Source organism: Pseudoliparis swirei, chromosome 7 (genome assembly GCF_029220125.1).
Source record: "Pseudoliparis swirei isolate HS2019 ecotype Mariana Trench chromosome 7, NWPU_hadal_v1, whole genome shotgun sequence".
In the NCBI taxonomy this organism is placed as follows: Eukaryota; Metazoa; Chordata; class Actinopteri; order Perciformes; family Liparidae; genus Pseudoliparis; species Pseudoliparis swirei.
The window spans coordinates 19403962-19475246 of NC_079394.1; the positions used below are offsets into that span (position 1 = coordinate 19403962).

General features: G+C 43.5%; 4 protein-coding genes and 1 pseudogene across 4 annotated transcripts; 3 read left to right on the forward strand and 2 right to left on the reverse strand.

The window, feature by feature from the left end:
- The first annotated feature begins 3385 nt into the window (after positions 1 to 3385).
- LOC130197069 (uncharacterized) lies at positions 3386 to 8091 on the forward strand. The gene is made up of 21 exons (XM_056419560.1): positions 3386 to 3405; positions 3484 to 3560; positions 3639 to 3734; positions 3813 to 3937; positions 4216 to 4359; positions 4431 to 4505; positions 4602 to 4766; positions 4841 to 4935; positions 5004 to 5223; positions 5301 to 5457; positions 5533 to 5741; positions 5830 to 5947; positions 6227 to 6423; positions 6491 to 6605; positions 6686 to 6855; positions 6928 to 7010; positions 7089 to 7219; positions 7308 to 7497; positions 7591 to 7729; positions 7803 to 7920; positions 7994 to 8091. The coding sequence occupies exons 1-21, from the start codon at positions 3386 to 3388 to the stop codon at positions 8062 to 8064; spliced, it is 2715 nt and encodes a 904-aa protein (XP_056275535.1). The 3' UTR covers positions 8065 to 8091.
- Positions 8092 to 11223: 3132 nt separating this feature from the next.
- On the forward strand, positions 11224 to 15521 carry LOC130196884 (macrophage-expressed gene 1 protein-like). Its single transcript, XM_056419282.1, has 2 exons — positions 11224 to 11673; positions 13025 to 15521. Exons 1-2 carry the CDS (start codon positions 11224 to 11226, stop codon positions 14681 to 14683), a joined length of 2109 nt encoding a protein of 702 aa, XP_056275257.1. The 3' UTR covers positions 14684 to 15521.
- A 4227-nt stretch (positions 15522 to 19748) lies between these two features.
- Positions 19749 to 24516, forward strand: LOC130196946 (uncharacterized). The gene is made up of 21 exons (XM_056419389.1): positions 19749 to 19768; positions 19847 to 19923; positions 20002 to 20097; positions 20185 to 20309; positions 20635 to 20778; positions 20847 to 20921; positions 21020 to 21184; positions 21260 to 21356; positions 21441 to 21658; positions 21735 to 21891; positions 21967 to 22175; positions 22264 to 22381; positions 22664 to 22860; positions 22928 to 23042; positions 23123 to 23292; positions 23365 to 23447; positions 23526 to 23656; positions 23743 to 23932; positions 24027 to 24168; positions 24243 to 24360; positions 24434 to 24516. The coding sequence occupies exons 1-21, from the start codon at positions 19749 to 19751 to the stop codon at positions 24514 to 24516; spliced, it is 2730 nt and encodes a 909-aa protein (XP_056275364.1).
- A 343-nt stretch (positions 24517 to 24859) lies between these two features.
- Positions 24860 to 27934, reverse strand: LOC130196103 (perforin-1-like; annotated as a pseudogene).
- Positions 27935 to 28567: 633 nt separating this feature from the next.
- Positions 28568 to 46183, reverse strand: smarcad1a (SWI/SNF-related, matrix-associated actin-dependent regulator of chromatin, subfamily a, containing DEAD/H box 1 a). Its single transcript, XM_056419411.1, has 23 exons — positions 45740 to 46183; positions 43822 to 43960; positions 43622 to 43742; positions 43290 to 43359; positions 42871 to 42965; positions 41349 to 41444; positions 40680 to 40758; positions 39887 to 40578; positions 38232 to 38428; positions 37751 to 37841; positions 37249 to 37348; positions 34789 to 34848; positions 34324 to 34399; positions 34042 to 34177; positions 33711 to 33842; positions 33331 to 33426; positions 32806 to 32923; positions 32599 to 32714; positions 32064 to 32252; positions 31853 to 31971; positions 31031 to 31213; positions 30691 to 30797; positions 28568 to 30272 (listed from the first exon to the last, which is right to left on the reverse strand). Exons 1-23 carry the CDS (start codon positions 45846 to 45848, stop codon positions 30211 to 30213), a joined length of 3183 nt encoding a protein of 1060 aa, XP_056275386.1. The 5' UTR covers positions 45849 to 46183; the 3' UTR covers positions 28568 to 30210.
- Between the last annotated feature and the right edge of the window lie 25102 nt (positions 46184 to 71285).

The following is a 71285-nucleotide window of genomic DNA, read 5'->3' on the forward strand; positions in this document are numbered from 1 at the left end:
CTAGAATAATTAATGTCAGTAAAAATAATTAAGAATCTTAAGCACAAAGTTGATATTTAGATATTTGTATTTTAGTTTCAGTGCCAGAAATTTAAAAAAGCCTTTTTTCCCAACACTTTCACTAACTTTTATACGTTTTGCAAACGGTTGAAATGTAGGTCCAATTAACCTCCGCAGTTATACATGGTTCTATAATGTTAACAAGTTTTTCTTATTCTATGAGTATATGTAAGTTAAAATATCCTACTCGTGTTTCCACAGCAAATGCTGTTGATATGGTTGAAATTTAAGTGAAATTCATTTGTTGAAATATACATATATAAATTGAAATATATATTACAATAAATAAAAAATGTAAAGGTTTTATTCGGCGCTAATTTAGATGAATTGCAATTGATATAGTATTGCTGAATGTTATATAATGTATTTGTATGTGTTCTTATATTCCTAATTCGTATATACTTTTTATACCTAAGCTCTCATCGGCCATGTCCTGCAGGAAGCTCATGATTATAAAAAGATAAAACTGAGTTCAGTTTTCGGTCAGACAGGTGATTTTTCTCGGGTTATCTCGGGGAGGGAGAGATAACATTGTAGCAAGAGGCCCAGAATAACAACACACACACAATCACACACACAATTGTTTGAATATTGATATTATTTCTGGAGATGAGACAGAAACGTTGTATGTTTCTGTCTTGTCAAGCCCAGGGAGGAGATGCTTGTCCTCCCTCATTCCAGCCAGGTCAATTAAAAGACCATGTTCGCCAGTGAAGAGGATCCGAATGGTGAGCCGTATCACCCTCTACCCTCCATTCAGGACCTGGGTATTTCAGGCACTGCACATTTTCCCTTTTCTCATCCTACCTCAACGACCACACTTACCGTGTAACTTGGAGAGGATCTGTGTCTGAACATTGCCCTCTCACTACTGGGGTCCCGCAAGGCCCTGTCCTGGGCCCCATCCTCTTCTCTCTGTACACTAATTCTCTTGGCTCTGTCATTCGCTTGCATGGCTTTTCCTACCATAGCTCTGCTGATAACACCCAACTGATCCTCTTGTTTCCCCAATCTGAAACACAGGTAGCAGCACATATCTCTGTCTGTCTGACTGACATCTCTCAGTGGATGTCTGCACACCACCTGAAAATCAACTCTGACAAAACTGAACTACTGTTCCTTACAGGGGAAGGCTCTAACACCCACAACCTGACTACCACTTTCAACCACTCTGTGTTAGCCCCAACCCCGACTGCCAGAAACCTCGGTGAGACACTCGACAGTCAACATTAGTGCAACAACACGTTCCTGTAGGTACATGCTGCACAGCATTAGGAAAATACGGTTCTTCTTAATCAGAAGGCGGCACAGGTTCTGGTCCAGGCTCTGGTCCACACTCTTGTTTTCCGGGAAAAACTCCAACACAGCGAAGCTCAGCCAGGCGCCTCTCACCCTGGGCAACTCCAGAAAAGGACAAATGTCCAACCCTTCTTCAGGAGCTTGGTTCCAGAGCCAGTGCTGTGCGTGGATATGAGCCCAACTATAGCTGGTACCGCTCCACCTCCTGCACCCGCTCTAGCTATTTCCCTGCTTGCAAAGTGAGATTCCACGTCCCTAAAGCAAGTCTATGCTGCCGGCGATTGGCTGCCTGGGCCACCGCCCGCTCTACATAGCATCCAACCCTAATGCTTGTCCACAGGGTGGCTGCTCCATAATGTTTCTTTGGGCTGAGCCAGGCCACCACAGGCGAGCTCGCCTCATGGGTCGGGATCCGGGAGGGTGCCCCGGTTTACTTGGTCCGGCCAGGTAGCTTTATTGCGTGGACCGCTATTTATCAGTTTTTTTTTAACTGCTCTTATAGGCTGGACTCTCCCAAGAGACCTGTGTGCTTTGAGAGACCATACCAGGGGCTGATGCCCCGGACAACATCTCCCCTTCCCACGAGGCTCCCAGCAATACAGTTGCGCAATTTGCGAAGGGATCCACAATTACTGTACCCCCCTTGTTTTAAGGGGGGTACAGTAATTGTAACAACAAGAAAGTGAAACAACAAGGAAGTGGTTTTAAGTGATTCAACTTCAGTTTAATCTTGTAAATCTTGTAAGAAAATCTTGGCACGGTGCAAATGACGGTGAAAATTTAGAAATACTCACAAATGCACGTAAGTTGAAATATATTAACTTTGGCGGAAAAATCATTGTTGAGATCAGGGGTGTTTGTATTGTAGGACTCAAAGAAAGGATATCCATTGTTCCGGATATCCATTGTTTCCGACCGTTCATAGATTGGTTCAATCATAAAGTGATTTTGCTCTGTAGTTTTGTTGCATTCAGTAATATGATAACTAGGGCTGTCAGCGTTAACGCGTTAATCTTTAACGCAATTAACGCAAGGAAATCAGTTTAACTCGTGGATGAATCGACAATGAGGCTCATTTCAGAGCTGAGATTGTTCTGGAATGTTTGATTAATTTATTTTGTAAAATGTATTTACTAATCTGATGTTTCACTGAAGAAACAATTTATCATCTAATGATAACACAAGAGACAAAATGTCAGGGTTATAGTGATATGTTATGCTCATTTGGACACTATCGCTGAGATAAAGATTAACTAATTCAGTATCGAATATACCATTCAATGGAAAAAAATACAATAATAATAGATGTCCATAGTTATTATTATTATTATTATTATTTCTGAAGCCCCCATAAAATAGGCCTCAACTTCAGTTGCAAGTGCGAACGGCAAACAATTTAATCGTAATTTATTTATTTATAAGTTGGAATGTATTTGTGAATAGTTCTGTGGGCATTTGTGAGTCTAATTTATCTGTAAATTCTTCTGTGTAGATCGAATATATTTTTTTATTTTTCTGTGCGCATTTGTGAATCTATGTGTTTGCATTTGTGAGTCTCCAAACCAGTCTTTGTCTTTTGGAAAGGCAACCATTAATTGGGATGTCAAAGTGATCTAGAGAAATATAACACCACAGTGGAAAACAGTTCCAGAATTTAACTAGTGTTAATGTAATTGATGTGTTTGGCATATGTATGCATTTCTCCAAACCAGTCTTTGTCTTTTGGAAAGGCAACCATTAGTTGGGATGTCAAAGTGTTAGCAGTTAGAGAAATATAGAACTCTGGCATCAGGCAAAACCGGATGGAAGATCACCTGTTACAGGTCCTTTTTGAAACAGCTGGTGATGGTCTCAGATGTGTATTGTAATTAACTGATGTATAAAACAGCTGGCGATGGATCAGTAAGCAGTCAGTCACTTCTCTTCAGAGTTGGCCTGTTATCGGGTGCACTGGGTGTTCAGTGCCAAGCTGTGAGAGTGATTGGATTCCTGTAGTTCTGTTGTTTGGCTGCCCTCAGACTGCAAGATGTGTAGGCTCGGGAACATGTAAGTTTATTTACTTTCTTTGTTCATAGACTGCAAGCTGCACACTTTATGCCTCTAAATGATGTGTTTTACTTGAAGTTTGTTCTGGAACTTGATGGCTGCAGTAATCCTCTTGGGTCAAGCAAGGCCAAATATGAAGGTCAATTCACAGTCAAGTAAGCTGGAATTCAAACAATTCCTTCACCACTGTTACAGAAAGTTTACTACTCCTCACAAGCCTTTTCTGTTAACAGGCAGTGGCTTGCATTCAGACTGCGTGGGTAATCTAATGAGGCTGTCATTGGACAAGGCCCTAGCAGTGGGGAATGGGCTTGAGGTGGAGGCCATCAGTAAGTATACAATCTGTACGGAAGCATGATTGGTTAACACTAGAAGAGTGTTGTCATGTTTCGCTTCATTTCCCCCAGATGGCACCCAGCACATTGTGTTAACACCCAACTTGGCTGCTCAGTGTGGATACAGCATGGCGTCTGACCCGTGGGGTAACACCAGAATCTACTCGTCTCTGCTGGGCTGCTACGTGGACAACCAAGTATGGTTGAGCTCTTTTTATCATTTGTTGCTTTATTTACTTGGAAAAAAATTTGAATTAATTTTAGCCTGTCGGTGTTCCTGATGACACTTTCTATCTATACAGTAGCCATCTTAAACAGACCATGTTTGACCTGTGAAGGAATTTATATATTGAAAAGTAAATAACGTGTTGCCCTGATGGCATACACAAATTGTGGAGTTATTTTAAAAATTGCTTTAGTTGATCTCTTGAGTCTCCTTTAATGCACAATTCTTGATCCTGCATGTAATTTGTAGGACGACCAGACCTTTAATGTTGGCTTAAGGCTCCGGCTGTACGGCCCCAGTGGATCAGACTTGGTTACCCATGATGTGATGCAGACTTGCAGCTACACTCGCTGGGCCTCTCGAGAGATTCTCTGCGACAGGAACTACATGGAAGTGGGTCACTTAATATCGATACTTCGACTAACTTGTCGCTAACCCTCTAAGCATTCTTTTCTTGTTTTTAGGTGTCTCACCACATTGCTACTCCTGAAGCTAAGGGACAGACTCAAGATGTTAAAGAGATCGACATCATTCCTGATGTATGTTTGAAAATTCTGGTTGTAGTGGGCTTGCTTTTCAACCTGCAGTTTGTCTCATTCAACAGAGGAAAGTAGTAATTCTCCCCTTACCTACAGGCCTCTGGGGCAGCACATGGCATCTGGAAGTTGATATTTTACACCCCAGAACCAGTGTCGATGGTGCTGAGGGAGGCTGAACAAGCCGGCTATGGTGCCATGGTGACCTCAACCCGTCTGGTTCTGCGATCCCCCTACAATACAGCAGAGACTACATCGGAAGAAGTAAGCAACGCCCATCACATAGTTTGCATTAAACATGCCTTTGGAAGTGTTTGAGTAAACCTGATGTCTTGTAGGTGGATGGAGTCTCCATGGAAGTGTTCAGGGTGAGCGCCTACTACAAGGCACCACATGGTCTGGCTGTGGTGGACTTGGCAGCCAGTCTCGTGCAATCTGTGTATGACCATTGTTTCCCTTAGTTTGTCACACAGATGCATCAACAGTTGAGTTATCATTAACAGGTGGAGTCCTCTTCATCAACAATATAATCTCTTGGCACGTACCTCACCGCATGACACCACTGGTAGATGGCAGCTTTAAAATCCGAGAAATGCACATGGGCATCAACGGAAAGAGGCTTGATAGATCTCAGATGGCTGCACGAGGGTACACGCTGTCCGCCACAGATTTCCACATCGTCATTGAGATCCCAGTCGGCTCGCCTGACGGTCACTACAAGGTTGGCAAGTTCTCTAGCTTAGAAATGCAAGGGTCATGTTTTTGGATGTTTTATTAAAATGTCATGACTGATTGCAGAGCCATGCCCCAGATTACCAGTACCACATCACCTATCATGTGGAGCCCATGCTTGAGGTACTGTGGAGGACCACTGTCTCCCAAGATGACACCAGATACAAGGTTTTGTTTCCCATTACCACCCCTCTTATTCTTCACGCTCTCCATGTCCAAGAAAGTAAGTCATTATCTGGTAGATGATGGAACTTCAGGCTAATGCAGAAAGGCTATTAACCTGTTTCCTATTCCTCAGATACTGTCCCAGAGGCCCGAGTGTTCAGCGTTGTCTTGGGGCCCCTTCTTCATGATGTGGTGCTGAGGAACATCACCTTCTCCACCAGTGTGCTCACTGTTGAAGAGAGCAATGCCAGAGGTTTTACCATCCAAGAGCACCGCCACTCCAATGGAAGCAAGAGCATCTCTGTTTTAGTGCCCTTTGATGCCGATATCGTCCTGAAAGATGCAAGTGAAATTACAGATGCTAAACGTCACTTGGCGCCAGCTTATTTGTTCTGTTTCAGTGACATGACTGAGATGTTTATGCCTGCAGAATCCTGAACCCTTGGTTACAACCTACTTCCTCTCTCTGATCTTTGGGTTTATCATCCTTCCTGAAGAAACTCCATTTGCCCACCCAGTCGAGTTGCAGGTGTCTCTGCAAGATGTTGGTGAGATATTGCTTTTCACGGTATCTAGCTCAATTGCTGTGACTCCAGTGGGAAGAGAAATTTAACCAACATTGCCATGACATTTCTCAGGTACTTTTAAAATGTACTCGTTTTAAATATTAATTTTTGGATGAGGAGAAAGGTAATCTTATCCGTCAGTCAACTGAAAGATGTGATATGGATGCTAACTGAAAACACCTTTGGCGTTTTTTGAATATGACAATAACACAACGTTACAAAGATGCTCAGTCCATTGGTCAACCTTGTCTCTGCTTTTAGATCTACCCGCCATCACTGGCACCTGTGACCAGAACCAGTTTCACATCAGTGTGAAATACGGCAGTCAAGGCAACAATTTCAAGGCAATGGTTGGTAATCAACAGCTGACACCTGAGATGGCTGACTACCAGTTCCAAGAAAACAGCACACACTTCAACGTCATTCTTCCATATAATGCCAAGGACACGACCTTCGAGGTAGGTTTCACTTTAACATTTCACCTTGAATCAGCTGCACCGGATAACTTTCCTCTTTGTCTTACAGCTGATAACATCAGATTCACTAAGGGCCCACGTTGACTTCTTTCTGTTGCATACCCGTTATGAGTGGGTGCTCGCTGATCTCCTCTTGTCCTGCAACTTCCCCTTAACAACAACCAGTAAGACTTAATAAATGTTTAGTGTTTGTGCTGATGGGACTGTAGGACATGTTCTTCACCCTTACTACCTCTACCCTCAGAGTGCTACCCCAATGGAACGATGGCGGCTACGGCTGTGAAGGTGGATTCTGTGACCAATATGATTCCAAGTAGGCTGACCCTAAAGGACCAGTCTTGCAAACCGGCATTCAGTGGTGATCGCTTTGCATATTTCTCATTCAATGTTGCGTCCTGTGGAACCACAAGAACGGTAATTGGTTATTCACCTTAGATCTCACCATTATTTTGTCAAATTCTCATGCCTCTGGTCTTTTGTATGAAGTTCTTTGACCACTACATGCTGTATGAAAATGAGATTGGCTTGCCTTACAACAAAGGAGCATCACCAGTTGGTCCGCAGTACAGGTAGAGAGACTCGTCCAATCTTTGATCCTAATATACTTTCTCGTGAGCTCCATCCCAGTGTATTTTCTTTTCTCCAAGACAAACTATTTCTTGCTACTATGTGGTCAATGAGACTCAGACTGTTGGCTTCAGCGCAAACCCAAGACTCTATGAACCCACCACAGAGATCGGCTCAGGACAGCTGATGGTTCAAATGAGGCTATCCCAGGGTAAAGTTGTCTTCATTAAAACCTTGTTTTTGCAAGACTGTACCCTGTCTGGGCGATGCCTCTTTCTAATGGGACTGTCCTTCTACAGATTCATCGTACACGCTCTTCTACCAAGTGGCAGATTATCCAGTTGTAAAATATCTGAGGCAGCCTTTGTATTTTGAGGTGGAGCTGATTGAGTCTACTGACCCAAATTTGGAGCTCATCTTGGAGAACTGTTGGGCTACACTTGATGAAGACCGGACATCTCTGCCTAGCTGGGATATCATTGTGGACAGGTAATGAGAAGCATACTGCCAGGTGCATTCTCAACTTTACGTCTGACTTGTTATAATTGTATGGGATTACATGTATATTTTACCCCTCCCCAGCTGTGAGAATCCTGATGACAGCTATGTGACAATTTTCCATCCTGTTGTGAGCAACGCCAGGGTTTTAGTTCCATCCCACATCAAACGCTTTTCTATGAAGATGTTCACCTTCACTAAAGATGAGGTTCTGAAGAACGAGGTAAAATAAGAGTTGTGTATATTTGTCACGTCCCATAATCCCCCTGTGTAATATGTAAAATGTCCGTCTACAGATCTTTGTCCACTGTGATGCTGAGATATGTGACTCGCACAGCCAAGCAGATGGTTCATGCAGAGGCCAGTGTGTGCAACCTGCACACCAGATGAACTACAGACGACAGGGAAAACGGGGTACGGGCCATCTGGAAAACATTTTGTCAACTAAAACTACATGCAGTTGACTGATATTGTCCTTTTCTTCTAGTGCGAAGAGAAACGGACTCCAGCAACCACAGGCAAATCTCCTCCGGGCCTATTGTTTTAACCTCTGCTTAAACTTCTGAATAAACCAATGTCTTTTAACTTTGGAAATCATCTCTTCACTTTATTTGTATGAGGCTTTTTGGTTTTAACCCTGCATTACATTTAGGTAAACAATTTTTATTTGCAGGAAATTAGACAGACATTTGATTTCCTTCAATTGGGTCAACCTTTTGGAAGAACACACTATTCAGGTCCGGATGTCATGGTTATTTTTTCTCCACTAATTTCTAACTTCCTGATAACTAGGAACTGTTACACAACCAGATCCATCTCATTAAAACCAGTTGCATGAACTATTTTCTTATGCTTTTAAATGTAGGGTGTTCAAACTGTTATATGAATTTTCTTCAAAGCAAATATTCAAGGTAATATATTTGCATAAATAAGACATCACACAGGAAAAAACAATTTTTTTTCGTCCTGTAACAAAACGAGGCCTCCTTCACACTCTGCCACCCTTGTGAAAATGGGAATGACCCCTCGCTACCTTTGAACACTTCTGCACATTTCTGACAGCAATCACTGTTTAATATCCAGTGACTTCATTAGGTTCGTTTCAAAAGTCCGTAATGTGTTTGGTCATAACGCCTGTGATTTTGCTGCTGCAGATGACTGGAACTCACTGCAAAACACGTTCAAACTAACGGCTCTCACCTCTCTCACCATGTTCAAACAAAAGCTGCAACAAGTCATAGTTGACTGCTGACAAGCCCTTACTTCTCTCATCCATTTCTACATAGAGCATCCAGTAATCTGCCTATTACTTTTGTAATTGATTTATTTTTGAAAATAGTGTATTCATTTACCCATGTTGTCTTTAGCAATTTTCTCATGTTTGTATATTGTATCTGTGCTGTTTGTGTGGACTGCCCTGCTGCCTTTTGGTCAGGTCATCATTGTAAATGAGAATTAGTTCTCAAATGATTTTACCTGGTTAAAAAAAGGTCATAGTGTAATAAAAGGTGCTACTGGAACATAATTGCAACACTGACAACAGTTAACTGTGGTAAGGGAAACACTTCAGGAAACCAATCCTGTTTTTTTTAACTTTCAGATGGGACCTTTTGGCACTGATTACAAGAGGTCATTGTTTTGTCAAGATTTTCCTGTCGAACTCGTGGAATATATTTTTGATAATACTACAAGGAAGAATACATTTGTACATGTCCACATTGCTGCACGGTGGTGTAGTGGGTAGCACTATCGCCTCACAGCAAGGGCCGTGAGTTCAATTCCCGGTCTGGGTGGCCCTTGTGGAGTTCTCTGGTTTCCTCCCACAGTCCAAAGACACGCAGCTCGGGTTAATTGATCTCTAAATTGCCCATAGGTGTGAGTGTGAATGGTGGTCTGGCTCTATATGTGCCCTGGATGGACTGGCGACCTATCCAGGTGTACCCTGCCTTCACCCAATGTCAGCTGGGATCGGCTCCAGCACCCAGTGACCTTAATGAGGATAAGTGGAATGTCCCCATTGTACGTTTTTTAACGGAGTTAATCAATAGAAATTATATTTTAGAAAAAGTATTCATTGAAGAATCATTTAAAAACGTTTTGGAACACAGAGTAAAGGTAGTGTTTACACTTTCTACCAGTTGATGGCGGGATAGGTGTATTTGTATATATGCATTTAATGCTGTTTATTTTTAGGTTTGAGCTCTGTAATGTACCAGGTACCTTTCAGCGGTTGATTGAACACATTTTGGGGGATCAGAGGTTCCAGTCGCTTCTCCTGTATCTGGATGACATTGTTGTGTTTGTTTCTCTGCATGCTTGTATGTTCTGTGCCTCTGACATGGATGTTTTTGTTTATTTTGTACCACAGGAAACACTTGTTTGCAATTACGCAAGAACATTATTAACCAATGCAACTTGCAAACTAGCACCACTGATTCAACCTGCTTGCTTGGAGTCTGTTCCACAACAGTCCCCGATGTTGGTCACATGATTCATTTTTTCTTAAAGATAGATTTGATTTAAGATCGAGTAACGAAGGTTTCAGGGGAAATGTATCGGAGTAAATATATCAGTTTTCTTTGCAAAATGTAGTGAAGTAAAAGTGAAAGTAAACAGAAATATAATTCGGAAAGTATAGTACAAATATCCAAAACTACTTAGGCTAAGTAACAAAGTAGTTATACTTCCTTACTATACACCACTGATGTCATGTTACTAACCCAAAAATAAACAATGAGGAGAATCAAATAGTTTCCCCGGTGACATACACTTATGTGACTATTCTCAAACACGTGCTAATACCACCACTTCCTTTTAAATGTATCTTGTATTCATGTCTTCTTCCAGTTCCCTTTGATAAAAGGAAATTGACGAATAATTTCACCGGGACCTTAAAAGTAGAATAACTGTGAAAGAGAGCGTTTATCAAGCGAAGCATCAACGTGAAGCTTCATTTTCACCATTTTTCCAACCACCATTAGTTGTACACTTCCACCCTCTCTATCTTTACTTTGTCACTTTAGATCCTCCTCCGTCCATCCCTAATACACCGACCCACTGAGTCATCAGGTCCAGGAGATGGTGGACGCCTGGGACACCCCCTTGACTTCTTTGGGACAGGGACCAGGCACGGTCTTTACATTCACATTGTAGCAGTTTGAGATAATTGGTTGGGGGATAATAAGAGAGAAAGTGTAAAAGTGAACGTGAACATATACACTGTAGATGACGGGCAGGTGTAGGGCTAAACTCGTCTGGTGTGTGCACTAATCCAGAGTTCCTGAGAACTCTGCACTTCAAGCGTACCTGTTTGTTTTCATGACTTCTGAAATGAATAGTTAAGGCAAATCAATGACGCCCTTCCTGGAAACTCCCATCCTTAAATAACGATTAGATAACACAGGTCACAGCATTAAACAATGTCAAAAACGGACTAATAACTTTTGTTGTATACTGTCAAGGCATATTCCTCCGATAGAACATGAGCTCAGTCAACATTTAGGACTCAGGTTCAATAACATTTTTGGCCAGCTTATTTCTATATAGTAGTCTTTGTGGAAAAAAAAAGAAGCAGACTTGCAAATGAAAGTAAAACCAATCCTCCCCCACCAGTGTCTAAACTGGATGTTCCTGTTGGTCATGTGATAAACTGAATAAGGGGAGGAGGAATAGGTTTGAACCTTTAGTCGTTCGTCTCAGCTCTCTCTGACAGTCATCATGAAGATAGCAGAGACACTCCTGGCTCTCTCCCTCCTCTATGTCTGCTCTTCGGTCCCCATCAGCCGCCCCACCAACTGGCTCAGGCAATGTCGCGCCTCCTCCAACCTCTCCATCACAGCACTGGAGGTGCTGCCGGGCGGAGGCTGGGACAACCTCCGCAACACGGACGCAGGTCGAGTCATGAACCTCAGCTACTTCCAGTGCCAGAGCACCGAGGACGGGCTTTATCTCATCCCAGATGAGGTGTTTGTCATCCCCCACAAGGAGACGGGCATTGAGGTGATCTCTGAGATAATCAGCTCCTGGCTGGAGCAGAGAAGCTTGACATCTCATTCCATAAATGCAGAGAGTTCCTTCTTCTCGGTGCTGAATGGCAAATTTTCGACAGAGAACCAGAGGATGAAAACCCATCAGGTCAAAGACTCTTCAATCACAGCCAGAGTGCAAGTAAGTTTCTATTTTCTATAGTTTGGATGAATAAAATGCACATGTGGTTCATGGCAGATGATTGTGGATCATGAGTTAAATTAATCTAATAGTTTTTTTGATATATATATATATATATTAGGGCTGTCCGCGTTAACGCGTTAAGCTATGCGATTAATTTGGCCGCGTTAACGCACTAAAATATTTTAACGGAATTAACGCAACTTGGTTTACTTCCGGTGTTCGTTGAAGTTTTTACACTCAAACCGAGTGTCAAACCGCGGTAGTACGGTTTAACACTGTTTTCGTTTTTAAAACAATTATTTCTCCGCGAAAATAAGGATCAGAAATCAGTTTAAACTCGTGGATTAATCAGTCGGGTTTCCTCCTGCTCCTCCTTCCTCCCGTCTCCCCCTCTGAGACACAGAGGAACGGAGGGGCGACGTGTCGGGTGACGCGGCGTGGAAATAACTCGTCACACGAAACCTTCACCGTGATTGGTCAATCCGTTTGTCTGTCAACATTTTGGGGAAAAAACAACCAATGAACACTCAGTAAATCACAAAGGACCTCCCACCTATAGCAGCCTGTCAGTCAGAGAGCAGAGAACATGGCACCAGGACAGCTGAGCCTCATTGAATAGAGCTGAGATTGTTCTGGAATGTTTGATGTAGAACACGTGGGTATGTGTCATATGAAAACGCCTTTAATTAAATGGTGAATTTAATTTTTTTTGTAAAATGTATAATATGAGCCCAGCCTCCAGAGGGTTAACGTGACATATTTGAATGTCAGTCAGTTACCAAGGCCACTGGTTCTGCTGCTGTTCAGTGACAGGACCAATGGGGTCTCAATATATATATTTTTTTTACTAATCTGATGTTTCACTGAAGAAACAATTTATCATCCACGATATTAAATACCTTGCTGGCACTTTATAGGTAGGAGCCTCTTTGAAAACACAGCTCTGTGTGAAGTTTGGTCTTTAAAAAGAATGAACTTTTAACTTTTAACTTTTAATTGCGATTAATCGCGATTAATGAATTTCAAAATGTGCGATTAATTAGTTAATTTTTTTTAATCGATTGACAGCCCTAATATATATATATATCACAACTATATGGTGGATTACTTGGATGGATCGATCTGGTTGATAAAAATGTTAAGTGGCCCTTGAACAGCTTATGTATATTCAACATTCAACAACATTGCCGTATATGTGCCAATGTGAGCAAGACGGCTATTTCTTTATCTGTAGTTACACGACAGATCTTACAGATGGCCAGTTAAAATGTAAATAAAGCAAAATTAATACAAAATAATTAAACTGAAAAAAACAACCAATAAATGATATTTATATTTTTCTTCAAAGGTTCGTAACTTCATCTACACAGTTAAGGTGTTTCCAGACTTCACTCTGGACACACGCTTTTCCCAACAAGTCAAAGAGATAGCCGATGCAATTGAAAACAACCAAACAAGGAACGTAGTCTATCTCTCAGAGAAGATGGTGCTGGACTATGGAACCCACGTCATCACCAGTGTTGATGCTGGGGCCACTTTGGTGGGGGAAGACTACATCCATTCTTCAAATGTGTCCGACAGTGCATCGGACAGTTCCTCTGTCAAAATGCAAGCAGGCTTAAACTTTTTTGACAAGATCAAGTTTGAAATAAGCAGTCAGAATACCCAACAGAGCCCCTCTCTTCTAACATATCAGTCCAAGATTCAGTACTCTCTTATTCAAAGCCATGGCGGGGGCACGCCTTTCTATCCTGGCATCACACTGCAGAAGTGGCAGGAAAGTACCAAGAACAACCTGGTTGCTATTGATCGGTCGGGATTCCCCTTGCACTACTTCATAAACATCAACACCTTGCTCGATCTGCCACCACCTACGGTGGACAAAGTGGCTCTTGCGGTGAGTCAGGCTGTGAAGCGATACTACATGGTCAACACGCGACCAGGATGCGTCGACGTCAAATCCAAGAACTTTAACTTCCAAGCCAACATTGATGACGCATCCTGCGAGGGCCCCGCTACAAACCTCAGTTTTGGTGGCGTGTACCAAAAGTGTACTTTTATCAGCTCAGATGCAGGTCCACTGTGTGATGCTCTGGCCCAGAAAAACCCACAAACAGGGAACTTTTCCTGTCTTTCGCCTTACTCTGCCACTTTACTGAGATCGGAGGTGAGACAGCAGGGTTACACTACCTACGACTGCCACAACCAAGGCTCTAAATGTGGGTTTCTTTGGCTTTCACATTGCGATAGTCCAGTGTGTCAGGACAACTACCACGTTCGCTCTGCACGCATCGACACCTACTGGTGCTCTGTGAGCGGAAAGGCCCCAGACAACTCAGGGTATCTGTTCGGAGGCATGTACAGCCCCTCCCTCCTGAACCCCCTCACCAATGCAAAAAGCTGTCCCACAAGTTTCATTCCAGTGAAGTTTCTCTCGGATGGCCAAGTGATCTGCGTGGGTAAGGACTATGAAATCGGCAGCAGATACTCAGTGTCATTCGGAGGCCTCTTCAGTTGTCAGTCAAACAACCCGTTGGCAAATAATCAACGCCGCTGCCCTCCTAAGTTCAGCCAGCACCTCGCCGCAGTGAGCGACGGCTGTGAAATCCTTTACTGTGTCCAGTCAGATCTGTTCACAGGTGGGCAGCTGCTTCCGATCCGTCTGCCACCTTTCATCAAGCCTCCACTTGTCAGCATGCAAGCCACAAATACAGTCATGGTCATGACTGATGGAGATATGAGCTGGATCAGAGTGGGGAAGACCAAGGCGTGGAAGCTGGCCAAACCAGAGGAAATCAAGGCAATGATTGAGAAGCTTAACCCCGAATCGCGTCAGATGTCTGGAGGCGAAAAGGCCGGGTTAGCCTTCGGGCTGATTATCATAGCGCTGGTGGTCATAGTGGCAGTAGTCCTCCTGGTGAAGAAGAGGAGGAGGAGGAGGCTGGGAGCTGAAAGCAATGAGGAAATCCGTAATGCGGATTATTGTAATGAACAAGATGGCCTTTGAGGACGGCCGTTTGTCAGTCGGGTTGTAACCCAGCTCGATCTTAACATGCACCACATGGCGATTGATTAAAAGCTCTTACAAATTTGGCAAAAACAGTGCCTCCGACCTGCTTTAATTTTTTAAAGTCCACACATAGGTTAAAGGCGTGACGTCAAGAGGTTGATCTGATGTGACAAGTATGGAAATTAACTTCCTTGTTCATTCTGAGAATGCACACTGTAAGCACACTGTAAGCACACTGAGAGTCACTTTACCAAGTAAAATTCCTTGTCTGTGCAAACTTACTTGGCCAATAAAACTGATTCTGATTCTGATTCTCAACGCAGAAATCACTAACATGAATCTCACAGGAGCAGAACATGTTATTTAAGGGATTCTAGATGCATCAATTATTCTTATTCTTTTGAACTGTAAATGAAACCAATCAGTAACTACATCACCAAATTTGAAAAACTGCTGGATATAATAAATACAATAGTTATAACACATTTATTGGGAGACATATTTGATACGTCTCACCATGTGCCTTTCAGTGAACCCAGACAACCCTCATGAGGCCAAGATGCCTCATGTCAAGTAGTGTAAAAAACATGTTAAACCCCATTTAAAAACCTGGATGATTTGTTTGACTCGTAAACATTGATAAAACATCTCACAACATTGTATGATTTATTTTGACAGATAATTGATTAACATTTTGTGATGATTCTCGATGTTTTGTGCTTAATGTTTTGTCTCGTGCTGCTAAAAATGAAAGGATTTATAAATGTATATCAATTAAACTTCTCTGCACTGCACATAACTACTAATTAAAGTGGCGTTCAACTATTCAAATGGATCCATGTCTCATGTTTATATTATATACATGCTTCTTATGTCTTACATACCTCCTTCAGCGGCCACTTAAACACAAAAATCGGCATTGTAACAGATCTGAGCTATGAGTGTTTTTTAACTTGCAAGCTTAACAAATTGAGTTAAATCTTTGAACTAAATACAAACACATGATGAAGGAAATTGTATTTGCACCGCATAGTGTTGCGGTTTTGTACAACATGGCAAAGTAACAGCTGATGTGAACTCACACTTTGCAGTAAACATCTGTAAACATGGCACCAAAGCTCACACTGGTCCTCTAAATAAAACAACTCTCTATGAACCCTCTTGCACGGAGAGACAATTATCTTCCCGACCTGACTGTAAGGCACCAACATTCCAGTCACGTTCATGAACAGAGAACGGCTAAGCTCACCTTATGACCTTGGCCAAGGTTATCAGTACACAGACAGGCTGGCTCTGATATTATACACACACACATTATGCACACACTCCAACAGACAGACACACACATACTGTACGCTCACATGCACAGGGCCGTTTCCCGTAAAGAGCGCTCAGACAGATGTGCATCTTTTTCTCTCGTGACTATAGAAGAATCTCCCTCCCTCCCCCCCACACACACAGCTGTAAGGGATTCATAGAGCTGGCTCATGAACATGAAAACAAACCCACTCAGGCTAAGAAATTGTTTCTGGGAAGTACAAGAGAAAGAGAGAGAGAAATAGACAGAGAGAGAAAGGAAAGAGAAAGAAAGAGAGACAAAGAGACAGATACACAGCCCTGAAGCAGGGGAACTCCCTCCCTTGGACTTTTTCTATTTTTAATAGGGCAAAGGACGGACAAAAGTATGCACCCAGCAGGCGAAGGGGTTGAATAATGTTGAGACTGCAGTAAATTCATTAAAGTCATTAAAAGTAGTATTTTGTGTTGAATTTGGATGAAACCCTTGTAATATTATAAAATGACATGTAATATTAGTTTCATTAAACTACTTAAACAATTCTTGTGTAATTTTTTTATTGCAAACAGCTGAGAAATTGTATATTTTGACACTAAACCTAATGTGCAATGGGGGTTGTATAATTTTGATTGCAACTGTAAATGCTCTGTCAGATATCAAAACACATTTGGGGGAATTGATGACAGAGAGAGTAACTTTTATTCTTAAATACTTATTATTGAAGAAAATATGTGTCTCCAGCAGAAGGGGCACTTTTCTCATCAAGGGCAAAAGGGCAGGTGCTTGAGCACCACTAGGGGACTATCTGTGCACGTGTCTGCTCGTGAACAAGACCCCGAGATACTTGAACTCCTTCGCTTGGGGTAGGCACTCTGTCCCCACCTGGAGGGAGCAATCCACCGGTTTCCGGCAGAGCACCATGGCCTCAGATTTGGTGTTGCTGACTCTCATCCCTGCCGCTTCACACTCAGCTGCAAAACGCCCCAGTGAATGCCGGAGGTCACGGGTCCGAGGATGCTAACAGGACCACATCATGTGCAAACAGCAGAGAGGCGATCCCGTGATTCCCAAACCTGACCTGTTCCACCCCCAGGCTACGCCTAGATATCCTGTCCATGAAAATAACAAACAGGACCGGTTATAAAGGGCAGCCCTGGCGGAGGCCAACACCCACTGAGAACGTGTCTGACTTAATGCCGAGAATGCGAACACAGCTCTTACTGCAGACGTACAGAGACCGTGGCAACGAGTCCGGAACCCCATATTCCCGCAGCACCCCCCAAAATAATCCCAGAGGGACCCGGTCGAAAGCCTTCTGCAAGTCCACAAAGCACATGTAGACTAGTTCGGCAAACTCCCAGGACCCCTTGAGTATTCTTGCGAGGGTAAAGAGCTGGTCCACAGTTCCACGACCGGGACGCAATCCGCACTGCTGGTCTGGAATCTGAGGTTCAACCAACGGTCGGAGTCTCCTTTCCAGCATCCTGGCATAAACTTTCCCCGAGAGGCTGAGTAGTGTGATACCACTATAGTTCAAGCACACTCTCCGGTCCCCTTTTTGAAAATGGGAACCACCACCCCGACCCCCCCAAGTCTGCAGGCACTGCCCCCTCTAAAGGGGACATGTTGGACGGATTTAGAAGTTTCTCAAAGTGCTCTTTCCACCGTCCGGCAACGTCCAACCAGGCCCGGAAGGCCTCCTTCTTCTGCTTGGCGGCTTTTCTAACTCCCGGTGTCCACCACCGGGTTCTCGGGTTGCCACCACGACAGGCACCGATGACCTTAGGACCACAGCTCCTATCGCCCGCTTCTACAACAGAGGCTTTAACATGGTCTTCTCGGATTCCATGCCCCCAACCTCCCTCGGGATGTGTGAGAAATTCATCCGGAGGCCCGGAAGGTCTCGACCAGACGTTCCCAGTTCACCAGCACGACACGTTTGGGCTTGCCAGGTCTCTCTAGCCAACTCCCCCGCCATCTAATCCAACTCAACACCAGGTGGTGATCAGTTGACAGCTCTGCTCCTATCTTCACGCGAGTGTCCAAGACATACGGCCGCACATCAGATTATACGATCACAAAGTCGATCATTGATCTCCGGCCTAATGTGTTCTGGTACCAGGAACACTTATGAGCCACCTTATGTTCGAACATGGTGTTGTTAAGGACATAAGGTGCACAGTAGTCCAATAACAGAACACCGCTGGGGTTCAGATCGAGCAAGCCGTTCCTCCCAATCACCCCCCGCCAGGCTTCTCTGTCATCGCCCACGTGAGCATTAAAGTCTCCTAGGAGAACTATGGAGTCGGCAGGCGGTGCCTTTTTCGACTCTTAATAACTAAGGCTGGTCAAATACAGAGAAGAATTTCCCCACTGTGTACATTTTTCTTTTTTATATTGCTAAATCACTGTAGTCATGACCACACACACTTGTATTCCAATTTGTTTTATTCAGTTCAAAGAGGAACCTTAAAAATATACAAATGACTGAGTAAACACTTTAACATTAACACTTGTAGAGTTAGAAGACGCACGGCACTTATACAGTACAAATGCAGCAGCTGCTTCATCTTCTCCGTGTCCCTCCGCACAACATATTTAAAAGGAGTAGAAAGAGCAAAGAACAGTTTTTGTCGTTTTACACTCAAGAGACTAAAGTTTGTGTACTATATTCATCGACTACACCCACACAACCATGTATGTTCAGTCAGTCAGCCTCTGTCAAGAAGATTGACGTAAATTTGACATCAGAATGAAAGGCGGCACTTACCACGGCCAGAGAAAACAATCTGTCAGACACGTGCTGACTTTCTCAGACATGAGTCGATAAAGTTTGATCAGTTGTGGCGTCAGAGGGCGCTGGAAAGTAAAATCAGTACTTGAAATGCCACCCTATCGGGTATGAAGGATGGTATAAAAACTACCACTCCATCACTTTCCTTACCAGCCTACGGTACCGTTATTGGAATGTGAACATGTGAATAGCGTATAGTTCCCAAGTAGAAAATGGAGGTTACATCTGATTTGCTACAGATTGGACCATGTTGAAAAAAAAGCATTTGCGAATCGAGCCACGGCAGGCGAGTCTCAAAACCCATGCACAAATGCGTAGCGATCCACAAACCAATGCATTGCGATACACAAACAAACTAATCAAAATATATTTCTGTGTGCATTGGAATTTATTTGTTCTGTGTAAATAAAATGTATTTGTGAATTGTTCTGTGCGCATTTGTGAATTTGTCTGTTTGCATTTGTGAGTCTCTCTGTGTGCATTTGCAATTATTGAGACTGATCTGACCCCATAACATCACAGTGGAAAAAGACCTACAAGACATGAACTAATGTTAATGGAATTGATGTTTATGGCGTATATATGTATTTCCCAAAATCTGAAGCCTTTTTAAAAAAAGGGGAAGAAGAGCATACTTGTTTTGTTTCCGTTTGTGTTTTTAGTTTTGTCTTTGGGGAAAGCAAACATTGGGATGTCAAAGAGTTAGCAGTTAGAGAAATACTGAACTCTGGCATCAGGCAAAACCAGATGGAAGATCACCTGTAACAGGTCCCTTTTGAAACAGCTGGTGATGGTGTCGGATGTGTATTGTAATTAACTGATGTATAAAACAGCTGGCGATGGATCAGTAAGCAGTCAGTCACTTCTCTTCAGAGTTGGCCTGTTATCGGGTGTATTGGGTGTTCAGTGCCAAGCTGTGATAGTGATTGGATTCCTCTAGTTCTTTTGTTTGGCTGCCCTCGGACTGCAAGATGTGTAGGCTCGGGAACATGTAAGTTTATTTACTTTCGTTGTTCTTAGACTGCAAGCTGCACACTTTATGTCTCTAAATAATATGTTTTACTTGAAGTTTGCTCTGGAACTTGATGGCTGCAGTAATCCTCTTGGGTCAAGCAAGGCCAAATATGAAGGGCAATTCACAGTCAAGTAAGCTGGAATTCAAACGATTCCTTCACCACTGTTACAGAAAGTTTACTACTCCTCACAAGCCTTTTCTGTTAGCAGGCAGTGGCTTGCATTCAGACTGCGTGGGTAATCTAATGAGGCTGTCATTGGACAAGGCCCTAGCAGTGGGCAATGGGCTTGAGGTGGAGGCCATCAGTAAGTATACAATCTGTTAGGAAGACTGATTGGTTAACACTAGCAGAGGGGTGTCCTGTCATGCTTGTCTTTATTTCCCCCCCCAAGATGGTACCGAGCACATTGTGATAACACCCAACTTGGCTGCTCAGTGTGGATACAGCATGGAGTCTGACCCGTGGGGTAACACCAGAATCTACTCTTCTCTGCTGGGCTGCTACGTGGACAACCAAGTATGTTTGAGCTCATCTATCAGATGACATTCAATTATAATTTCACACTGAGAAAGATGTTTGCACATTTGTTTTAATTACTTACAAAAATGAATTTTACTAGACTTAGTTTTAGCCTGTCAGTATTCGTGCTGAACCGTTTTATAAAGCAGCCATCTTAAATGTCCAATGTTTGACCTGTGAAAATGTATATGTATTTTAGTAAAATAAATGATAGTTTCCCTGATGGTGCACATCAACTAGAGTGAATATAAATAAAAAAAATTGCTGTATTTGAGCGTGACTCTTATAATGCCAAATCCTTGTTCCCGCATTTAATTGGTAGGACGACCAAACCTTTAATGTTGGCTTAAGGCTCCGGCTGTACGGCCCCAGTGGATCAGACTTGGTTACCCATGATGTGATGCAGACTTGCAGCTACACTCGCTGGGCCTCTCGAGAGATTCTCTGCGACAGGAACTACATGGAAGTGGGTCACTTAATATCGATAGTTCGACTAACTTGTCTCTCACAATCTAAGCCACCTCTTGTTTTTAGGTGTCTCACCACATTGCTACTCCTGAAGCTAAGGGTCAGACTCGAGATGTTAAAGAGATCGACATCATTCCTGATGTATGTTTAAAAATTCTGGTTGTAGTGGGCTTGCTTTTCAACCTGCACAGTTTGTCTCATTCAACAGAGGAATGTAGTAATTCTCCCCTTACCTACAGGCCTCTGGGGCAGCACATGGCATCTGGAAATTGGCATTTTACACCCCAGAACCAGTGTCGATGGTGCTGAGGGAGGCTGAACAAGCCGGCTATGGTGCCATGGTGACCTCAACCCGTCTGGTTCTGCGATCCCCCTACAATACAGCAGAGACTACATCGGAAGAAGTAAGCAAAACGCCTTTACATAGTTTGCATTAATCTTGGCTTTGGAAGCGTTGGAGTAAACCTGCCATCTTGTAGGTGGATGGAGTCTCCATGGAAGTGTTCAGGGTGAGCGCCTACTACAAGGCACCACATGGTCTGGCTGTGGTGGACTTGGCAGCTGCTTGTCCCACAGGCACGTCTCGCACAATCGGTGTATGACCATTGTCTCCCTTAGTTTGTCACGCAGATGCATCAACAGTTGGGTTATCATTAACAGGTGGAGTCCTCTTCGTCAACAATATAATCTCTTGGCACGTACCACACCGCATGACACCACTGGTAGATGGCAGCTTTAAAATCCGAGAAATGCACATGGGCATCAACGGCAAGAGGCTTGATAGATCTCAGATGGCTGCACGAGGGTACACGCTGTCCGCCACAGATTTCCACATCGTCATTGAGATCCCAGTCGGCTCGCCTGACGGTCACTATAAGGTTGGGAAGTTCTCTAGCTTAGAAATGCAAGAGTAACTTTTTTGGAATGTTTTAATAATGTAGTGAATAATTGCAGAGCCATGCCCCAGATTACCAGTACCACATCACCTATCATGTGGAGCCCATGCTTGAGGTACTGTGGAGGACCACTGTCTCCCAAGATGACACCAGATACAAGGTTTTGTTTCCCATTACCACCCCTCTTATTCTTCAAGCTCTCCATGTCCAAGAAAGTAAGTCATTATCTGGTAGATGATGGAACTTCAGGCTAATGCAGAAAGGCTATTAACCTGTTTCCTATTCCTCAGATACTGTCCCAGAGGCCCGAGTGTTCAGCGTTGTCTTGGGGCCCCTTCTTCATGATGTGGTGCTGAGGAACATCACCTTCTCCACCAGTGTGCTCACTGTTGAAGAGAGCAATGCCAGAGGTTTTACCGTCCAAGAGCACCGCCACTCCAATGGAAGCAAGAGCATCTCTGTTTTAGTGCCCTTTGATGCCGATATCGTCCTGAAAGATGCAAGTGAAATTATAGATGCTAAACGTCACATGGCGCCAGCTTATTTGTTCTGTTTCAGTGACATGACTGAGATGTTTATGCCTGCAGAATCCTGAACCCTTGGTTACAACCTACTTCCTCTCTCTGATATTTGGGTTTATCATCCTTCCTGAGGAAACTCTCTTTGCCCACCCAGTCGAGTTGCAGGCATCTCTGCAAGATGTTGGTGAGATATTGCTTTTCACAGTATCTAGCTCACAATTGCTGTGGGGAGAGAAATCAAACTAATATTGCTATGACATTTCCCAGGTATGTTTAAAATGTATTCATTTTAAATATTTACATTTTTGGTTTTTTTCAGGAGAAGTAATCTTATCTGTCAGTCAACTGAAGGATGTGATATGGATGCTAATTGACAAACGCCTTGGGTGTCTTCCTTTTAAATATGACGCCAACGCACCGTTACAAAGATGCTCAGTCCATTGGTCAACCTTGTCTCTGCTTTTAGATCTACCCACCATCACTGGCACCTGTGACCAGAACCAGTTTTACATCAGTGTGAAATACGGGAGTCAAGGCAACAATTTCAAGGCAATGGTTGGAAATCAACAGCTGACACCTGAGATGGCTGACTACCAGTTCCAAGAAAACGGCACACACTTCAGCGTTATTCTTCCGTATAATGCCAAGGACGTGAATTTCGAGGTAGGTTTCACAATAACATTTCACCTTGACTCAGCTGCACCGGATAACTTTCCTCTTTGTCTTACAGCTGATAACATCAGATTCACTAAGGGCCCACGTTGACTTCTTTCTGTTGCATACCCATAATGAGTGGGTGCTCGCTGATCTCCTCTTGTCCTGCAACTTCCCCTTAACAACAACTAGTAAGACTTAATAAATGTTTAGTGTTTGTGCTGATGGGACTGCAGGACATTTTCTTCACCCTTACTACCTCTACCCTCAGAGTGCTACCCCAATGGAACGATGGCGGCTACAGCTGTGAAGGTGGATTCTGTGACCAATATGATCCCAAGTAGGCTGACCCTAAAGGACCAGTCTTGCAAACCGACATTCAGTGGTGATCGCTTTGCATATTTCTCCTTCAATGTTGCATCCTGTGGAACCACAAGAACGGTAAGTGTGTATTCACGTTGCATCTCACTAATATTTTGTCAAATTCTCATGCCTCTGGTCTTTTGTATGAAGTTCTTTGACCACTACATGCTGTATGAAAATGAGATTGCCTTGCCTTACAACAAAGGAGCATCGCCAGTTGGTCCGCAGTACAGGTAGAGAGACTCGTCCAATCTTTGGTCCTAATATACTTTCTCGTGAGCTCCACCTCTGTGTATTTTCTTTTCTCCAAGACAAACTATTTCCTGCTACTATGTGGTCAATGAGACTCAGACTGTTGGCTTCAGCGCAAACCCAAGACTCAATGAACCCACCACAGAGATCGGCTCAGGACAGCTGATGGTTCAAATGAGGCTATCCCAGGGTAAAGTTGTCTTCATTAAAACCTTGTTTTGGCAACTGTACCCTGTCTGGGCAATGCCTCCTTCTAATGGGACTCTCCTTCTACAGATTCATCGTACACGCTCTTCTACCAAGCGGCAGATTATCCAGTTGTAAAATATCTGAGGCAGCCTTTGTATTTTGAGGTGAAGCTGGTTGAGTCTACTGACCCAAATTTGGAGCTCATCTTGGAGAGCTGTTGGGCTACACTTGATGAAGACCGGACGTCTCTGCCTAGCTGGGATATCATTGTGGACAGGTAATGAGAAGCATACTGCCAGGTGCATTCTCAACTTTACATCTGACTTGTTATAATTGTAAGGGATTGAAATGTATATTTTACCCCTCCCCAGCTGTGAGAATCCTGATGACAGCTATGTGACTATTTTCCATCCTGTTGTGAGTGACGCCAGGGTTTTAGTCCCATCCCACATCAAACGCTTCTCAATGAAGATGTTCACCTTCACTAAAGATGAGGAGGTTCTGAAGAACGAGGTAAAATAAGAGTTGTGTATATTGGTCACGTCCCATAATCCCCCTGTGTTCTAAACCCTTCTGTCCGTCTACAGATCTTTGTCCACTGTGATGCTGAGATTTGTGACTCGCACAGCCAAGCAGATGGTTCATGCAGAGGCCAGTGTGTGCAACCTGCACACCAGATGAACTACAGACGACAGGGAAAACGGGGTACGGGCCATCTGGAAAACATTTGTTAACTAAAACTACATGCAGTGGACTGATATTGTCCTTTTTCTTCTAGTGCAAAGAGGAACAGACTCCACCAACCACAGGCAAATCTCCTCCGGGCCGATTGTTTTAACCTCTGCTCAAACTTCTGAATAAACAAATGTCTTTAAACTTCTGAAATCATCTCTTCGCTTGCTTTAAAAAGTCATTCTTCCCCTCTAAGGAGGCTCTGACCCAAACTGCTACAGGCCGATTTCCATCTTGCTCTGTCAGGCCAAAGTCATCGAAATTGGTACAGAAACAAGACCTATGTATATATACACACATATATATATATACATATATATAGACATCAGCCACTTCAAAGAAAAGAGTGAGTTTTGTTTCCATTGTGGTTTGATACATTATCTATAAACTCGAGACAACAGTAGCCTAAATGTCCCATCAGAATAACTTTATTTTGTTATGTACAGCAGATTCACTAAGATTTAAACTTTGGTTAGTTGTAATCCAATAATCTACTCGGCATTGGGGGAGTACCGCCCACACCTGTATCCTGTCAGGTGAGCGTCACACCTGATGGTGTAGGTGAAGTAGAGCACTCCTTTGCTCAGCTGACAGCTCAGAGCGTGAGTTCCTCGCTCGGGGAAGACGACGCATATACCCGCAACGTCATTGTAGAACACATCTCGATCCCAGACCTCAACGACTAACCCAGTTCTACCGATCCAAAGTCGTAGGTCACGTTCCACGCCGGGTCGTTGTCCATCACCGTCTTGGTCTCCTCGTACACGCCATTGTAGAAGATCTTCACGTAGGCGTCTGTTTTGGTGAAGGTGTCTGCCCTCAGACCTGCCGCCCTGTGGATCTCCAGTCAGAGTTCCCCTGCCGGCCCGCAGAGGACAGCAGTTGTGGTCCAGGTTGGGAGTCGGGGAGCAGTTCTTGAAATGAGCCTGGTCCTCCTGCAGCTGGTTATCTTTAATATACTCTGTGACGGTGCTTTTCAGATTCACACTGATTTGGGAGTCCTCTACCAGGTGGTGCAGAGGGAAGATGGCATAGGAAACCACATCAGGGTTGTCGTGAAGGCTGCCCATCCAGCTCTGGTATGCTTCAGATGGGTCTTCCTGGTAGAGGATGTCAGGGAAATACCTCTCCCCGCCGATGACCTCGATCTTATGGGTCATGAAGCCTTGGTAGAAGCCCATGCTCATGTTGCCCTTCAGGAGGTTATCGCACTTGTTGGACAAGGAGGCATTGCCAGGGAGGAAACCCAGGGTCATTCGGAGTTCAAAGTTCAAGCAGTTTTTGATGTCCGACTCAGAGAAACCCTTCAGTGTGGCCAGGCAGGTCCTGAAGGCGGTGATTCGCCTCACCTTACCACCAAGCTGGACCTAGGAGACAACAAATTGGGAAATTAAGGCTTTTTTTGGGTAATCTTCAGCATTGTTGGCACTAACACAGACCTCCATCAAAGGGACACTCTGCTGCAGTTGTGCTAAGGCAGGAAAAGACCTCTACGAGCCCCTGACCTGGTGTATGTAGTGCGTCCCGTAGGTGTCTATCAGCCGCCTGTAGAGGGCTCTGTTCTGGCTGGTATTCAGGCTCTGTGGGAGTCTCTTCAGATGCTTTGTGAACTCTGCACTCAGCTGGGGATGGTCGGCCAGTCTGTAGCTGAAAAGACAAAGAGGCACGTCGCGTTTAACCGTGATGCAATGGACTTTTTTTTAAACTCGTATCGTGTCAAACAGCCGGGTGCACAAGATCGCGCTGAGCATGTCATATTGTATTTACTATATTGTTGTATTTGTTGCAATAGAGACTGAAATAAAATATGCAGATGAATCCTTGAATTTCAAGAGGCTTTGGCTACATCGTTAATATAAATGAACAAAATAGGGCCCAAGTTGGAGCCTTATATATGTATATATAAGGCTCATATATGTCTATATATATATGTGTATGTACATATATATGTATATATATGTGTATATATATATGTATATATATATGTGTATGTGTATATATATATACTGTATGTGTATGTGTATATATATATATGTATATATATGTATGTATATATATATATGTGTGTATGTGTAAATATATATATGTGTATTCTCCGAGTCAACAGAGGTACAAAACAAACACACTATAATAGTAATAATAGTAACCGTAATAATAATAGAAGTATGAAACATATTTAAAAAAACACTGTACATAGTGTGGTAAAGTGTATGCAATATTAACAGTAATAAGTAGGTAAGTAGGCTAGTGCTGTACCTAGCTTGTAAAAGGAAAGAAAGAGGGGGAGGGGACAGTGATATGGGGATATTGCACATGTTCAGATGTTGGGGGAAGGTTGTGTGGGGCTATTGCACTGATTGTAGTGTTGCACATTTTTCACAGTTTCAAGGAGTGCCTCTTCCTCAGTCGTTGTGTTGTGCCATCAGTCTGACTGTGGCAGGGAAGAAGCTGTTGAAGAAGCGTGTCCTGTGGGTGACGATGCTGTCCGCTCGGCTGTGTCTCAGGTTGTATGTGCAGTGTTTGTGTCTGAGCAGAGAGTGAGCAGGATGAAGTGAGTCTCCAATGATTCCCTCTGCTCTTTTCCGACAGCGCTGCACATACATAGAGTCCATGGACGGAAGTTGTGTCCCTGTGATCCTCTCTGCGGTCCTTATGACTCTTTGCAGAGCCTTCCTCTCTGCCTGGGTGGTGTTTCCATACCACACAGTGATGCCTGCGGTGAGGATGCTCTCGATCAGTCCTCTATAGGCCTGGGTGAGAGGCGGCAGTTCAGACCAGCTTTCCTGAGCATCCTGATGAAATAAAGCCTTTTCTGGGCCTTTTTCACTGTGGCTGTGGTGTGAAGAGTCCAGCTCAGGTCAGATGTCACCTGCATTCCCAGGAATCTGTACCCGTCAGCCCTCTCCACCTCAGTCCCTTTGATGATGAGAGGCTGTAGAGGGGGAGGGTTCTTCCTGAAGTCCAGTATTATTTCCTTGGTCTTGTTTGTGTTGAGGATGAGGTCGTTCTCCTCTCCGTAGACCAGGATGTTGTTCACCAGGGTCCTGTAGCCCGACTCATCCCCGCTCCCCTTGATGAGCCCCAGGACGGTGGTGTCATCGGCGTATTTGATGAGGATGGTGTTGTCCTGGGTGGAGGTGCAGTCATGGGTATACAGGGTGAATAGTTTGGGGCTCAGGCAGCAGCCCTGTGGGGATCCTGTGCTGACTGTGAGCTCGGTAGACACCCGTCCTCCCATTCTCACCACCTGGGGTCTTTCTATCAGAAAGTCCAGAATCCAGTTGCAGGTGGGAGTTGGGACGCCGAGGTCTGTCAGCTTCTTGATTAGTTTTCCCGGGCGGATGGTATTAAAGGCAGAACTATAGTCCAGGAAAAGCATCCTGGCATACGTTCTGCGGCTTTCCAGGTGTTTCAGAGTGTGGTGTAGAGCTATTGCTACCGCGTCATCCACTGATCGGTTGGGGCGGTAGGCAAACTGGAGGGGGTCGACATTGTCCGGGACCGTGTGGTTGATGTGGGTGAGGACCAGTTTTTCTAGGCACTTCATGGCGACTGGTGTGAGTGCCACTGGCCTGAAGTCATTTAAGGTGGGTGTCTGGTTTTTTGGGGACTGGTATGATGTATATATATATATATGTGTATATATATGTATATATATATATGTGTCTATAAATATATGTGTATATATATATATACACATATATATATACACACATATATATATATATACAGGACTGTCTCAGAAAATTAGAATATTGTGATGTTCTTTATTTTCTGTAATGCAATTAAAAAAACAAAAATGTCATGCATTCTGGATTCATTACAAATCAACTGAAATATTGCAAGCCTTTTATTCTGATTTATTGCTGATTATGGCTTACAGCTTAAGAAAACTCAAATATCCTATCTCTAAATATTAGAATATCATGAAAAAGTATACTAGTAGGGTATTAAACAAATCACTTGAATTGTCTAATTAACTCGAAACACCTGCAAGGGTTTCCTGAGCCTTGACAAACACTCAGCTGTTATAAATCTTTTTTTTTACTTGGTCTGAGGAAATATTAAAATTTTATGAGATAGGATTTTAGTTTTCTTAAGCTGTAAGCCATAATCAGCAATATTAAAAGAATAAAAGGCTTGCAATATTTCAGTTGATTTGTAATGAATCCAGAATGCATGACATTTTTGTTTTTTTAATTGCATTACAGAAAATAAAGAACTTTATCACAATATTCTAATTTTCTGAGACAGTCCTGTATGTATATGTGTATATATATACATGTGTATATATATATACATATATGTGTCATGTACAGTAACAAAAGCAACACATTGAATAACTCAAGAAAAAAGCAAACATGTGAATTGTTCATGTGTAGAAGCAACATTGTGGATTAAGTACAATTCATTTAGTATCAGTCTACAGATCTAAATATTATACCATGCTGAACGGTTTATATGAATTAGCATTTCATGAAATAATCTTAGCAGACTGCCATTCAAAATTAAAACTCAAAAAGGGGCCATTTTCCATTTCCTATTTCTGAAGATTAGTGGAAACCAGACCGAGTTGTTGCCAAACCTTGTGCCACAGTAATAAAATCATTAACTGGGGAGAGTGGTTGTCCAGTAACCACAAGGTAGTCGGTTCAATCCCTGCTCTCCCATTAGATGCATGTCAAAGTGCCCTTGAGCAAGACACTCCCCCCAGCTGCTCCCCGGGCGCTTCACTGCAGCCCCACTGCTGCTCCTTCATAACTAAGGCTGGTCAAATACAGGGAAGCATTTCCCAACTGTGCAAACATTTTTTTTCCTACTGCTGAATCACTGTCGTCATGACACACTTTTATTCCAATTTTTTTTATTCAGTTCAAACGGGAACCTTAAAAACATACAAATGACTTAACGCTTTAACATTAACACTTGTACAGTTAGAACACACACACCACTTATACAGTACGAAGGCAGCAGCTGCTTCATCCTCTCCGTGTTCCTCCGCTCAACATATTTAAAAGGAGTAGAAAGGGCAAAGAAGAGTTTTTGTTGTTTTAAACTCAAGAAAGAAACTGGGATTATTGTGTACTAAATTCATCGACGACACCCACACAACCAGGTATGCTCAGTCTAGAAAGGTCAGTCAGTCAGCCTCCGTCAAGAAAATGTACGTAAATCTGACATCAGGATGAAAGGCGACAGATAAAACAATCTGTCGGACACGTGCTGACTTTCTCAGACAAGAGTCAATAAAGTTTGATCAGTTATGGCGTCTGAGGACATTCCAGTATCATTTAAGCGTTGTAAAGTAAGAGCAGTACCCGAAATGCAACACCATCAGGCATGAAAGGTGATATAGAAATCTACCACTCCATCACTTTCCTTACCAGCCCACAGTATCGTTTTCGGAATGTGAACAACGTACGACTGCATGGGTTAACTTATTAAACGAGGGACCTTTGTCCAATGCATGCTGCATTACTGACGGTTTTATATGAACATTTAAACCACTTTCTCTCACGTTTCTACAGAATCCTTGCGTAACATGTGGAGCGCATTACATCTAAATTTTGATTTCATCAAAGTCGGAGAAGAAACTGTGTGCATGTAAAAATAGTGTTTTAGGCACAGCTACCATGCATCACAGCAGATTAGATCTCAATGTCAGAGCTCATGTCCCATGGCAGCAGATGGTTCCCAGTAGTTTTTCCCCGTATAGACACAACGGTGTGTGTGTGTGTTCGGTCACAACACTGAAGCCTAAACAGAATCACAGGAATGCCATCAAAAATGTATTTGTACAGTCTCTGGTTTTACGTTAGCGAATCACAGTCCCAGTGAGGCTTTGAGCAAAGAGGCCATATCTTCGGGAATGGTTCCTTCACCACCTAAAGAAGACACGATGCGTTATGGGTTTTCATTTGCAGAGAATTCACGCGGTCAAACAGATTTTCTATACTTTGGACTTTTAGATAGAGCGTTTAACTTTGATCAACATGGCCTTCTGCGCAGCGTTCAGGATGTTTAGCATATTCTCTTCACAGGCTTGAAACCAGTAGAATAAACACAACCCGAGCTGGACGACGCAGAGCAGTTCTGGAATCTGCTGGACCTCGTTCCTGACTGATGAACGTTACAAAAATCATTCATTTCTAAGTCATATTTGAGGAGTATGTGGAGGTGCTATAGCTTGGGCCTTGATAGCCAACTATGCCAAATTAAATCAACCCTGCTTTTTCTTTGTGTTGATTAATTAGATTCCCTGCAGTCAAGAAAGCGTATCTATGCACGTGCACATCGCCTTACCTTCAGCAGCGGTCATGTCCTGCTCCAGCTTCAGTTTCTTCTGGCTCAGCTGCAGCATGCAGTCCTCGATGCTGCCCTTACTGATCAGCTTAATCACCTTGACAACCCTGAGAGCCACAGTGAGGCACACCCGTCACTACAGGTCATCAATACATGCAGGAATGCTCTGAAAGGGACTATTTTTTACCAGAGGAGGGTCTGTAATTGCAACGAACACCCACTGTATTATTTTGAGATTCAAGTGTTTTCTGTCTAATTGACATGAATCGAGATCTACAAGACGGCGTCTGGAAAAACTCGCCCTATAACAATAATGTATCATCTACAGAGTTCGTCTTACTTGGTCTGGCCCACACGGTGACATCGGTCCTCTGCCTGTTTGTCGTTGTAGGGATTGCAGTCGATGTCATGGAGGATGACGACGTTCGCCGAGGTGAGGTTGATGCCCAGGCCCCCGGCACGCGTCGACAACAGGAACACAAATATGTCAGGATCCGTGTTGTACTCGTCAATCAACCCGATCCTGCGGGACAAAGAAAACACCTGAGCAATTACATGGGACACAATTCATGTTCACAGAGTTTAATAGCAAACATTGCTGGACTTTTTGAAATCATAATTGTTCACAATGATGTAACAGCTAGAACAAAAGAATACTTATTAGCAAAAGGTCTACCAATAAATCCCAACATAGGCATATATCAGGGTTCTTACACATTTTGATCAATGGATTTCCAGGACTTTTCCATGACTTTAAACCAAATTTCCATGACCAAACTGAAATCTCGGTTTAAATATGAACAATTAAAAACATTTTGCGTATTGAGAGCGGACGCCGGCTTATATTTTGAGCGTCCTTCTTTAAAAAACATTAAATATTTTAAACTCCGCATTAATGAACATGTGATGATAACAAATTTCCATGACTTATCCAAAACTTTTATGATGTAACTTTTTTCCAGGACTTTTCCAGGCCTGGAAATGACCATTTAAAAATTCCATGACTTTTCCAGGTTTTCCATGACCGTACGAACCCTGATATATGCAGTGAGGACACTATGTGGTTTGCAGAAGGGATGACGAAATAGATTTATGCTTCAGACAGTTATGCTGCATGATACTGCCATGTTGGCTAAAACTCAATGCACTGTACAACGCTGACCTGTCCGCTATGGGCGTAGATCCATCCAGTCTGATGTAGCGATGCTTCAGATGTTTCATCAGCACCTCCACAATGTCCAGCATCATGGTGAACTGACTGAACAACACCACTCGGTCCCCCTGGAAGAAGAAAGGAAAGTCGGCCTCCTTAGGACTCAGTCTGCACTCCAACTGCATGCACCGCAGACGCGGGTCGGCGCTGTGGTGTTTACCTTGTTTTTATGTGAGGCCAGTAGCTTCGTGAGGTGGTGGAATTTGCCAGAGTCGAGGAGGAGATTCTTTTCCAGTTGGTAGGAGCCGATGGAGGAGTACTGCTGGCACAGACGGTTCAGCTCAAAGTCCGACATCACTGCCATGTCTTCCTGGATCAGAGCAGCGTTTGCGTCATAGTGAGTTGGCTCCTATGGAGGAAAGCAAGAAGGATGGAGGAGACATTTAACAAGAGGAGACAGAGCAATACCCCACAGGTGGTAAACGCATGGACATTAGTGTGGAATAACAAACAATACAGTTTATACACAATCAACACACATAAACATGCTTTGCTATCTCTATTTTGTTCTCCAATAAAGAGTGAATATTTTCCATGGTCATACTTATACGACTTGTTTGGATAACACAATTACCCACGAGCCAAAGACGTCAGGAAGTCATTGGTGTCTAAGCCTCGCAAGAACACGTCAAGAGAAACATTCTTGACTAAAGTCTTTCGATGCAAACAGACGAAACGATGCCAGTGAGACGGACCTTGAGCATGAGTTTGCTCATGGCTTTGAGCTTTTCTGTGGTGTAGTACTGTCTATGAAGCAGCGGGTGGTTGGCCATCTTCCTCAACTGCATCATCACGTTACACAACTCACGTTCTGCAAACAAAAAGGCATGTATGAATTGCTACTTTCTGCAATGTGCACAAAACAGAGTGATGTCCAACAGGAAGCAGCATGTCAGCCTTACTCTCGCCGCTCGTAGAAGCCTTGAGTTGGTTGAAGAGGTTCTGGTAGAGAGCCTGCTGCTTCTCACTCATTGGACAGGACTCGACTTTGGCTTCCTTGGCTGGCAACTGCTTGAGGACCTGGAAAAGGGGAAAGACCACACATTATACACAATACTTACACAGGGTTTGAACTGTGATTACTTTCATTTATAAGCATACTTCAGCAAATGGTGATGTCCTAGAAAATCTTTATTTGAGGTGTGCGTTTGTCACGGGAGACCCACGAATCTTCTCGAATTCACGAAATAAATCCGAATGTTCATTGAAATCTAAAACTATCAACGTTATAATGAAACCCATTGTGCTCTGCAGTAAACTGGCCCTGCCTCCGCCCAATGTCAGCTGGGTTCGGCTCCAGCCTCCCTGTGACTCAGGATCAGGCGTTCGGATAATGGAATGGTAAACCATTGTTATGAACACACATACTTTCCATACACATGGTATTTACACAATACAAATCTGGAACCTGAACTTCATCAACTCACCTCGCTCTTGACTCTTCTGAGGATAAAAGGTTTCATGATGAGTTTGGCCTGAGAAATACGATCCCTCTCAAAGCGGCTCTGCTCCTCGTGGGATTTCTGAGACATGACACAACTTTAGTCAGATGGGGAACATTTAAAAGATGAAGAATTAGACTTTTTGACTTGCAAGACACAATATTTGTGGTTGTTGTTGTTGTCGTCATTTCTATACTTGTGAAAGAAATGATTCTAAAAAAAGAACTCGAAGTCAGTGGAAGGCTAGAAGACGCAATCAGATTAAGATTAAAGTGAAGATGTCTCCTCACAGCCTGTTAATGCAGCACCAGGAGTGGTACGGTCATCAGAGATACCCGTCTATCCAGCTTTGAGGTCTAACTCACCATAGAAAACATTTTGGAAAGCTGAGTCGTGGAGCTGGAGAACATAGAAGGCATGATGAAGTTCAGGAGAGACATCAGCTCCAAGAGGTTGTTCTGTAAAGGAGTTCCTGTCAGCAGCAAGCGATGCTCTGCCTACAGGGGGGGGGGGGGGGGGGGGAAAGATAGATGGATGGATGGAGAGAGAGAGAGAGAGAGAAAGAGGCATTATACACGGTTAGTTGCAATACATCTGATAGGAAGGAAAATTGTTCCGATAAGTGATATGAAGAAACCACAGAAGTAGACAGATGATGGTGGAAGAAAATACATGACAAAATGTCAGTGAACTAACGTTAATAGACATGAGGTGGCGGTAGCGCAGAGAGTTCATGTTCTTCAGCATGTGACCTTCATCAAACACGGCATACTTCAGAGGCAGCTTACGAAAAAGGCTGCGGTCGCTTTCGTTTCCGATGGCCATGTTGTAGCTGGAAAACAAAACAAACAAGCAAACCAGAAACGAAACTTAAGTTGAGGTGTGAGTGGCACGTTGCTTCAGGCTCTTAATGCCCCTGTAGACACAAGCACTGAAATATGTCAATAATAATGGAGGGGGCGTGTGTACGTTGCTCACGTGGTCACAATGACGTTGCAATCAGTAGCATTATTGAGGAGGTCGTGTCTGAGGTAGCGGCGGTCCTCAACAGATCCTGCGTAGAACACACACACACACACTTTGAGTCCCTGGATAGAGCCGAGTTCAGGCTGACCACAGCATCAGAACAGACGCTGCGTCACGCTGAACACGTAGACGGGTTCCTTTGGCATTTTTCAATCTCAACCCTATTTTCCCACACTTGACGCTGCGTGATTGCCCTGGCAGCTTATGTCACGGCTAACCGTTACGGAGTTATCCCTTAAAACTGAACCAATACTAACGATTTTTTTTGTCTCTGTTAGCCAAAGAAACACAGGTAAAAAGAGTCCAGGTAGAGAAATAGCAAAGTTGTCCTTTAAAAAGGTACCCAGATCAATTACAGCCTACAGGTAAACAAGACAACATGTGAGGTTTCAATGTAAAAAGAAAAGGGAGTCGTACCACAATAGACGAGAACTTTGAGCGTCGGGCACCACAGCTTCAGCTCTCTGACCCAGTTATCTGCAAGACAGAACGGGCGAACATCACAGATTAACGATAGATTTAGGAGCTCATTTTACAAACGGAAATGAGCTTCAAGAAGTTCTACAAACAAACTTGACCGCTGCAGTCCAACTGGAAATATTGAAAATAGGGCTGCAACAACAAATCGATTCTTAAAATAGTTGGCAAGGAATTTCATGATCGATTTGTTGTGTCACGCGATTATTACGGCACTCAATAAGTCGCAGAGATGTTTGAGTATGAAAAAAGTTGAGTTAAGCGCAGAGCAACGCAACAGAGCGGAGGGAGAGGACAGACGCTGCGTTGCGAAAGCCAATCAGCGCTGAGCTGCTCCTCCGTCGGTGAATCTAACTGGCTGCTGCTGCTGCTGCTCTCGTAGCGCTGCAAGCGGCAGTTATACAGACTAATATATTACGAAGTGAAACGTGTAGTAGCAAAACAATATTCAATATAGTCCAGCAGTATTGTACAGCAATATCTTATTGCATATTGTAAGTAAGTCTACAAAAAGACACTAATTATCTATCTATCTAACCAACTGCAGTTTGGAGATCCTGGCAAACTCAGCACTTTACTTTATTTTTCCCCTTTATATTTAGTATTTAGTTGTTAGTATTGCTATTGTGTTTTAGATTTATTTTCATTAATGCTCTGATGTGCACCGCTGCTGTGATTTTTGAAATTTCCCCACTATGGGAGAAATAAAGGAATATCAAATCAAATCTGTGTATCTATCTAGCGAGCGAGATCGCGAGCTAACCGCAGCTCCTCCATTCTATGATCATAAAAGTGATTTCTTCCGCTGTCCGGGCACTTTAGTGGAGTTTGCCACTGAGTCGTCGCAGACTTGTCACGTCTGCGCAGACGCGCTGCAGACGCGTCTGGCCCACGGCGACTACATGCCGCAGACGCGTCTGGCCGACCCTCCGTCTGCTGGCAACCTACTGACAACCTACTGACTCGCTGCGGCAACCTGCTGGCAACAGCCGCTGGGAGCCAGTGCCGCACGAGGGATTTTGCCCCGACTAAAAAATTGTCAACAGATTAATCAATTATTTTTTTTAAATCGTTCGTTGCAGCCCTCATTGAAAATCAATCTATGATGCTGTATTCATGTGATGTTTTGTGGCAGAAATCCGTCTCTACTGGTGGAACAGGCCGCTCAGCTGAGAAAGATGGCGACTACGAGAGATGGGTGTCGTACGACACGACTAGAAAATGAGAAAAAGGCCCCTTCCACACGGTTTGGGGTATTTTGGTTGAAATCTTCCTCAAACAAGAAAATCCAATTATAGCCACATGATTATATTCAACTGCCAGTAGTCGTCTCCACCAGCTACTGCAGGGACAGCGGAGCACGTTCTGCAACAGACTGCTTCAGCTCCGCTTCACAGGGACAGATGCAGGAGAACGTTCCTGATGCAGGAGAACGTTCCTGATACAGGAGAACGTTCCTGCCAACTACAATAAGACTGTATGAAAAACCACCTCTGGCCAGATCCTCCTCAAATAAACATCAATAAACCTTGCACTGCTTTCACTTTCAGATACACTGTATACAATTTAATTTAAATTTTCTTTAAACATAAATGTAATATTTCCTGCCCTGATATTTTATTGTACAACATGCTTGCTCCTGCTTCACTAAATTTCTCCCCGGGGATGAATAAAGTAATATTCTATCCTATTTTTCTTCCTCTTTTCTTCAGAATTTTACATTATTCTAATTCATAAATAAAGCAAACCAATGTTTTTGCATATCTAATATGACTACATATAAAACCTTGTAAAGTAAAGGTGGCCGACCTCTGGTCTAGCCTTAAGTGTGAGCGGCTAGCTCCCCTGTTAGTAACATTTTATCTCAAAATGCTCTGCCGATGTTGTAGCTTGTTCCCAGTTGTCATGTCAAATGTCCTGAATATCAATTCTGGCACCAAACGACACAGAAAGAGAACATTTTGGACATGCCGCTTGAGCCCACAGACTCTGGGGTTGAACATATTACGTGTTTGCCTCCAGTCTTTCTTCCGACCTGCCTCCAGCTAACACCGAGGCCGGATCATGGCTGTAAAAGTGTCTACAACCCAGTGAAATGTCAGGAAGGTGTGGAAACTACAGCTGCTGCTCCAACCTAGTCTGAATAGACACAAAGTAGCATCTATAGCTAATTCAAGCAATTAGCTGAGATACACCAAAGAAACCGGTGAGGTGACGAGAGACCTGCTCTCATAGAAACTAAAGTTTCCTTTTTTCCTCCTTATCAAACAAAAAACTATCAACATGGCCTTAGACAGACATCGCATCACGTTATGCTTAAAATGATTATCTAACAGTATGTTGTTGGATTACATAATGTGAAGCAAGTTAGCAAAGTGCTACATTTGTAGAGATCGTTACCCAATGTGGAGGCGGGAACTGTGATGAGGTGCGGGCCGTCTATTCCCCGCTCGTAAAGCTCGGCCAGAAACGCGATAGCCTGGATAGTTTTCCCCAAACCCTGAGATGAGCAAAGAAGAGAGTGAAAGAGAAATGGAGAGATACAGAATCAGTCAGATATCAAAGATAAAGAAAGCGCCATGGGCAGCCATGAAAAGATATTTTAACATCTGATTTTCCAGTATGAACAGCAATAATCCTTTACTAAACTCTGCTGCTGGGACACGACTTCCTCCTTTCCGGTACTTTCTGATTGTTTACCCACGATTACATATCCATACAAAACCCTTGTTGATAGAGGCTCAGTCGCACTCATCAAGTGGGGACCTAAACGAACTGCAAGCGCCTGCTGGGCATATTAAACGTTTACGGTTTGTTTTAGACTTTGGCCTCGTGATCAACCACTCGTGAATGTTGGCAGTGAACCGATCACTTCCCACAAGTCATGCGCTTGGTGCCTCACCATTTCATCGGCGAGGATGCCGCTCAGCTTGTGCTCGTTCAGAAGCAGCAGCCACTTCAGACCAATCAGCTGGAAGGGTTTCAGCTGGTTTCTGAAAGACAACCAACAACAGACTAAGAACAAATACTTATTTTAAAGCACGGAAACAGGAAACGGTTTGCAGGGAACAGCACCTGCTGCTCCACTGGGGTCGCAAAACGTAGCTCAATGTATTCAGTGTCTTCTATATTGGAGATCGACCTCACGTTTACATGCATCTTGTCAGAAAAGTAGACTTAAAATGTAAAACAGCGGTATGAATGCAAACAAGAGCATTTCTGTTGTTTGAGACGTGCAAGTGAGAAACATTGATTCTTTGATAGACTGGTGGTCTAAATGGGGGGATGACAACGTTTTGGTTTTTATTCATCCAATCATTGAAGCAGCGCTGAACTCTACCTGGTGCACCTTGCTAGTTACAGTACGTGTACACTTTACTCACGGGCTGTTGAGCAGCACGGGCTGTGTCATGGCCCCGGTGCCCCTCTCCATCACCTCAGTGACCTGTTTGACCATTTTTGAGGAAATGGTTTTACATTTGGACATCAGTCCCTGGACGACCTTCCGCTCTTTGAGGACAACTTTGCAGCCCAGCAGTAAAGAGTCCGACAGTCCGTTGGCCTTAACGAAGCGCTCCACCTGAAGGGGAGAGAGCGATGAGTATCTGGACAGAACCCATTGACAATCTCGGAGTACGTTCTCTCAGTCATTGACAGGACAACATGTTTTGAGAATCACTGAATGACTTCAGTGTCATCGAGTTTGGTTTATACAACAAAGATAATCAATATTTCACTGCTCTATTATTGCAACATGACACCCTGCCATAATTATTACGCACCATAACAGAAAACATTTACACTCTGTTCACTAGGGATGCTCCGATCTGATCGGCGCCGATCCATATCGGCCGATATTCCCATTATCGGTTTTGATCGGCGTTCTCAAAACGGCCGATCAAACTTGGCCGATCAGATGACATAAAATCTGCGAGAACTATCAGAGACAATGCGCCCGGCGAGGGTCAGCCGGCAGAGTGCAGAGGTCCCGCACCGAGCGGCGTCCCTGTCCCGCCGAACTGCGGTCAACTCAGCCGACACTCACATGTCTGCCCCTATAGACTGATGTTGACGGTAAACGCATTCGATCGGGAGCGCGCGAGGGTTTTGATAAAGTTAGCAGAAGGATTCACGTGACAACATCCGGTTTTGCAAAGTTAGCGGAAAGAACCACGTGAAAAAACATCAGTTTTTCAAAATAAGATGACGACAAATCATACACTAACATATAAAAGTAAACAATGAACTGATTTTGTATCTTTATAGATCGTTTCTGAGATTTAGCTTAATTATGCTAAAATTAAAACATGTTTACTGGACCAAGGAAGAGTTTATAAAAATAAAAGTCAGACATTTGTATGTTAAAAAAGCACATTTCTGATTATTTGAAGTCCTGTATATAGATTTCCCCAAGAGTTCCAGGAAAAGACTGATGCAGATGTGTTCCATACATATCTGAAATCCCCTACACTGGCAATCAAACAATTGTAATGTACTACATTTAAATTTAGTGTATTTAAATTTGAAATACAAAACCAATGTTGTTAAGAATAATTCATTTCATAAATAATGCTACACAATAAATAGAATGCTTCAATCGACACCGTGATCGGTGATCGGTATTACCGGATCGGCAGATACTGATTTCAGTGATGGGCACCAAAAAACCTGATTGGAGCATCTCTACTGTTCACAGATAGTTGTTCGGAAAATTAAAGAAAAAACATCATGAGGTGAGATATAGGAATGTCTCGTCTCTACAGAGGATAGTTCAATAAGTAAAAACAGTCACAGGCCTCAAAGTCATTTTCCAGGTGTTCATTAGGATCAACTGACTTCACTCTTTGTTTTTACATCTTTTCCCCATTGATAACGGTTGTAATTGAAATGAAGGAATCGCCTGCATGATGGCTATTTCATGTTTTGTCTCATTTGCTTACACACACACACACACACACACACACACACACACACACACACACACACACACACACACACACACACTCGCGCATACGCACACACAAACATGTTCTCTCACCAGCTGTTGCCAGGATTCAAAGGGCCTCAGTTCCAAAATCTTCTGGGCCTTTTTAACAGAGCAACCAGCAATTAGCGACAGCTCATCGATCGACGCATCATGGAAGAATTTGAGCATCTCTTTCTTCAGATCCGTCATGCTGCCTTTAGGATCCAGCTCTTCATCAGAGTCCTCAAATTCACTGCTCACCGCTTCCTCTTCCATGTCATTTTCCTCTTCAGAACTGACATGTTCGTTTGAGGCAAGTGCCTTCATCTTCCTCTCGGCTGCCTGCTTCTTAGCTATACTGGTCCCACTGGCAAATCTTGACAGCATCTGAACAGTGGAGGAAGAGGAGGACGATGGCTTCAGGGAGGAAGAGGTAGTTGTTTTCGAGACAGAAGAGGATGAGGATCCCGGGTCGGAACTTTTTTTAAGCCATGTCGACATAGTGGAAGGGCTACTTCTGTTTTTTGCACCTTCGTGGTGGTCTGAGTCCGACTCTTCACTGTCCTTTGTAGCGTCTGTGTCATTTTCACTCTCCTCCTCGGTTTCACTCGTATTCCTGTGGTCCTTTTCGTTTCTCCTACTTTCACTGTCACTGTGATCTTTGTGGTGCTCCGACTTCCTGTGGTCCTGGCTCGACTTCTCTTTACTCTTCGACGGACTCGATTTATTTTCTTCTTTGTCAGGTGTGCCGAAACTGGTGTCATCTGAAAAAAAAGAAAGAAAAACAACTTGAGTCCGTGAGAGAAACAGATAAGTGCAACCGTACATGATGTCAGTGAAAAGACGCCGCCGGTTGTGTTTGTACCTGAGTCGGAGAACATTTGTAGAACCTGCCGAGCATCCGCGACGTTCCAGTCGTGTTCCAGCAGCACCAGCCTCAGCTCCTACAGCGAGACAGACATCAGCAAGAGTCAGAACTCAAATACAAGAGGCACCTGGTCCACAAACGGCTTCGCAACTTCTCCTCTTCTCATTGTTGTATGACGTGGCTGTAAAGAATGTTTTGGAGGAATCATTTCAAGTCGAAGATGACCATGAACATGTTTTTGCTGTTCAGTTGTTTTCATAGCAGCTGGTATAAAACGGCCCTGGATTCTTTTTTTTTCTCCACCACCAATCGGAAATATAAATCTTGTTGTCAGCGTAAATGGCCAAAATTCTAGATTAGATCTTTTAACTTTTTTTATCGTGCTTATTTGCATAAACGCACACATTTCAGGGGATCAGTAAATAAATGATTGAATTTATATTGAAATACTTACTTCATAATTTCTTGGCACAAGTAGTTCTAATGATGCATTAGAAGCTGCTTGGAGCTAGTGTTAAATTAAATAATTAAATTTTCTTGCCAAAAAAGGATTTGTGCAACATCACATTGTATCGTATCATGACATCACAGACGTAGTGACACGCACAGTGTCGTGTTATCAGTATAAACCGTTGAAGACGGTCACAAGTGGCTGTGCATGCTCACCTCCTTGTCCTGGTCGGGAAACTTCTTCTGCAGCTTTCGGACCATGGCCTCCTGCTTCTCCCAGCTCGGCTCTCTGTCGTCGTCGTCATCGGAAATCTTTTGGTTTTAATACAAGCAAAGTGAATACAAAGCTGAGGCAAACACTGTACCTAGGGCTGCAACAACGAATCGATAATAAAGTAGGATAATAAAAGTTGAGTTGAGTGCAGGAGAAACCAGAGCGGAGTGGAGGGAGAGGACAGAACGCTGCGTTGTGAGAGCCAATCAGCGCTGAGCTGCTCCTCTGTTGATGAATCTAATTGGCTGCTGCTGCTCACGTGGCGCTGGAAGCGGAAGTCATTCCCGTAGTCGGAGACATTCACGTAGCTGTGTGCGCCGACGGGTGACGTTATGAACCCAGACACCAGGACGCTAGATGTTACGAGGTGTGTGGCATTTCCACAAGAAGCAGAACGTAGAAAAAGTGGTTATTTATTCCGTTGCGGATGGTGAAAAATATTTTTCCACGGAGAAAGGCAACGGAGATAAGCCACGCCCCCTCACCTAACCCACAAATAGTCGGCTGAGTAAACTCTTCTCTTCAGTTCCGTTTGTGACAGGGTTCATCCACATGCTGACCAGTGGATCTCCAGGACCTTTCCATGACTTTAAACCAAATTTCCATGATTAAACATTTTATGGAAACTCGGTTTATACATGAACACGTGAGAACATGTACTATTTAAACTAACAATGAGAATTAAAATGCATACAGTATATATTCCGTGTAAATTAACATTTGAATATAAAAAATTTGCATTACTTTTTCAAAAATTGTGGTATTTTATTTTTTTAAATTACTTTTCTAGGCCTGGAAATAGCAATTTAAAAATTCCATGACTTTTCCAGGTTTTCCATGACCGTAAGAACCCTGTTTTGAATAAAGGGTTGAAAATTACAGTTTTATTGTTTTTTTATCCGATTAATCAAAAGAATAATCAACAGATTAATCGATTATCAAAATAATCGTTAGTTGCAGCCCTAACTGTACCACTTTCATCAAATTAAACCAAACGCCACTGAATTTTGCAATTGGTGTGAAAGGGCAAGCCAAATTAGCTCATACTGATTGTTTACCTCATCACCCTCAACACATGATTCTTATTATAATCCCTATGTGGAATGTGCAGTGTCTATAGCAGGGGTGCGCAATACATCGATCGCGGCGTAGTGTTGATAGATCGCATGACATTAAAAAAAATTGGCCCGCCCCCCCCGAAATTTTCTCTAGAGCACGTCTTTGTTCTTTTATTAAACTAAACGTCTGTTGTTGATCGTATCTACACAGCAGCATGTCATTTCTGTCTCTACGTGTCGCGTTAACACTTCTCGGCTCTCCGTCTCGCCCGCCGCAGAGTGCGCGCATCGGGACGGAGCAACAAAAAAAAAGTCACTTGCACCCCCCCCCCCCAAAATGTCAGGATATTGAACATATGTACATGTTATGTCATTGTTATAAACCATGTTACCATTAATATCTTACCACTGTTATCTTGCTCCTCTTGCTGGTTTGAACCTCAGAACTTTCCTGGGAACTGCTGGATCCATCCTGCTTTCTCTTCCTGCCTTGGTCTGGGGCTGAGAAGACAAAAGAGGTAAACATCTTTAATTCACAACATTGGGTTTTTGCTGCAACATTTTTCCACATTTGAAACGTACACTAAATAAATGTAGAATGTAGTATTTTTATTTGCTTCATGCACATCAGTCCAACATGGCTGAACATTATAAAACACACACAAAAAATGTTACTCGTTACTTTAATATTTTTTTGTGGGCAGCTGATGACTGTTCTTAAACTATAACCTAAGCCTTCTTTACACTAGAAAGGTTTTTAACTCTTGTTCATGTCAAATTGATTACGGACTGTCATTACGTGCCAATAAGAAAGTTAATATTTACCTTCTTTATCACCAAACTTTAACAGGCACGCAGCAACAGCACCATCCAATGTGCTGGTGCTCCCAATGACCTGAAAATGGAACAGAGAAAAACAGGAAAGTTTATGGGATTGTTTTTTATGAACAGTGTGCACATTACAGCTGGCTTTCAGATAAATAAAATACGTAATCATGATAACATGTTAGAATAAAGGTGGTGTTTAATCATGTCAGTAGAATCAATCAACATAGCTTTGACAGTGATACGGATCCTGCGAGTTGTCTTGGGATTGTTATGCAGTCGCGCTAACATGTTCTACACTGAGAAGTTGCAAAGCCTCCATCTCGACTCACCTCCAGCACCTCCGTCCTGGTCAACTGAGGAAACATCTCCAGTATTACATTCATTTTCTCATCCATTTCGTCGTCCTCCTCATTTGATGCTTCATTTTTGGATGACTTTCCATTGGGATTCCTATTGGAAACAGCATTGTCAAGCAATGTGTTCAGCATGAATGAGAAATATTGTTTTATTTATTTGCCTTTACACTTACTTGGACTTCTTAGTTAATGGTGATTTGGACATTGTTTCACAGAGGAGCTCATCTTCCTCCAAGTCAATAGTAAGGACTTCCTCAAAAACCACTCCTTGGGCATGGGACTTCGGTGTTGCTTTGACAGGTTTCATTTGAGCTGGACAGCAAAAAAAAAAGAAAAAAGAAAGTTAGCAGATGCATTCGGTGAAGTGTCGGATGCAAGATGAAAGGAATGCATTTTAAAATGTGGACATGCAAGTATGCCGTCATTTGCAATGTTTGCAGCTACTGTGGTTCGGGCATATGTCGATGTCCTGCTGCCTTGCCTGCCTCACATATGAAAATATGTCATCAACATGACATTCAAATACTGTCGACTTTAAGTCAGCCTTACTTACAATTGTAATGCAACTGTCTATGTTGTGGGATGACAACGGCAATGAGAGTGACACCTGAGGATAATGACCAGACCTCTGGTTGGCTTAGGGATCTTGAATCAAATGGTAAACTGCCATGCCACCCAGGCACCTATTTTTGATCTACTCGGACTACAGATGGACGGATATATTAACATTTGTGATCTCATCATACTATTATTAACTTGTATATAACGAGAGTATTTGTTTTGGTCTTAAAGTGAGTATAGTGACCGTTTTAAAGCTTCAAATGGCCATTAAATAAAAAAACACATTCACATTATTAGCATTGACACACTGACTTGTGCCAACATTGCCCAGCTACAACACAGGTACACATTCTCACTGTAATCATTAAGGAGTTGCAGGTCAATTTACATCTGAAACTATGTAAGTTCTGCTTCCATGGGCGTCACCCAAATATAACTGTATGACTTTGTGATTCTAACCTGTATCAAAAGACAGCACTTTAATAAAAACTAGGGATGCACCGATCTGATCGGCGCCGATCCATATCGGCCGATATTCCCATTATCGGTTTTGATCGGCGTTCTCAAAACGGCCGATCAGATGACGTAACATCTGCGAGAACTATCAGGCGTTTCAATCGCCGCGCACCGCAACGGAGACGATGCGCCTGGCGAGGGCCGCAGAGTGAGAGGACCACGAGGGGATCCTCACCACCGAGCGGCGTCCCCGTCCCCCGAGTTGAATCTCTGGGTCAACTCAGCCGACTCTCACATGTCTGCCCCTATAGACTGATGTTCACGGTAAACGCATTCGATCGGGAGCGCGCGAGGGTTTTGATAAAGTTAGCGGAAGGATTTAAGTGGCAACATCCGGTTTTGCAAAGTTAGCGGAAAGAACCACGTGAAACAACATTCGTTTATCAAAATAAGATGTCGACAAATCATACATTAACAAATACAAGTAAACAATTAACTGATTTTTTATCTTTATAGATCGTTTCTGAGATTTAGCTTAAATTATGCTAACATTAAAACATTTTTACTGTACCAAGGAAGAGTTTATAAAAATAAGTCAGACTTTTGTATGTTAAGAAAAGTCCTGTAAATAGATTTCCCCAAGAGTTCCAGGAAATGAATAATGCAGATGTGTTCCATACATATCTGAAATCCCCTACAATAGCAATCAAACAATTTTAATGTATCAATTAGGACATTTTTCAAAGTAAAAGTCCTAAATGTTTAAAGAAATCGGTAATTTCTTTCATGTTTGAGTTGCTTTATATATGTATTTCCTCATAGTCCTAGGCAATAATGCTACACAATAAATAGAATGCTTCAATCGACACCGTGATCGGTGATCGGTATTATCGGATCGGCAGATACTGATTTCAGTGATCGGTGATCGGCAGATACTGATTTCAGTGATCGGTACCAAAAACCTGATCGGTGCATCTCTAATAAAAACCCATGCTACTTAACTCCTGCTAGTCATAGCCTACTTGACACATCTGGCTAACAGCATCGTAAAATAGCTTAGCATCTGCTCGTTACCTGGCTTGTTCTCCTTCTCGGACTCTGGGCTAGTGGACCCGCTGTCCTGGTCTTTATCTGCGGTCGTCGCTTTATTATTGTCAAAACGAAAACGATCCAAGTTGAACATGTTCACGACGTGTTCGTGTGTGACAGTGGCAGCCCTTTGTCCCTCTCGAGTCAGCAGTATCCTCTGCGTCCTGTCGCATGAAGCACAACGCTCCCGTTAGCCAATGAGACAACCTAGCTAGCTCACGTTAGCACACGTCCGACGCTAGCATGGCAGCGGGTCCTCAAGACACGGCGGTTTTGAAGCGGTGTCACTACTCGGTTTTTAACCGGGACGGTTTAAAACAAGTCGATTAATGACACGTTCATTTTGTATCAAAGGCGGTTGTGTAATTCGGGGTCCAGTTACGCTTTTGTGTCTCGACTACAGCCGGTTTCCCGCGAACTCCATCGGCCCTGGAGGATGCTTCTTCTACTTCTTCTTCTTCTTCTTCTATGGTGTTTTACGGCAGCTTGCATCCTTTTAGTTGCACTACTGCCATCTTCCGGTTCCTAGCTACTATACTTTCCCCATCAGTCCTGTTGCTCGCAAAAATTGCATGAAACACCCTCTTCCCACACCACTCGACCCCCACTCCAATATACTCCCTATCTCTCTTCCCTTCATCCCTAGTCTCTCCATTTCTTCCAACATGACCTTCCTTTCTGACCTGTATTTATTGCATGTGGTAACAACATGTTGTACAGTTTCTGGTGCCTGGCAGCGCTCACAAAGTCCAGTTGGGTGTTTCCCCATCACAAATAATGTGCTGCATAAATAGCTGTGCCCAATCCTCAACCTTGCCATTGTGACTTCTTCCCTCCTATTTCCTCCCCTGACTTTTACCCCCCTCACTTTACTCTGAATTGAGTACAAGTGTCTCCCCCTCGTCTCCTGGTCCCATTGACGTTGCCACACCCTGTTGATATTTTCCTTGATGATGCCCTTTCCCTCTGCTTTAGATAACTTAACCTCTACTTGTACTCTGTTTTCCTTTAGTGCTTGTTTGGCTAGCTTGTCCACTTTCTCATTCCCTCTGATACCTACATGAGCCGGCACCCATAAAAATACTACTTCAATGCCTTGCTCCACTGCTCTTGAGCTCATTGTCAATATTTTAAACAGTAGATCTTGTCGTGTTTTGGACAGACCCGACTTCAGACTGGCGAGTGCTGACATGGAGTCACTGCACACAAGGACTTTGCCTGGTCTTTGTTTCTCAATCCACTCTAATGCCAAGACAAGTGCATACAATTCCACTGAATACACAGCCAGAAAATCCGAAGTGCGCTTGTATATTTCATAATTTTTGCTCGGGACTGAAACAGCAGACCCTGTACTGCCTGCAACTGGATCTTTAGATCCATCAGTGAAAACCTGCACATGCTCTACGTATTTTCCAGCTGTGTACTCATAGAACTCACTCACTAGATCAGGATTCTTTTGTTTTACCTTGATCTGCAGCAACTCCATGTCTACCTCTGGTTCCTTCAGCAACCACACAGGAGTTATTGGCCAAATGACAGTAGGGATAAGCTCTATCTCAGAGACTCCTAGGCTTCTTGCTGCTGCTTCTCCTATCCAGCCAAAACTCGTCTTTGGCACTTTGTGCCTTTCCCAACATGCCTGCAGTACTTTTTTAGTTGGATGACTACCCTCATGACCTCTCAAATTTACCCAATAATTAACCAGCAGTTGCTTTCTGCGAAGACCCAGTGGCATTTCCCCGGTCTCTACTTGGATGGCGCACACAGGTGATGTTCTTACTGCCCCTATACAGATTCTCAGGGCCCTGGCCTGGATAACATCTAGCTGCTTAAGTGAGGTTTCTGAAGCCTGGAGGATGCTATGCCGGCTCCACTCATTGGGCAGAGCAGCGGGGACGGAGGCGGAAACTCACGGAAGACTCAAGATGCTACCGTGTCGCCTACTTCCGCTTTCGTTCAAAATCTGCTCTACAGCCTCAATCGTATATATTCATCACTTTATGCACCCCCCCTCCACCCCACACACACTCCGAGGCCTCTGTTATTTACTTCACGAGGATGGTCTAATATGTGAGGAGTTATGATTTCACGGTGTGGCAATGTGGTAAACGGTGAACTCCACTAGTGAACATAATAAAGGAAAGGGAACTATCTTGGCACTCGGTCCAACATCAACTATAACACCTTGTTGTATACAGTCTGTGGACGTGGTGTTATAGGTGGAGTTATACAGCTTGTTGGACTGGTGTACCCCGGCTGACCGGTGGACCTGCGTCATTCATAGTATGTCTCCACGGTTTCATCAGAGTCGTGAGGTCTTATAGTTTCTGGAGACTTGAGCTATGCCCATTGTTAATATCATCTTCTTTTATCTTTGATTGACATCAAATTAGTCATATTTTCAGAATTTAGAGGTGTTTTAATTACAATTATTATCTGCTGTCACTCACATCTTTCAGTGGACCTTTGTAACAGATCATGTCTTGACTTGTCAAACCAGAGAAACTCATACATTTACAATGGCTCCATTCCATTTAGGTGTGTCTGAAAACTAGTCCACACCCTATTGGGATTCAGCCATTATCAATGTTGTGTAGTTACGTCTCTGTGATAAACCAGTTTGAAGTCAAATATGTCGTTCTTCAACAAAGCTGCTGACTTCTTCTTCCTTGTCGTTTGTCAAAATCCCCTGTTTTGTTGTCAAAGATTTGTTTTCTGGTGAGTCAGAGACTGTCATACCTCTATTGATCAAAAGGGGGCAGCAAATACATACTCTACGAAATGGGATAAGGGTACGTGAAGAGGTCCACCTGCAAGTATTGGAACGCTGCCCCCTTGAAACTTCTTCATCTGTGTGTAGGTGTGTTTTGAATGCAGCTTTCACCGACTACAACAGCTATACTTTAACACTGTGTCTGAGGTAAAGTAACAACAACTATACTTTAACACTGAGGTAAAGTAACAAGATCTTGTGCAATGGGGTCTCTGCATTGTACGTTATGGCTTTCCTAAGTTCTGATTGGAGCGGACTATAACAATATAGCAGGGTAAAACATTAATAGGAATTTGAAATTGAAGTCACTCCCACTTAATCTGGAAACTGTTTAGCGAGAGGCTATTTTAAAGTTTAGGTGAAAGACTAACATTTCATGTCTTGGCTCTCTTGTCTGGCTTTCGGAAAGATTTGTGCTTGTCCACTGCATTAGTCTGTCGAAGTCGATAAAGTTTACAACATGTTAAAATGAATGCCATTTTTTAAAATCGCAATAGAGATACCATGTACATTTGTATTGGCGACAGACTCACAATAATGTGTTACTTCCCCCAGAAGCCACCATGGCCATTGCATCTCTTGATGGTCAAAGTCAATGGCAGATACCCCCCTTCCCTGACACACACACACACACACACACACACACACACACACACACACACACACACACACACACACACACACACACACACACACACACACACACACACACACACACACACACACACACACACACACACACACACACACACATTCACTGTCTTGTACAATTTGCTTCTCATTCTTATGGAAAATAAAAACAACACTCTATACACTTAGGGTTTGGTCGCTGATCAAATGGAAATATCAAAATATAATATATTTTATAAACAATGTACAGTACATGTCACACTGCTTGCAATGAGCCCTGCATGTTGTCCTAAACCCCTCGTACTCCACCTGCAGCCTTTGCTCAGATGCAGTGGATGTGTTATGATGAGGACGTCGGGTCCTCTCATCAGAACGCCGAAGCGCCATCCTGCCGCCTTACTGTCGCCCCCTACCATCGTCATGGAGACCATGTAAGTTAATGCGTGTGTGTATGTGTGTGTGTTTGTGCTCTACCCGGGGCACAATAGGCAGACTGACACAGAGTCTGATAGGGGTCATGACCCCTCACAGCAGGAGGCTCAAACTGTGGCTCCTTGCCTTCTCCTGTCCTCCCGGTCAAGGTTTTTGTGTGTGCGTATATATGCATGTGACTGTGTGTGCGCGTCTTACATCTGCATGAGGATGAATGTTTTTTTGTCGTTTTATTTGTTTTAATAATAGTTTTTTTTCCTTTGTTTTGTCAGAGTTTGGGGCGGCTGTAGCTCAGTGGGGTAAGGGGGTCGTCCTGCAACCCCAAGGTTGTCGGTTCGATCCCGGCTCTCCCCATTAGTTGCAAGTCGAAGTGTCCTTGAGCAAGGCACTGAACCCCCAGTTGCTTCCCGGGCACATCACTGCAGCCCACTGCTCCTTAATAACTAAGGATGGGTTAAATGCAGAGAACTAATTTCCCCTTGGGGATTAATAAAGTATATATCTCATCTCTTATCTCATCTCAGAGTTGTTGCATGTGTGTCTGTTTACATGGACGTCAACGTGAGTATGGAAACGCACACACTCACACACAGGGAGGCAGGCTCACATGCAACAATACAGAAATATACATATCACCAGGCACGCACACACACACACACACACACACACACACACACATACACGCACAGTGATGAACACCGCAGATGTTTTAATGGATGTTTTGGTTTGTGGCGATAACTGAGATGAAAGCCTGTAATCACCACAAACGGAAAGAAGGTGATATTGAAAACTAATGTTCAATTTAATGTTAACGACCACATGAAATGCATGCAAAACACATCAGACACACAAACACGCCCCCCCCCCACACACACATACACAAACTAGGAAAGACAGATCCAGCGGGTTGGTGTTGAGCGTGCATACTGTATGTGTGAGTACTTCCATTCTCTACTGTCCATGTGTGTAATATGCAAAATGATCGCATCAGCATGTCCTGTGTGTTCTGTCTGCCAAACACTTGTGTGCGTGTTCTTAAGGTTGACCCGGCGGACTCGTCACAAAGTCTGTCACCACCCAGTCACCATGGCGCCCAACTTGGCCGAGACCCGACGGCGGCAGGGAGCACCTTGTCACCCTGGTAACACGTCTGGGATGTAACCCCCCACACACACACACCACACCACACCACACCACTACCGAGAAATACACAGAGAGACAAACACACACCAACCCATATGAAGAGGACATTTTATGTTAAACAATAACTGATATGATGACAGGAGGTGAGAGAAAGACTGAGAGCAGAGACAGCAACACAAAAAATGAGTGAGGGATAGAGAGATAGAGCGATAGATAATATAACATATACAAAGATAAAATAGGAGTAATCTGCATATCAATATAAATGTAAGCATTGGGAAGACAGAGCATGCAGGTGAATGCAGAGTGCAGCAGGAGGAACTCTTTGTTCTGCAGTGAAAACTTTTCACCATTGCCGAAGGGGGTGCGACTAACTTCCACCACTCAACCTTCAAGCCTGAAGAAGTGAGTGTTTGGTAATAATAGAGATCATAGAGATTTGTATCACTTCAATCACACGTCTTTCCTCGCCACTGTGCCACACAACAGAACTCAAGCCCACTTTATTCACACTGCATGACTCATGAGGATTTACTGCTAACACTGAACGTCAGTTTATGTTCATGAACTCAGAGTTAAGTCTACCGTATATACAACTTGTTGACTTTGAAGTGGGCAAAACTAGTGCAAGATCGAACAATAGGATTTTAGTTTTGGTGGGCAAGGCTGGCCGAAGAGATTGTGGTCTGTTCAATATAGTTTGGGGCAGGCAGCAATATACCGTACACACACAAGCAATTCCTTTGGATAGCTTCATCATTTGTACAGTTCCGTGTTGATACCATCAAAACACCCTCAAACCCTCTTCGACATCCGCAGTCAGATAACTCATCAGAGACTCACTTGACTTCTATTGTGCTGCCTTTGTTTGGTCGTCACTCATGAAACCACTCTCTCCCGCTCTCTGCGGGCAAAGAGAAACAGCAGCAGGGGAGAATTCTCATGTTGCTGGAGGTGATGCTGCGGAGAAGTGGAGACAACCCACCAATCACAGACAGACAATGACTGATGCTCCTGGCCGCCTTACAGAACATCAGTCAAACTGAGCTTTGTTAGCAGCATTCCTCCACATTGTCCTCCTGTTTGCACTACGGATTCAAACAATGTTCAGCATTGATTTCTGGGTTTTTTTATGCTGTACACCGCACGTTTCCTTCATCGTGATCGCATTCTTAGCTGCGATTTGTGGATTATTGTCGTTGTTATTTACGTGGCTGAAAAGAGAGGGACAAGTGTGGTACGACTGGGAGGTTGCCTTTTGTTATCCGCTCTTTTCTATGGCAGCAGAGATCAGTGGCCGCAGTCAACTTGGTTGGGTCTGTCACATTATCACAGTGTTTTAATTAAGCAGAAGGAGACGTGCAGAAAGACAGGGGCACAATGACCGATCCCCGGGCTGCCGAGCAGAACGTTGTTCAGACAGAGCTTTGTTGGCGCGGCGTGCCTTCGCATTGTCTTCCTGTCTAGTGTTCCAGCCAAATGATGCCAATTATGTCTCTGTCATTTAGGCATATAATAATGTGAGCCCTCTGATTCATTATTGTACTTTATCAGACACTTAAGCGGTTTGTAAAAAAAAGAAGTATACATTGATATATAACTAACAGTGCCAAGCAGTGGTCTGGATTACTTGGTGTAATCATGCTGAAAAGATGGAGTCAAGATATATACAACTACAAAATGACACCCATGTTCTCTCTCACTTCGATTGATTTCTAATTGTCTTCTTTCCAGTTCAGACTGTTAATGGCTGCTTAAAATGTGACTGAAAAGGGAATTTGTTTTACAGAGTTTCAAAAGCAAATTTGAAATACAGGCAAACATATGGCAATATTTGGCTTTGATCACTGCGGGGAAACTCTATTCACCGCTTTGATGATGACAGTTAGTTGTTCATCAACTAGAAACGATTTGTCGGAAAGAGTCTTATGTTTTGGCGTTTGGAGCGTTTTTGACTGATTTATTATTCTCCTCCTTCTATTTAAAAGCTCTTCCATCTTGGTTCTCACTGAACAAGATATCTGGAAAGCACAGGCAAAATACTGACATGTGCTTCCATCATAATATTTGATGGGGGGTCACTTCCAATTTAATAATTGCATTTGAAGATGCGCAAAAACATGCATCTATACTCATTTACAAAGTTAATATCAGGAGAGAAGAGACAGGAAGAGGATGAAAAAGTGGAAACCCTTTTCTTTTAGCTGGCAGACGAGATGAGACAACTGTGTCTGTGTGTGTTTGTGTGTGTGTGTCCCGGTGTCTCTATTCTGTAAGCAAGCAGGGAGGTTGAGACGACTGTGATGGGAATGTCAGCACAGGACCAGCAACCCTGCTGGTGGACACCAGTTGGGGGTCTGACTCCTCTGGGACGTCTATAAATGCATGAAATGTGTACGCGTTTGATACGGTGTGTGAATGAGCATACGTGTGTGTGTGTGTGTGTGTGTGTGTGTGTGTGTGTGTGTGTGTGTGTGCATTTGGACTAATGTGTGTATCATATCATAAATATGTGCGTGCCTACGTGAATGTTAGGGGCCAGTGTCTGGGCCTTTTTGGGGGGGAAGGGAGGTTATTGCGGTGACAGCCTCAGCTGTGTTGAATTGTGGGAGAAAAAGAGCTGACGCGACGGGAGTTGATGTCTGACATGACCCCTCTCAGCGGGCGCATCGCGGGGAGCTGGGAGCTGCCGCTGACTGAGTGTGTTTGTGTGTGTGTGTGTGTAGGTGGGATAGTGAAGGAGAGCGATGGAGTTGGAAAGTGAGCAACAAGAAAAGTAGAAGCAGGAAAGTGAGTGTGTGAACAAAAAAATTGACATCTCTTTCACTTTAAAAAAAAAGAAACCCTGATTCTTCTGACACGGAACGACTCCCGCTGTGAAACACCACCTTGATGGACACGATACTGGAATTCTGCTGTGCAATCTAATCTCCTCCGGTCCTTTACCTCCTCCTCTTTCCATTTTCTCTCCCTCATATCATATACCTCTCGTTGACCTTCTCACTCTTTGTTGCCGTCCCTGTGCTCCCTCCTTCCCTCTCCTTCTCTCTTCCTCCTGAAGGTGCATTCAGGTTGGTAAAGTGATCTACAGGGTGCTCTGCTGCTTCTCGCGCTCGCCATTTTTGCCTCTCTTTCACCCCTTCACGAGTTCCTTGTCTCATCCCTCTTTGCGTCGCCCTTCTATTCTTTACCTCATTCATCTTCCACATATCCACAACACACACACACATGCACCCCCCCCCCCCCACACACACACACCTAGGTCCCTTTCTATTCAGTGTCTCTCCTCTCCGTGTCCACTGCTCCGCCATGAGTCTCTGATAAGTGCCCACAAAGCCCCCACTGTCTCGTGTGACCCTCTATTCTTCCCCCATCCCCTCGTTCCCTCTTTCTTTCTCTCTCCATCCTGGAGCAGCCAAGCATGAGGTAAAGAGGAGGGGACATTTATTTTCATGCAACACACCCCAAACTTGTTTTACCTTCATCCCCCCTCTCTCTTTCATACTTTTGGTTTTCTGCTCAACTTCCTGTCGTGTAGATCTGTCCTTGCCGTCGTGCTCTCACAATGGACGCCGCACTGTGGCACAATGGGACGGATCTCAAAAGGTAGCCGGCCCTTTGCACTGCACCCCTCTGCACTCTCCTCCCTCCATTCTCCTCCTTCCCACTGCCACCTACACCTGGCTTTCTTCTCCACCCAACTCCTGGGTCCTCTATTTTGAAAAAGCTTAATCTTCTCTTTTAGTCACATTAACATCTTAACCGGGTGAAGTGAAGTTATGTCTGGACCTTTTGGAGAGAGAGAGGAAATGTGGAGGAGGAGTAGGCGACTGTCATTCTCTCTCTCTCTCTTGCTCCACTTCCAAGTCTTTCCTTGTTTCCCCTCCTCTCCCTTTTAGCCCCCATCCACTGCTGTCAATCAGCAAGTCAGTCAGTCAGTCTGCCGAGCATCACTCTGGAAGTCTGAGTAGTACTAATGGGTCTTGTTAGCCACTTAACTGCCTACCCTACTCTCTCCCCAAGTATGAATAGAATAACCCTAATGGTGCTTGTTTGCCACTCCACTGCTCTCCGTTATCCTCCTATGGCTTTATCTCCGTTGATCAGTGTACCTGGAGATAAGTCTCTGTGTGAGTGTGCAGTATCCTCTTCCTGGAGCTTTTATCAGTCTCCATCAGTGTACCCGGAGTTCTCTGTTAGGGACCCCGCCTGAGGAGGTCATGTTTTCATTCGGTCCAACCGGCTTGCTGAACGATAACACAATTTGTCAGGTGGAAATCAGAGAGGCCCTTTCTTGGTCGTCCGGGGGAGACAGATGGAGGAGGGAGATCAGGAGGTGGAGACGAGGAAGAAGTAACACAAGCTAGATTTTTGTATCACTGCCACAAGGGAATAGTGATGTCCTCAATGTAAGGGTGTTATTCACAGCGCTTATATCATTTAAACACTTAGCATGTTATACCATTCATTCTGTGGGGCTGCGAGTTAAGTCTGAATAAGCCAGTTATTGGACTGACGGATACACTTTGGAAGGTGGTGTCACCGGCCCACGCAGGCTTCCAGGAAAACAAAATATAAGTTGAGGGTAGTGACAATGAGAGTGACAGCTAATGTTTGAAACGACCAACAATATGTAAAGCCGTTGGGTTTGTCCAGGTGACTTCCATGTCAGTAGACATGTCAAGCTACTTATTTTTGCTCAATTTCAGTTCGACATGGCTGTCCAACATTTAAAGTCTCTGCTGTAGACGTTGCAGCGACCATTTTGCACATCTTGTTGTAAACAAATTGCATCGCTGGATGCAACATTTTACAGTTTCAATTATTGCCCCACGTTAAACTCAATGTGAGATGCCTGAGATCAATATGTGAACTTTCCACAGGGCGGGAGCAACATTTTACTCTGACCCACGTTTCCATCTGGCGAGATGGATGTTTTAACCTCGGGGGGAAAATGGCATAGCTGGTATCAAAGCAACGGGGAACACACATCGTTGTTCCCCGTTGCTTTCCGATGCTCTTGAGGAGAGGTGAAGAAAGTGTTACTTTCCGAGTGGTAACTTCTGGACCTTCTCATCAGTATTCACTCCCTCAGGCTTCCCACTCCGGCCCTCACTAATCTGATCACCTCCTCTGCAGTCTCACACGACGCCTCCAATAGTCCAGCCGCGGCCCCTTTAATCGACATGTTATTGCCCACAATCGCATTTACACCACAGAGGCAAATGTGCCCTGATGCGATTGTGCCGGCGGCTAATCCAATAAGGCCCCGCTCACTTCTCTTTTACTCGCCGTCTCTCATCTTCAGAAACAAGGTGACAGCCTTTTAATTTTCATTCCTGGTTTACTCTCCATCAATTTAGCTTGCAGCGTGTGGTGGAGTTTACGGAGCGAGACACGTGTAGGTGCAGGTTGTTGAACAAGCTTTCATTTCTCTCCCGTGGGAAAATGAAGAGCAGCGTTTTAGGTTCAGATGTGATTAAAATAGGAGCTTTCTGTTATTGTATATTTACAGAGGCAGTGTCTATTGGATCAGACTGGAGAGATTTGTTCAAGCCTGGAGGATTGGTGCAGGTCGGTCAGTGGGGTCAGTGTACAATAAAGGATTTTCAGAAAGCCATGCTACTCTGCCGTGGTGGGAAAGATAACCGGACTCTGTGCTCTGGGGAAAGAAAATAGGGCAACCGACCCGGTGAAAAACTATTTTCGTGAATGAAAATCTAAGCATTAAACTGCTAATTTCCTTTTAAAGCAAGAACATCTCTGTAGACAGTGCTAACCAGGTCACTGTAAGTGACGGGTCATTTTAACATGTGATCTTCTGTACTTCTCTCTCTCAGTTGCTGAATTCATCCACGCTGCTTATTTAAATTTGTAGGTCAAAACGACACAAGAGACAAACACACGGGCTGACTTAACCAGCCACTGAAACATGGCAGTGTGTTACTGTGTGTGAGCGTCTGCCCCCTGCCTCCAATGGTCTCACAGAAAGGACCCTAGCCAGGGATGTCCATTGTGCTGCCTGCAGGGTTACTGGGTCTCCCAGGGGTCTTGTCCCTATCCGCCTCCACTTGACACACACACACACACACACACACACACACACACACACACACACACACACACACACACACACACACACACACACACACACACACACACACACACACACACACACACACACACACACACACACACACACACACACACACACACACAATGTTAATCTTGAGTTGCAAAAAAGTCTCTCTCTTGAAATCCACTGTGTGCATTGACACAAATAACAAAGGGTTAAAAAAAGAATTATCTAAGATTCTCCATTGAGGTTAATATAGGGTTTCCTGTTTTAGCCTGCAAAGTGTGTGTGCACACACACACACACTTACTTCACTTACTACCTGGTCAGCGAAGTGGTTATAGGCAGGTGGCCAATGGACCATCTTGGATGGACATGGGTGGACCTCTCCACTCTCTGGGGGAAGAGTGTGTGTGTGTGTGTGTGTGTGTGTATGTAGGTGTGTGTGTGTGTGTGTGTGTGTGTGAGACTCAACCCCGGGTCTCCGGGTCAGAGTTCCTGACACACACTCCATACCCAACGGGGTGACAAAATAATTAACTCTGGCTATGATTGACAGACAGTTCATCACACTGACACACACATACAAACCGGGGGCATTACTTTCCCATAATCAGCAGCGAGGACGAGACCGATGTGACCTGTGTACCTCTTTGTCTTTGCTCGTAGTTTAAAATAAAGCAAAACCTTTCAAAGAGTGAAAAATAATACACATAATGATGCGTGTCAACATTGTCAAAGTAAGATAAATATCGAAACTACAAACAGTTCATCTTCTCTGCCCACATGTTTTCTTCTCGTATTCACATAACTAAACAATACGTGCACATGCACATGACTATGAGTAATCACGTCTGTTTGGGCCTTTGTGTGTTCATCTCAAAATTCTCATATAGCAGATAATGGAATGACTCACAAGGTCATCATCGCCCTGTTAAACAAATGTCACACGCAGGCCGAGTCACTTACTCATAGGTATTTATTTTCATCCAACTCGTTCTTGTGATCAAAACCGTCAAACTGTGATATATGATAGAAGTTCTTGCTAAAATCTGTATTATCCACTTCTCAAAAAGGTGAATTACAAGTTGCCCAAACTCCAAATGCATATACTGATATTATCTCATGCTAATTCAACATTTAATTTAACCAATTGCATTCAGATTATTACAAGAGAATGACGTTATTTAAAATCTTAAGTAGGAAAAGAGCAAATAAAAGTTTCTTAACCCTCCTGTCGCCTTCGGGTCAATTTGACCCGATTCAATGCTTAATGTCGGTGTTCTTTTGGGAGTCAACAAACAAACATAAAGTACCTCACACTTAAACTTGGAAAACAATATTAATTCTAATAATTTTCTGGAGATTTTAATAGCTGGGGTCATATTGACCTCAAGGGTAAAATATGTTAGTAAATATAAAGGTAACAGGAGGGTGAAACATTGAATCGGGTCATATTGACCCGAAGGCGACACAAGGGTTAAAGACGCTCCCCTTATTTCTTTCACTTTAAGACACTTTTATTTGCTCTTTTCCTGCTTCTGATTTTAAACAACTTCATTTTCTTGAAATGATCTGAATGCAATTGTTTTAATTAAATGTTGAATGAGCATTAGATAATATCCGGATATGCATTTGGAGTTAGGGCAACTTGTAATTCACCTTTTTAGGGAGAGCGAGGGCGTAGCTTGGTCTTGGAGGAACTGTAACACAGACAACTCTGTTTCAGAAAGCACGTTCCCCTTTGAAGGGTGCACTTAAAGGTTTGGGTGTGGGTGGGTTGGAGAGGAGGCGGTAAAAGCGGGTCCGGGTGGGTGGACAGTGGGGTAACCTGCGGATGGAAATGGTGTGCCTCCCCCTTGCCCGCCCTCCATCCCCTTGATTCTGAGAGGCCGTTTTTCTCTACTACCACAAAGGGAGAGGGGTCGGATTGCGACGGCACATTCACCGGCCCACTTTGTTTTCAAATGGTTTTGTTTAGTTGTGACACCGTAGACACCCAACACCTTCCAAGAATCTGAACTCTTCTGTGGGGGAGTACAGAGGGCAGGCGTGAGGGTTGAAGAGGTAGCGGAGGGGAGGTCTGAAGGGGAACATTTTGGGAGGGGGGGGTAGTAAATTGTTTTCTGGGAATCTGGCTTCGGCTACAGCATCATCATCATCTCTCTCTCTGTCTTCCTCTCCGTTCGGTTTTCTGTCCTGACTCCTCACTTTTTCTTTCGCCACCACCTCCGGGTCTGGCTCCTTCAGCCCACCCTGTTGCAGAGGTCGATCTCCCCCTGCCCTCTCCTACAGCGCTCCCTCATGCCCCGAGGCATTCAGGCTGTTTAATCTTTTCCACCTCTCAGTCTTTAAGCGGCTTCACACAGCTGAGGATCTGGACTGCTCGACTAATACATACTGAGCCCCCAATGACACTTTCTGCCAGCCTATTGATATGAGAGATGCACTACACGCATGAGTATGATACAAATAAACCCTATAACACACGTGTGTGCGGCAATTCATTCTAATCTAATTGGACTAAAAAAGGAGATCAGACTATACATTTATTAATTGCTTTTTCAGAAGGTTTCTCCTCCCTTGAATATTTTTCTGGGCATCTTATGTTATTAGATAGTCAAAGTACTGACATGACAGGAAACAATGGAGAGATATTTAGTACAAGCCCAGCCTCGAGGCCATGGGGACACCGCCTGATTGTTAGACAATGTTATTCTAACAACTAAATGCAGTCAGTCAAGTTATTGCAATATACAAAAGTCCCCGTTTGAAAGACGGAAAGAAGTTCTGGAAAAAATAAAGTAGTTTCAAAATGTGTCTTTACATTATGTTCTATTGCACAGGGGTAGCCTTTGTAAATGCTCCTTGACATGCTTGACAGGGCAGCAGTACCTGAGCTCACAGGGGCCATGGAGTCAATTGCTACACATAGGCAGAGCTTTTGAAGGGCAGGGGTGCGTGCTGTGCCGGTCTGGGGGTGGCACACAAACACACACATACACACACACACACACACGATCCAATCCACAACCACACACACCGCATCCCAAAGGACGCATCGTGTAGCGGCGGGCTGTAAATCGGACCTCGCCAAACACCATCCGACTCGGGGCATCGGAGTTCACCTGCTTTGCTATTCACGCTTTGAGAGGAAAAAGTGTGCGTTGAGTGTGTGTGTGTGTGTGTGTGTGTGGGTGAAACAGAATGAAAAAGGAAACAGAATGAAAAGGGAAAATAACTCAAAGATAGCGAGAGCGTGTGTGTATGTGTGTGTGTGTGTGTGTGTCTGGCAGAAAAAGAATGGATAAAGAGACACGGAAAGAGAGTAAGGGAAAGACTATCTGCTGCATTAACCTTCGCCTCCACAGTGCCAGTATAGAGTCTTTTCTGCACTCCTCTTTCAGCAGGGAGGACCCAGGGGATGGTAACGCTAAGCCCCACTCCATTCTTCCCCTGGAAACTTTGATTTCCTATTAGGTTCCTCCTGATGGGGACCGATGGGGAGAGGAGGGGAGGAGAGGAAGGCAGAGAAGGACGGAAACCGACGTGGAGGGTGGAGGAGAGTTACCAAAAAAAGTGAAAAGTGGCCAAAAGCAGAGGAGAAGAGTATAAGAGGACGGCAACAAAAAAACAGATGCAGTAAGTGCGAAAGAGGCGGAAGAGGGAGAGGAGTAGAGATGAATGGGGAGGGCTGGCCACACATCACATCATGCAGCATGTCCGCTGTGGGACACTGGCTGTCCCTGTCCTGGGTACCGGGGGCATTGTTTACACTCAGCCCATTTACTACTGACCTTTCATAGCTGGCAGACAAGCAGGCTGAGAGGTAAAAAGGCACACAGACAGGTCGGTATGGGGACAGACATGTGAGAGACAGTACGACAGGTTTGTGGGGTTGCAGATAGATAACTAGGTCAACAGAACAACACTAAATGTAAAAAGGCAGAGAAATGCGTGTGCAGACTGATAGATAAGAATAGTTCGGCATATCCAAACAACCCAGCATGGAAGTCTACATTGATCTTTTTGTTTTTTTCATTGACAATGAAAAGACCAAAATACAGATTAATACTTACAATTTGAAACAGAGAAGCAGACAGGCAGATAGGAAAGGAGACAAAAAGATAGAGGGTTTGTAAATCCTCATCCCAATGGCAACCTCAATAACGTAACACAACTAATTAAACCTTATCCTTGGCTTGAGCGCACACAGTAATGTGGCTGAACCCAGGCTAGATTGCATTGAATCACTGAAAAGGCCCATATTATTATCACAATGCATGGGACACCCATATACGTTTTGAACTTTATGGCCTCCTCATACAGATTTGGCCAAGTTGACCCCGTGATGAAGATACGCCGAGAGTGTTTTCTGAAGGACTGCAGGACGTACGGCTGATTTAGGTGGACACGAGGCGCATCATGAAACTTTCTTTGGACGTGGAGAATTTTTTTAAATATCAAAACATTGGCTATTGAACAGAGCAGAAGAATACAGCAATTGTTGCAAGCATGCATTTCGTAAAATGTGAACTATCTGTTGAAGATCAAAATTAAAACAGCCACTTAATAATGGTAATAATTCACTAACCAAAACTCCGTCAAAGACAGGTCCTGTCGAAGAATTGCTCGACATAAATATTCGTCTGTGTATTTGTGATAAGTTGTTCCCATGTCATGTGTGGGGAAGAGGGATGAGACAGATATTACAGTTTTTTTCGATTGCTAAACGACAGTGGGCACAACTGGAGTCACATGTTCAAAACTCTAACTACAGTCTGCACTACCAACAGTCACCTGAGCTAAACAGTTCACATCACCTGCAAAACTCATTCCAAGCAACACAACTCTTAACACATGGCTCAAGACACGCTCAGTGCAGCCAAACAACATGCACAACCCTCACTGAGGTAACACACACTGTCACCCAGAACACACGGAGAGTAAAAACACTAGCATCAAACACCAATACAGAAAATACTAACTTTTCATCTTTACAGTTTGAACAATTTCAGTGACTTCAAACAAAGTAATATTTTCTTCAAAGAAAAGAGTGACATTCTTTCACATGATTTATTAAATTTTTTAGAACATAACAATTCTTTAAGGTAAATGAAAATTAGCAGTTTGCTTCAATAGTCTGTAGTAATTTACGGAATTACAGTAATGAGAAAAAAAAGGTAGAAACTAAAAGTACAAACTGTAATTCAAACAAATAATTGAGGGGCTAATCCTGCCTCTCTCTAGCATCAGGCCACATGTTTTCATCAACATCACATCTCATGTTCTCTCTTGCCACCTGGGGAAGAACCTTCTGGAGGGCCTGATCCATCCTGGCAGTCCTCTGGACTCGTGTCCTCACATCCGGCACGCATGGCTTCCAAAAGAGACATTTGGTCATGTGGGTGGTGACCAAACACTTGGTTCACGACATTACACGACATGCTCTATAAGTGGAGCCCTTATTTCATCTGGAATAACAGCTCTTTGTCTTCCTCCACGCATCCCCCTCTCCCTGCCACCCTTCTCCCTCCACGAACCCGTCTTCCTTGTTCCATTTCCAAAAATGAGTCTTTCTGAGCTCTACCTATATATACTGTAATATATATATAAATATATATATAATGTGTGTGTTCACTAACAAGTCTAAAACAAGACACCTGCTTAGCCTTTCAGCTGAAATTGCAATCAGCAGTGTTTGAAAGGCACAAGGCTGAAATGTATTCCGTTTTGAATGTGTGGTTCACAGTTTTGACAGCAGTGTGTTAGCATTTGAATAAAGTGCTGTACATCCACAGTGTTGTGCAGGTTGTGGTTAAAGTCATGGGGTAGGTGTGTAGAGTTTTGAAAACTGTGTTCAAGCAATGAAAAACAAACTAGAGTTTGGTCCACATAAACTGCTGCTGTGCAGACTGTAGTTAGAGTTTTGCACATGTGACTCCAGTTGTGCCCTCTGTCGCTTAGCAAACGAAAAAAACTGTAAAGCTGTGTAGGCGAGACAGAGACATACCGAGAGAGACAAAAGGAAGCGGGAGCGAGGTAGTCGGAGGGAAAATGATTGATTGATGTGGTCAGTGAGGCGTCACTGATCTCCAGGGGAGCCCCCCCCCCCTTCTAAAGAAGAGGATGTGGATTGGCCTTAATAGTGTGAAACAGGGAGACTGCAGCACTCATCTGGAGGAGGAGAAAGATAAGGACGACCAACAAACAAACACAAGTTTTGGGTTGTTTGATTATAATGATTGGATTATTGATATATCAACAACAACCATGTGCCCCACCCTGGGATCAGGGACCAATAGCCAAACTGTGGATTAAAGTCTCAAAAGTGGTGTTCACTTAAATGGTTGAATATGCGCTCGGACTATTACATGCAGCTATTATTACAACACATATTTAACTCTAACAATAATGATCAAAGTTAAGAACATAATAAATGAACAAACATCTATTCTACAATTACAAGCGTATTACCTAAAAGCAAAAAAGAAATATGTGGTATGAGAAGTTTGTGTGTGCATGTGTGTAAGAGCTGGAGGAGAGAGGAAAAAGAGAGGGAGCAAGAAGAAAAGAAAGATGGCGGGCGGGCGTAATCTCGTAAGTGATTACGTCATGCAATACTTCACAATGGCGGCGAGGCCGCGTTTATCTTAACAGGGACATAAGACACACAATGGATGTATTTTCGTGAGTTGAAAAGTAGAAGAAACAGTCTGAGGCAAATCCTCACTGCAGCAGCAAAGTACAGTGACAGTTGCTTTATCACAGGCTCAGACTTGGCAGCTGATACAGAGCGCCGCTCGGTAGCGGCGGGTTAAACGGCGTGCTGAGCGGAGAAAACAGCGAATGTCGACTTGAAGGATCCGTGAAGGATCTTCCTTCTGTGTGTTGACGCGGCGGAGCGCGGGGCAAGTTATTCGTTCCCCGATGTTCGTCCAGTGAAGTTCAGACTAGATTTTCTTTTAAAGCACCGACATTGTTATACGCCTCCTTTTAGCAACAAAAAGTACGCGCTGATGTTTTCGGCTCGGGGGCGTGTCACAAGGACTTCCTGGGGTTCCCATGGCCCTCATCCAATGAGGCACCAGTTAATTGTTTTGAACCTTATCTCACGCATAGCCTGATGGAGGATGGCGTGGTTAAACCAGATCAACCTGTCTTTGTCCATGCAGGCCTTCCTTGGTTTCTGCCACTTGGTGAAGTCCCATAAATCTTCTTGCGTTATGGATTTCAGTCGTATAGAACCTTTAACCTCGGTACTTCTATTTACTAATTGTTTTGTTTAAAGCCCTTCTTTGGGGACTTAGAATATTCATGCTTTTCAGTGACGATGAAACAAGAATAACTTCAATTGGGGAGATTAGTTCCGAAATGAAAAGAGAAAAGGGAAAATGTTTTTCGAAAAGATATCGTGAGTGCGAAGATGAGTCCAGCGACCATTGTTTATGTGTTTGTGTTACCCTACAGAGAGGCTTGCTAATCCGTTACAGCAGAAGGAAATGTCTGGCTATATTAGCTGTGTTATCCTGCTGGGATGTTGACCCCAGGGTCCTTTGCTGCTTGAAGATGCCCTGCAGGCATCAGCCCACAGACAACACATGCACTGAGAAATGGATGAGGGGTTAAGACCTACTCAAGGAACTCTCTGGTACGGCTTACATTTTAATTTAAATACAACCCTGTTATGTATAGTCATGTGATGAGTTGGAGATGTTTATATTTGTGTCTATGTTAAAAAATCCATTGTACATACATTTGTAAAGCAGCTCTTGAGTGACGGTATTCAAGCTCGTGAGGGTTGAGGTTCATAGACCCACTTCTACATTTCCTGACTAGCGAAAAAGATCTGTGTAATTCCAATTTTTTCACAGTGGGAAGTGGTGTGTTGTTGTTTTAATCTAGCAGGGGGCTTGTTGCTTCTGAATGTGCCCTGCAGCTTCTGTTGTGCGTAAAGAAAACACATGGTAGCTCTGCTCCTCTGTTAATGGGTGCTGTGTGCAGTCAGGTGGGCTTTTCCATGAGGGCACTGCTTCACGAGCAACACTCAGTACATGCTAGGATCCTTAAGTGGCTGTATAGCTGTGGCAGTGGGATGGTGTATAGAGCTTAATTACAGAATTCAGGGAATATTCTAAATACCTGTTTGCTATATATTTATGTATATATTTAATTAAGTTAGCTTTTTTAAAATAGTAACAGAGGGTTTACCTTTTAACCCGACTCAATATTACACCCTCCCCCCGCCTTTGGGTCATTTTGACCCGATTCAATGTTTCACCCTCCTGTTACCTTTATATTTACTAACATATTTTACCCTTTGGGTTCAATTTGATGCCAGCAATTAAAACCTCCAGAAAATTATTAGAATTAATATTGTTTTCCAAGTTTAAGTGTGAGGCACTTTATGTTTGTTTGTTGACTACAGAAAGAACACCGACATTAAACATTGAATGGGGTCAAATTAATCCTAAAGGGGGGAGGGTGTAATATTGATTCGGGTCAAAATGACCCTAAGGCAACACAAGGGTTAAAGGTTAATCAAAACCTAAATGTTGTAAACTTTGGGCTTTCAACAAACCTGCATGTGCTCAAATACATTAACATACTATAGATTACTAGACTGTTAAAACATGCCAATTAAAACAGTTTGTGATGGGATTAACAGTGACATAATATGTCATGTTTAAACATAGCTCAGCTGTAAGGGTAAGCAGCACTTACATATTTAATAATGCACAAAAAAACAGTAGTCCGACAGAATAAAATGTTGACAATCGTAAGCCTGAACATAACAACATGCTACATAACATGATAGGGGTTATTCATTCAGAAATAAATATTGTTTATACTGTATTTTCCCTGAAAGTGATGCTCAAACAGGCCATGCCTTCATAATTAAGTGAAAGCCCTGAGTCTTGTGAAATGATATCAAACAGTCAACCAGTTGAACTTTGATTCTGGATTTGAAGCAGAACAGTTTAACACATTGGTCTTGTTTAAAGCTTAATGCGGGAGCATTGAACTGGATGTTATCTGATATACCTGGCTGGTTTATGCAGTAGGCCAAAGGTGTGTGAGTACATGGCGTGTTGACAAGAAGGAAGCTCAGACAATGCTCATTCTCTATGCGATTGTGTGCATGTGTGTGTGCGTGTGTGTATGTGCAGGTGTGTGTACATCAAGTTATTGTTCCCGCAAATGCACTTGTGCCATTCTCCATCTAAACTCACGTGTCACTTCTAGTCACCAAATCTCAATTGCTTGCTTTTCAGTGCAGAGAAATGGCTTTCCACAGCTCCATTGTGGTCTGCTCCTTCCTGGATCGGTGGCTGAATGGACAGATTGAAAAGAACGGGAGGGGGCGGTGAAAACGATAGGACATGTATCTCTAATTGGTAAGATGGAGGAGAAGATGTGCGTGTGCAGGTACGTGTGAGCGCGCACCGGCAGCACTGTGTGTCTATGGTGCCGCTCGGAGAGGGAGACAGGCGAGGTGAGGGGGTGCGCTGCGGCTGTCTGTGTGTGGGAGGGAGGCTGTAAGCGATACCCTTGTCTGCTACCTACTTGCCCCACTCTGAGGCCGCTCCACCCAGGCCAGCCCGGGAGAGAGTGGGGGTCCCCTGGGAACTGGACAGGACGAGGAGGGAGAGGTGGGGGCAGCATGGAGGCCAGGCTTTCAGCCACGATGAAAAGGAGCGGAATCAAATACAAGCAAAATCTCCTTCAATATACTGTATCCCTCATCTGAGTAGAGCAGCGAGCTGAAATGAGATCCGCGAGGGCAACTGTACAATGGGTCCAGGGAGGACAAGAGGGGAGAGGAGAGGAGAGATGTAGTTAATTTAACAGGTGAGTGGGGGGAAAGAATAGCACGTATAATAAAAAAAATAATTAAAAAAAGAGGCAATCCGACAGTTGTGTGTTGTTTTGGAGGTTGTACATCAATCTTACTCTTACTTAAAGTAACATTATGCAACAATTGTACCTTAAAATAACAGCTTGAAAAAAATTGTGCCGCTACAATGACTTAATATGGCGATTTGCGCCTCCGCTATTGCTATCGGGGGTCTGTGGGGAAATAACTCCGCTATGTAGGATTCTGGGGCCGCCCGCTCCGGGGCGGATGTACTTCGACCTGCTTTCTGGCAGTGATTACGCAATGTCATATAGTGCCAGTCCACGCTCGCAGCTACAGTATAAGGGCGAAGCAAGCGAAGTCTCTTGTAATGAATTACACGTTCCAATGTAAATTATGAATATGTAGCTTTTTGGTGTTTTCAACAATATTGTATTCGATCACACGTACTCTACATTCAAACATTTAGAAAACAACGTATATAGGCTGAAAACGCGATCGGTATTTCATCTAAACTAAATGTTGTCATTCTTTTGGTTATGTTAGCATTCATCTCCGATATCACAATGAATAAAACTATGCAGTCATATTTATGTAAAATCTTTGAATATTCGTACCTTATCGGTTGACATCATTTCTTGGTTTCTGACTTCGTCTGGTCATCAATACAAGTGTATGCGAGGCTGCATCTATCGTAACTGGGTATTTACGACACTGAAGTAAACGTTAAATACTGAAGGGGGCGCTCCAAGGGAAAAACTCCATTATGGGGCTTTAAGCCAAGTGCACAGAACAAACAGGTGATCAGATCGCTGTACTGTTGACATCGTGAGTCTTCAAGTCGATGTGGTTTTCATAAAGTATAAAGTATAAAGAGGGCTTAGGTGTCCAGAAGGGGTGGTGGATGAAACCCACAAACAGCGTTCGTTCAGCCAAGAGAAACATAAAGTCAATGTTGATGTTTGTGAGTCAACGTGTGCACTTCAGTAACGACAGTTCTGGGTTGCTTTGACCCAAATGAAGATCTTTTCCTGAATCTTACAAGAGTTTTTTTTTGCCAAAACCTAAATGAGTTGTTTTCTGTGATGATTGTTTTGAAAAAAGTGAACAGGAGACGCGTGAATGTAACAAGCGTACATCGACACGTGTCGCTGGCTATTGTAGGAAAACAGTGTGTGAGTATACGCTCATTGGCTGTGGCTCCCTGAGAGATGCATCGAATAAACATGCGAGATATCTGGAATGTGTCTGCAATGCAGCGATGAGACTGTCATCTCGCGTCTTCGAACAGTTCACACGGCATTCGACCGCCAATGAGTGAGCGCGGAGCCAACGCTGATGTGTCGCTGATCTGGGAATTTTAAAAAGCTCCAAGTACAAAATCAGTGCTTAAGTGGTGTGAATTATAGGCATTACTCTTCGTCGACGGCCCATTCGTGGTCTTCTCCCTGTGCGTGTCCTTGTTTCTCTTTCTCTTCTCCTTGTTGACTCCTCTTCTTCTTTTTTCCTCGACTACAGGCCATTTTGTGTGTGTTCGTGCACTTTTGCAAACAACTGGCTGTGCAGCACGATCAAAATTCTCCAGCACAGTGGGTTTGATATCTACACTTAAAGGAGTATACAACATTTTGAACATGAGTATATAGCAGCTAACGACAATCTGCGATGTAAATATAGAGCTGTTACAGCTGATAACGCCGTGCTGTACCAACAGCGTTGTAGCTGAAGCGTAGCACCCACACTGCGGTTCGCCCTCAGGTAAAGACTTTTTTTATTTTGTATTACAATTTTGTCAGTTATGATCTTTAACATCTTGAGGGTCAGACCTTTGCAAATGAGTAAACACATCATACATCAGTATTATTGAACAAATCAATACAATTATGATGATGAATGAAGTCAGCCTCACGGTGCAGGTAGCTGAAACACTGACTGGTTACTCATCAAAGTGGCAATCGGTGACACATGGCGCATGTTCTTCTGTGTACACATGTTCGCGCAGTACACAGGAGTCTGGCAGATTGCCAGCGGAGGTCACACGTGGTAAAAATGGCCGGTGTCAAGTGAGTGGGCGTGTTGATGGTAAGACTCATGAATGCTTATAACTGAGAATATCCACATACAGACATTTAAGAACGACGTACCCAGAAGCACTCTCAACCTCTCATATTCCTCTTATGTTCAAAGGTGTGAAAAAGATGAAAAAAAGCACCTCCAGCCGAATCCCTTCCGAAGCTTGCAGAGGGAAGTATAAGTAAACCACACACACTTACACATGCATAGAGGGCATGCACGCACACATGCACACACACAAACTGCAAATTAAGTGATTGTGTTGCATTTTATTATGATACATTAAAGGGTTAAAAAATAACAAAAGAGAAAAAAATGGAAGGAAATAAATGGCATGTCGTAAATCAAAATAAAATTGTGTTTGAGAACAAAAGAGATAATCGATACACGCATACACTCAAACCTTTACGTCCTCAAACATGCAAATCCAAGAAACACGCTCACACACACACACACAAACAAAGCCATGTAACTGATTCCGCAGGAGCATTGAGCACTGTGGATAATTGGTGGCACCATTGTGCTGCTCTTCAATGGGCCGGTTACCCAAGAAGCCTCATGTTCGTGTTCATGTACATTTGCTTTGAAGGTGGCGGACACAAAGAGCTAAACCATGCCCAGAACAAAGCCCTGGGAGACCCTGCTTCACCCTTAGACGTCTTTCATAGAGAGAACTGCAGAGATAAATGATCTTCTTTTTTGTGACAGTGTGCTGCGTGTGTGACTGTGTCAGTGTGCATAAGTACAGGTGGACATGCTTTGAGGGACGGGCTGCGTGTCATCAAACCACAGGATGTATTTTGTCCAAATAGATGAGCAGTACCGCTTTAGAAGATGTCAAGCCCTCAGCGTTGGGCTCCTTTCAAAATAAAAAACAAGTGTGTGTATTGCAATAACTTTGTCTCATTTCACATAGTTTAGACTTTTTTCCTAAGTGCTCATTTTCAGGATTGTTATTGTCAAATTACGGCTCCAACCTATAGCGCACTTCCCCACTTGATAGGGATTGGTTCATCTACCTGGATTTAAACTGGGTTTCACTCAAAATGACAACAACTTTTTCCTTTTATTTTGGAGTTAAGCCATTGCAGTCATTTCCGTTCGCTCCATATGGCAACGAAAGAGGTGAAAAACCTTTACAGAGAAAACAGAAAAACCCACATTTCAAATATGCCAGCAAAAAGCATTCTTTTCCCTTTGCACCCGTGCATTCTGCATGAGCACACAACCTATATTCACCACCTACAGATCCCCAGCTGTGCTTCCACTAACATAGAAATCGTAAACAATATAACAAGACACCAGACAATCAACCTTAGACAAACTCAATCCTTTAACCCCAACGACATTTGTCCACAAACAATTCACCCCTGCACACGTGAGCGCGTCACGGAGCCCCATGACGTCGCTGACGCTCCCGCACTGGCAGCGAAAGTGAAAGTCAACAACAGTCCGTCAGCGTTCAGAGTTTGCCTCCCTTACCGGCTGCCTCTCCGGACTTGTAGATGCCCCGTTCTAGTTCCGCAGATCGTCCGCTGCGTACTCTACTATTTTCTCGCGCGGTTATTTCCGGTCTATAAGCCTCCGCCCCGTTTCCCAATTGCTTGTTTTATTTTACAATTATCTCTAATCATTCCTACATGCTTTGTTTACATCCCAATTATCTATATTCCTATTTACATGTTTTACTTTCTATTTATATATTTCGGATAGAAAATATAACCAAATTGCTCTTGGCTGTTGCCTAGCCCCATAAGATTATTTCCACTGATTACCCTCCAGTATTTACCTGATTTTCTGTTGCCGAATGTAATGCTATGTAAAGCTTTAAATGTCCTATATATATATATACTCACTTTCATTTCGATTTACTCTGTGCCCTTTTCTCAACTTCCTCTTTGTCTATTTGTATTGATATATTCGGTTTATTTTGCCAAATAGTCATTCCAGCAATACATAAGTAGACATTTTATCCAGTTTATTTCAACATTTTATCCATATTCATGTCATTCTCAGTTTCAACAGGTTGGGAAAAGAAATCACACAGCAAATATGTTTCCCTTGTGTTTAATTCTGAGAGCTGCAATAGAAATGTAGAACTGAATACATTTTCAAGAGAACTCTAAATAAACACCATGTACATTGGTAAACAATTAAATTCAATTCTGTCTATTCAACATAGCCCAAAATCACAAATTTGCCTCAACGGCCTTTACAATCCTCAAATTGGATCACTCGCCCCAAAAAAGGAAGAAAAAAAACTTTCACAGGGTAAAAGGGGAAAAACATTCAGGAGAGCAACAGAGGAGGATCCCTCTCCAGGATGGACAGAAGCAAGAGATGTACAGAATGAACAGCGTTACAGAGTTACAACACATTCAATGAATATGACAGAAATGTATGAATTATGAGTGGTAAGTCGGCATGGAACACGATCCAGATTTCCACAATCCATGAAACAGAAAGAGAAAGAGAGGAGAGGGGGCATCAGCAGGGCCATGGCAGGAGGCAGGGCCACAGAGACAGGACGCCGGCCCACCAGGCA

Excerpts from the sequence above, each read along its gene's own strand:
- LOC130197069 (XM_056419560.1), top strand. The coding sequence starts at position 3,386 with ATGTGTAGGCTCGGGAACAT. Across the intron at positions 5,948-6,226 it reads GGTGTCTCTGCAAGATGTTG|ATCTACCCGCCATCACTGGC; the intron begins GTGAGATATTGC and ends CTCTGCTTTTAG. Across the intron at positions 6,424-6,490 it reads CCAAGGACACGACCTTCGAG|CTGATAACATCAGATTCACT; the intron begins GTAGGTTTCACT and ends TTTGTCTTACAG.
- LOC130196884 (XM_056419282.1), top strand. The coding sequence starts at position 11,224 with ATGAAGATAGCAGAGACACTCCTGGCTCTCTCCCTCCTCTATGTCTGC. Across the intron at positions 11,674-13,024 it reads CAATCACAGCCAGAGTGCAA|GTTCGTAACTTCATCTACAC; the intron begins GTAAGTTTCTAT and ends TTTTCTTCAAAG.
- LOC130196946 (XM_056419389.1), top strand. The coding sequence starts at position 19,749 with ATGTGTAGGCTCGGGAACAT. Across the intron at positions 20,779-20,846 it reads GCGACAGGAACTACATGGAA|GTGTCTCACCACATTGCTAC; the intron begins GTGGGTCACTTA and ends TCTTGTTTTTAG. Across the intron at positions 21,659-21,734 it reads CGCCTGACGGTCACTATAAG|AGCCATGCCCCAGATTACCA; the intron begins GTTGGGAAGTTC and ends GAATAATTGCAG.
- smarcad1a (XM_056419411.1), bottom strand. The coding sequence starts at position 45,848 with ATGTTCAACTTGGATCGTTTTCGTTTTGACAATAATAAAGCGACGACC. Across the intron at positions 43,743-43,821 it reads CCATTAACTAAGAAGTCCAA|GAATCCCAATGGAAAGTCAT; the intron begins GTAAGTGTAAAG and ends TGTTTCCAATAG. Across the intron at positions 42,966-43,289 it reads AAAGTTTGGTGATAAAGAAG|CCCCAGACCAAGGCAGGAAG; the intron begins GTAAATATTAAC and ends TTGTCTTCTCAG.